Source organism: Phyllobates terribilis, unplaced genomic scaffold (genome assembly GCF_046119375.1).
Source record: "Phyllobates terribilis strain yellow unplaced genomic scaffold, ASM4611937v1 Scaffold_5__5_contigs__length_657084704, whole genome shotgun sequence".
Lineage (NCBI taxonomy): Eukaryota > Metazoa > Chordata > Amphibia > Anura > Dendrobatidae > Phyllobates > Phyllobates terribilis.
Genome location: NW_027362765.1, coordinates 184,322,331 through 184,394,419, shown reverse-complemented (window position 1 = coordinate 184,394,419; position 72,089 = coordinate 184,322,331). Strand labels below are relative to the sequence as shown.

General features: G+C 45.5%; 1 protein-coding gene across 1 annotated transcript; it reads left to right on the top strand.

Annotated features, from left to right (window-relative positions):
• Positions 1–17,829: 17,829 nt before the first annotated feature.
• Positions 17,830–44,764, top strand: CCR10 (C-C motif chemokine receptor 10). The gene is made up of 2 exons (XM_073681141.1): positions 17,830–17,947; positions 42,539–44,764. The coding sequence occupies exons 1-2, from the start codon at positions 17,915–17,917 to the stop codon at positions 43,598–43,600; spliced, it is 1,095 nt and encodes a 364-aa protein (XP_073537242.1). The 5' UTR covers positions 17,830–17,914; the 3' UTR covers positions 43,601–44,764.
• The last annotated feature ends 27,325 nt before the right edge of the window (positions 44,765–72,089 follow it).

The window sequence follows — 72,089 nt, the reverse complement described above, 5'->3', positions numbered from 1 at the left end:
CTATGCATCTAGATAGGTGCCTTGGGGGGGTCTCGTTTCCAAAATGGGGTCACTTGTGAGGGAGCTCCAATGTTTAGGCACACAGGGGCTCTCCAAACGCGACATGGTGTCCGCTAACAAATTGAATTGGAAAATCGGCTCAAATTGTTAGCGGACACCATGTCGCGTTTGGAGAGCCCCTGTGTGCCTAAACATTGGAGCTCCCCCACAAGTGACCCCATTTTGGAAACTAGACCCCCCAAGGCACCTATCTAGATGCATAGTGAGCACTTGGAACCCCCAGGTGCTTCATAAGTTGATTCGTAAAAATGAAAAAGTGGGAAAAAAAACACTTTTTTATTTTTACGGATTAATTTGTGAAGCAGCTGGGGGTTCCAAGTGCTTACTATGCATCTAGATAGGTGCCTTGGGGGGTCTAGTTTCCAAAATGGGGTCACTTGTGGGGGAGCTCCAATGTTTAGGCACACAGGGACTCTCCAAACGCGACATGGTGTCCGCTAACAAATTGAATTGGAAAATCGGCTCAAATTGTTAGCGGACACCATGTCGCGTTTGGAGAGCCCCTGTGTGCCTAAACAGTGGAAACCCCCCACAAGTGACCCCATTTTGGAAACTAGACCCCTCAAGTATTTTATCAAGGGGTATAGTGAACATTTTGAACCCAGAGGTACGACACAGAATTTGATAACATTAGGTCATCATATTGAATAAGTTGTCATTAGTCTTTAGCTCAAGTGCTCGCTACTTGAGTTTGCATCGGGTACTCAGGTATGCACCATGCACTGCGTGTGCTCGAGTAACATGCTCGAGTCCCTGCCCCGCATGTTTCACAGTTATTAGACACCCCCAAAAAAACATGCGGGGATCGCTCGTGCATGGCAGGCAATCCCCGCAAAGTTTTTTTGGCCTCGAGGCATATGGGGCGGAGACTCGAGCATGTCACTCAAATACCCACGATACTCAATGCATACCAGAGCACCCGATGCAAACTCAAGTAGCGAGCACTTGCGCTCAACACTAGTCGCCATATCGTCATCTTTTTTTCTTACTTTTGAAAAAAATTCCAACCCCATCACAACCCTAACCCCAACCCTAACCCCAATCCTAACCCCAACCACAGCCCTAACCCTAGCCCAACCCTAACCCTAGCCCAACCCTAACCCTAGCACAACCCTAACCCTAGCACAACCCTAACCCGAGAGTTTATTTTTTACGCCGTTCCTCGTGCGGTATAAGTGATTAGACGACTTTATTCTTCGGGTCGGTGCGATTACAGCGATACCAGAATCATATGTGACAGCTGTCACACACTAAAAGACGGATTTTTTGTAAAAGCTAGTTTTTGCATTGCCATATTTTGAGAGCTATAATTTTTCCATATTTTGGCAGACAGAGTCATGTGATGGCTTGTTTTTTGCGGGATGAGTTGACGTTTTTATTGGTGCCATTTTCAGGCATGTGACAGTTTTTGATCACTTTCTATTCCGATTTTTGGGAGGCAGAATAAACAAAAACCAACAATTCAGGAATTGTTTTTTTGTTTTTTTTTACTCTGTTCCGCGTGTGGTAAAATTGATAAGGCAGCTTTATTCTTTGGGTCAGTACGTTTACAGCGGTACCACATTTATATCGTTTTTCTATGTTTTGCACTTTTACATAATAAAAGCAATTTTATAAAAAAAAATATTTTTTAGCATCGCTTTATTCTGAGAGCTATAACTTTTTTATTTTCGGCTGATGGAGCTTTATGGTGGCTTGTTTTTTTGCGGGACGAGATGACATTTTCAGCGGTACCATTTTTATTTATATTCGTCTTTTTGATCGCGTGTTATTCCATTTTTTGTTTGGCGTTATGGTGATAAAGCATTGTTTTGTTTTTTACTTAGTTTTTTATTATTTTTTTTTACCGTGTTCACTGAAGGGGTTAACTAGTGGGACAGTTTTATAGTTCAGGTCGTTCCGGACGCGGCGATACCAAATATGTGTACTTTTATTGTTTTTTTTGTTTTTTTTTCATAATAATATTTATTGATGGGTACATTATATTTTTATTTTTGGTGGATTATTTTTTTAATTTTTTTTTTAATATTTTTACAATTTTTTTTTATTTTTTTTTTCACTTTCTGACAGTTTTTTTTACTTTTTTACTTTGTCCCACTATGGGACTTTCACTTTTTTTACTCTGATAGCCTGCATGGCACAGGAATGGAGCACCATCCCTGTGCCATGCAGGCTGTCAGCGCTGGACAGGGAGAAGATAGTTTGGAAATGCTCTGCGCATGTCCAAAAAATCTCCCTGCTGTCTGGTGACCCGGATGTTGTCATGACGACATCGGGTCGTCATGGCAACATCCTGGAAGCCATGGCAGACAGCGCTGGAGGCCGGAAGAGGAGGTGAGTATACGATCACCTCCGCTTAGCCACCGCAATGCTGCGATTGAGTTCGATCGCAGCATTGCGGGGGTTAATGTGCCGGGAGCAGTGCGGGACCACTCCCTGCACATAGTACCGGGTGTCAGCTGTGACAATCAGCTGACACCCGGCGGCGATCGCGCCCGCACCGCTCGTGTGCGGGCAAAATCGCCAGGGCGTATTAATATGTATCTGGTCCATAAAGCCCAGGGCACAGATACGTATTAATATGCCCTATGTCGTAAAGGGGTTAACGAGTGGGTCTCCTATACTGTTATTACGTATGCAGTGACTGCAAGGGCTGCCAAAAATTTGGACGCACCCCAATACCCCTTTGAAGAGACATAGAAGAGGGCCTCAATAAAAAAAAAATTCCCATTATAAAGGAGTGGGTCTCCTATAGTGGTAATGCCCATGCAGTGACTGCAAGGGCTGCCAAAATTTGGGAAAAACCCCAATACCAATTTAAAGACACATAGAGGTGGGCCTCAGTAATGACATGTTCCTAGAAAGGAGCGGTTCTGCTATACAGTTATAGGGTATGTGTAGCACCCCGAGGGCTCGGCTGCTACAGGGGTATTGCACCTCGAACCAGAGGTGTGGTATTCCACTCCCGGGTAAGGACGGAGTGTGGACTAGAACTCAGTTAGCTGCATGCACCACACTCACCCCATTTCCGGGGGACAGATCAACGGTACTCCCACCAGATAGATGTGCAGGTACGACAGCTTCTGTCCCTGGCTGGAGTGGGGGGGGGGAGGAACATCCCAGTGGTGTAGGAGCAGATAGGGGAGGGACTCTGGGCATAGGTAGGAGCCCATTGGGTGCAGGTCACCTGGGCTCGGGTGTCAGAGGGAGTATAAAAGGTGGGCACCATCTTAGGAGTGAGTTCAGTCAGACAGAAGAAGAGGAGAAGAGTAGTGACAGGGAGCAGCAGCCCTGTCTGGGTGCTGCTCCTGAAGGGAGCAAGAGAGAGAAAGACAAGAGGAAAGGAACAAGGAACAAGGAAGGAATGGAACCTGGAGAAAGGCCCAGAGACATGAAGGAAGAGGGAACCCGAACACGCTAGGAGTCAGCAGGTGAAGGGTTGGCAGATCAGGGTACCGGATCCCGAACTGGTGGAGGCCACTTATCCTCAGCCAGGAACCGGAGGTCGTGGCCACGTCCTGGCGCGACCACTCACTACACTCACCACGAAGGCACGCCACATAGGGTCAGGGAAACCGGAGATAGGTTTCGCCACCAGAAGGCCCGAGGAAGCTGGACATGGGTGGGTCCCTAGTGGGGACGGCCAGAGAAAGGAACGGAGAAAGGAGTTCAAGGTCACACTCTGGAACTGCCTGGGGGTTGGTCGAGCCCCGTACCTGGTGGACGCAGCACGGCTCGGGTCGTCATCACCTGCAGGACTGACACTGATAACATCTGTGAGTAAAGCATTGAAAACTGCAATCAGTCTCTGTGTTCCATCGCACTACCAGCACTAAAGGTACCGGGACGCCCTTTCTATCACTCCCTTCACCCGCACCAGCTGCCCTGAATCCATACCTCTCCCGTTGGGGGTTATACCACCATTGCTGCACACATACCACCGGCCTCAGCGGACTGTTCTGCAGCGGCGGCCTTGCGACCGCAAATCAACGGGTGGCGTAGTCGACACTTAAACAACATCTACAAAGACTGCCACACGTTTAACTTGACCACCCTGGGCACTGACCGGAACCCCGCCACTCGGAGACTACAACCCCCATCGGATCCGGCTCCGGGTATTCCCCGCGCGCACGCGCGCCGCACTACAGCACTGGCCCAGGGGGCGCGTCATATGCAGTGTATATAACGGCTGCCAAAATTTAGGAAAAACCCCAATACCAATTTACAGACACATAGAGGTGGGCCTCTGTAACGACATGTTCCTTGAAAGGAGCGGTTCTGCTATACAGTTATAGGGTATGCAGTGAGTACAACGGCTGCCAAAATTTAGGAAAAACCCCAATACCAATTTACAGACACATAGAGGTGGGTCTCAAGAATGACATGTTCCTAGAAAGGAGCGGTTCTGCTATACAGTTATAGGGTATGCAGTGAGTACAATGGCTGCCAAAATTTAGGAAAAACCCCAATATCAATTTAAAGACACAGAGGTGGGCCTCAGTAACGACATGTTCCTAGAAAGGAGCAGTTCTGCCATACAATTATAGGGTATACAGTGAGTACAACGGCTGCCAAAATTTAGGAAAAACCCAAATACCAATTTAAAGACACATAGAGGTGGGCCTCAGTAACGACATGTTCCCATTAGAAAGAACGGCTGCCGAAAATTTGGACGCACTCCAGTGCCCCTTGAAAGAGACATAGAGGTTGGATGGCCTCATGAAAAAAATGTTCCCATTATTAGGAAGTGGGTCTCCAATACTGTTTGCATATGGAGTGATTGCAACAGCTGCCAAAAATTTGGATGCACTCCAATGCCCCTTGCAAGAGATGTAGTGGTCGGAGGGCCTCATGAAAAAAATGTTCCCATTATTAGGAAGTGGGTCTCCCATACTGTTTGCCTATGCAGTGAATGCAACGGCTGCCAAAAATTTGGAGACACTCCAATGTCCCTTGCAAGAGACGTAGATATGGTGATATGGTAGATATGGTGGTGGAGGATGATGAGAAGGAGGAGGACAAGAGCAAATAGACAAAATCAGGAAGCGTATACCCATGTCTGGGTGTGAAGACAGAGGTGCATGGGAATAGAGTTAAACCTCGAAAAAAAAAGACACTGTATTTGAGTTTATGTTACGCTGCTATCATTCGGTGGTGTGGAGAAGTCTGGCCCAATCCATCCCTTGTTCATTTTTATAAGAGTCAGCCTGTCAGCATTTTCAGTTGACAGACGGATGCACCTATGAGTTATAATTCCCCCGGCGGCACTAAAAACAAGCTCTGACAAAACGCTAGCGGCAGGGCAGACCAGGAACTCCAAGGCGTAGAGAGCCAGCTCATGCCTCGTGACCAGCTTGGATACCCAATAATTTTAAGGCACAGAGGAATAACGGAGGACGTTATTAAGGTACTCCTTCAGCATTTTCCCAAACTTTTCCCTACTTGTGAGACTACCCCGTGCCTCAGGGCTTGTGCGATGGTAGGGTCTGAGAAAACTGTCCCAGAACTTTGACAGTGTTCCCCTGCCTCTGCTGGATTGGATTTGTGTCTCTCTCGCCTATACTCCTTGGTTGTCCAACGAACTGTGACCTCTGCTGCCAGCGTTTTCATATGGGAATTTTTTTAATAATTCAGCACCAAGGACCTTCTGGTACTGCCCCATTTTAGCAGACCTGTCCGCCACGGGAAAAAGAGATAGAAAGTTCTCCTTGTAGCGTGGGTCAAAAAGTGTCACCAACCAGTAATGACTGTCACCCAAAATTTGGAGAATGCGAGGGTCACGGGAAAGGCAGCATAACATAAACTCAGCATTGTGTGCCAGAATGCTAACAGGCAAGACTTCCATGTCCTCACCAAGAGGACGACTGACCATGCTCTCCTCCTCATTCTCCTCCTCCTCCGCCCTCTCCTTAGGCCATCCACCCTGAACAGACGGTATGACAGTTGTCTGGGTAGTACCGTCTATAGCGCAGGAAACTAGCTCCTGTTCTTCCTCGTCCTCCTCTGCCTCATTGTCATGAGGCTGGGCTGTGTGCAATCACCCTGTATGGTTCCTTGCTCCATCTATAATAATAATAATTTTTATTTTTATAGCGCCAACATATTCCGCAGCACTTTACAATTTTAGGGGGGACTTATACAGACAATACAGAATAAGCATATCTCATATCGAAAGGAGTGAGGGCCCTGCTCGCAAGTTTGCAGTCTATGAGGAAATGGGGTAGACACAAAAGGTAAAATGTACATATATTGTATAATGCAGCCTAGATATACTAAATAGGATAAATAATAATACATGGACTGGTTGCCAGCCAGTATGTATACAGTCCTGACCGAGGCTATTAAGTGCATGGATGGTATGAACCTGACATTGAAGAAGATTTTAATATGGGCCAAAACTGAGATAGATAGTGTGTTGAGGCGATATGCCAGTCTAAAGAAATGGGTTTTTAGGGTCCGCTTGAAACTGTGGGTAATCGAACTGTCCTGGGTAGTACATTTCAAAGAATTGGCGCAGCACGCGAGAAATCTTGGGAAGATCGGATTATGGAGGCTTTTAGTTTTAAGTCATTGGCAGAACGGAGGGCACTTGTAGGGTGGTAGATTGAGACAAGAGAGGAGTTGTATGGTGGTGCTGAAGCATGGAGTGCTCCACCCGCAATGCCTCTTCTTTAATTGTGAGCAGCAAGCGTTTCAGAGGACAGAGAAGCGGGATGGTGACGCTAATTATGGCATCATCGCTGCTCACCATCATTGTGAAGTCCTCAAAGTTTTGGAGGATGGTAGATATGTCTGACATCCATGTCCACTCCTGAGGTCTTATGTGTGGAGACTGTACTGGATACCGACTGCTGTGTTGATGTTGGTAGTCAACAACTGTCCTCTGCTGCTCAAAAATCCTTCCCAACATCTGCAACTTTGAGTTCCAACGCGTGGGGACATCGCACACCAGTCGGTGAGCTGGAAGCTGCAAACGCTGCTGAAGCATGGCAAGGGCAGCGGAAGCTGTAGCTGACTTTCTAAAATGGGCACACACGCGGCGTACTTTGACAAGAAGATCCGGCAGATCCGGGTAGGTTTTGAGAAACTGTTGAACCACGAGGTTAAGCACATGGGCCATGCATGGTACGTGTGTGAGCTCGCCTCGCTTCAAAGCCACCACAAGGTTCCGGCCATTGTCACACTCCACCATGCCTGGCAGTAGGTTCAGCAGTGTCAGCCACAGATCTGCCTGCTCTTTCACAGCTGTCCACAACTCTTGAGCAGTGTGAGGTTTGTCACCTAAGCATATTAGCTTCAGTACAGCCTGTTGCCGCTTGGCGAGGCAGTGCTGCAGTGCTTCCAGCTTGTGACTGATGTGGTCATTTCAGAGATAGAGGCAGAAGAGGAGGAGGAGGTGCAGGAGCTGTAGAATGTGGGGGCAACCCTGATCGACCCAGGGCCCGCAATCCTCGGCGTCAGGAGGACGTGTTCCGTCCCAAGGTCCGACTGGTTCCCGGCTTCCACTATATTAACCGAGTGTGCCATCAGCGAGCTGTACCATCCCTGCCCACAAGCACTTGTCCACGTGTCCGTGGTTAGGTGGACTTTCCCAGTAACTGCGCTGTTGAGGGCATGGCTAATGTTGTGGGACATGTGCTTGTGTAATGCGGGGGCGGCACACCAGGAGAAGTTGGAGCCACTGGCAACCGAGTACCGAGGGACGGTTGCCGCCATCAGGTTGCAGAAAGCTTCCATCTCCACCAGCCTAAAAGGCAACATTTCGAGCGCAAGCATTCGTGAAATGTGTGAAGTTAGTAGTGTGGCCTGTAGGGCATTGGCTGCGTATTTGCGCATGGGTTCTAAGGACTGGGGTATGGACAACTGAATGCTGCCCTGGGACAAGGACGTGGACATGGTTGCTGATGGTGCTAGGTGAGAGAGTGCAATGACAGGTGCAGGGCGGGAGGCATCTTCGCATGCACCATGGACAGCGGATTTGCGTGCATGCACAACAGCGGGGGAAGCAGTGGTGTCACCCACAGACATTGTTTCTGGACCCTGGCGTTCGGCCCACCGAGTCGGGTGCTTTGCTGTCATGTGCCTGATCATGCTGGTGGTGGTCAGGCTGGTACTTTTGCTGCCCCTGCTGATGCTGGCCTGGCAGATGGTGCTAATGGACTTTTTGGGGTTATCTGCAGAGTCTTTAAAAAACAATCAGACTCGGGAAGACCTAACAGTTGTACTGGCAACTTCTGTCATGTTAGTGCTGCGGGTAACGCTTTCCCACCTTGTGTCTGTGGCCACCACACTGCTTCTTCCTGCCTGTTGTGGAGCTACGCCTCCCTCCCCCTGTGTGCTGCTGTCCTCGCTCTGCATGTCCCCCTGCCAGGTTGGGTCAGTGACTATATCGTCCACCACCTCGTCTTCCACTTCTGCACACTGGTCCTCCTCCTGACTTTCTGCCAATTGTGTCTCATCACCATGCACCTCTTGTGACAGTAATTGCACTTTCCCACCATTGCCTTTGTGTGATTGTGTCTGCTCAAATATTTGGTCATCGCTACACGCGTTCTACTCTTGCCCTGATTGAAGCTGGCCGGGCGAGAGGCCCGAATCTATAAATGGAAAAGTGAACAGCTCTTCGGAGTGTCCACGTGTGGGATCAGTTTTCTCCGGGCACTCGGCATGGTGGGAGGAAGGAGATCTGGCTGTATTCTGCAGTGCTAACAAGCAAATCGAGCAGAAAAATTGTGTACTCTGTATTGCTTTTTAAGCAAATAATCAGGATTAAGATAAAAAAAAATTAGCCCTGGCCCCTGATATTTAGGGCTATGTCTACAAATATCTGTAACAGCAGCAGCAGACAGAACATGCAATGGACCCTCTTGTGCTGTATACACTGTCTGCCACAAACCCTGCCTGCCTGCCTAACTCCTGCTATCACCACTGAATATATGCAGCTGGGTTAGTCCTCAGAAGGACTGTTAGTTCAGATGGATATATAGATATGTTGTGGAATACCTACACTAACTAATAAACAAGCAAATCTCTCCCTGACTCAGCAGCAGTTCTCCCTACTCTGCCTGTTTCCAGGGTAGACTGTGATGAGCCTAGCGACACCAGGTCTTTGATAGACCTGATGACGCTATGCGGCCAGTCAATCACTGTAATGCCACTACTAACATGGCTACAGCATTACAGTGCGTGGAAAGCAATCCCTGTATGTTCATTGCCTCTCTAAAGAGCGCCAAACATGCAGGGCGGGGACCCGAGCTCCCGCCCGAGCAAGCTGGAAATACTCGGCGAGTACCGAGTAGTGGCGAGCACATTCGTTCATCACTATTTATTATGATAGTTTCGGTGCTTTGGTTCTAAGTCACTAAGCTGGTCTTTAAAAGCCAGGGACAAAAATGGTGGCAATCCGAAGACTCCTTTAAATCAAAATGGACTCTTGGTATTAGCTCACATAATACATAAAAAGGAAGACTTATTGGAGGTTGAATGTTTTGCTGCATGGTAATTGATTGCAAGAAACTGTGACACTGATCACCCTCCCAATAAAATGTGTCTCCAATTGAAGTTGTGTCTTTCATATGATCTTCTTTTCTTAGACAGATTAATTTATTAAGACTTTTTACGTGACCATCTAAATTATGTTAGGGGTATATATAACCTAAATAATAAGTTCCCACTATGAGCCCTCAGGGCCGATGTCAGGGGATAAATGGTCAATTGCCCAAGGCCCTCACCCCCTTTGGGGCCCCCAGCATCTACAGCAGGAGCTACAATTAAAATAGCTTTATCAGTGTAGCTTAAGATGTGGAGACAGCTTCATGACCTTTGGTGACATCATGATCATGTGACCAGTCTTGTGACCAAGATGTCACCTCAGGTCGTGTACTCTGCGGACCTTTGGTGGCATCACAATCATGTGACCACTCATCTGACCGTGATGTCACCATAGGTCTTGTACTCTGTAGGACCTTTGCTGACATCACGACCATGTGACCGGTCATGTGACTGTGATGTCACCACACTTCCTGTATGGGCTCCTGGTGGTATATATTAGTGAAGACATCAGAATGTATGGGCTCCTGGCGGTACGCATATATTAGTGAGAAAATCAGAATGTATGGGCTCCTTGTGGTATATATTAGTGAGGACATCAGAACGTATGGGCTCCTAGTGGTGTACTTAACATGAAAACACAGTCCTGGAGGTTGCACCTCTAGGCCCACCCAACACTGAATGCTCCAGAAGGCTGGGTATTTATCCTCTGGACTCCATACATTGCTGATTAACCCCTGTCAGCACTTAGTGTGCTGGAGCATTTTCCTAGGTTCATATCACTGAAACTAACAACCTCAGTGATACATATCTCACCTCTAGTACTTTGCCAGTAACTTTGTCACAGTGTATATGTAACACGGGTACTTTAGATGCAGTGACACAGAAACACAGAGCAGCCAATACGGGGTTAATAAACAGGGGGGGTTTATAAGAACAAGGTCAATCTCCACGCAAGGAGCAACAAGGAAAATATGGGGGGAAAACAAGGAAAATAGCAGGTGAAAGTCTATAACTAACAGTTCACAGTCTGACAAGATGTAGCAGAGCCGAACCGGTTGTAAACGTCAGTTTGTACACTTAGCTGACTCTGGCTCCTCACAAGGCAGTCACCAGCAGATGCAGGTGATGATATCTTCAGGCTTCCCCGCCCAAACAATGCTCCGTCTTCTGGCGGCAGCGGGCGGTCTCCGGTTTTACCTGCTGAGCCCCTAGTCCATAACACGGCACCTCACGTGCCTCGGCTCCACGGACCCTGCGTCCCTTGTCTCTATAGTCGGGCTTGACTCCTCCGGTCCACTGCACCCGACTCCTGCTCCCAGTACTCGAGCCAGAAGCCTGGACCCTCTCACACTGTTCTCCTGCGCAGGAATCAGCTCCGCTCTCCCGCGCAAAACGTCCTCGTCTCTTCCTCTCTCCAGTCACACCACGAGTCCCTCGGTCACCTGACTTCCCAGCTCTGTCTCTGGACACAACCCCAACTTCCCAGCCACATGACTCCTGTGCTCGCAGTCTGTCTCCCCCCTGCAACAGGAGGTACAGCCCCGGCAGTTCTGGATCCCTTGCTCTGGAAGCACTTACACCCCAGTCTTCCCCCTTACATATACATACGGTATATGTGTGTAGCATGCAGTGTTTGTATCACATACTGTGTGTATGTAGCATCCATTTATAAATCCTAGCTGCACAGACAAGCGTTCATAGCTGTAAACATGTTGGCAATCGCCCAACAAACTAGCAAAATGCTTCTCATTCATCAGGTGATTGGATTGTTTATGGCAGCACAAAAGTCATTGTTCTCAGCAGCACATCTCCGGGTGTAAACTGCAGATGTGCTGTCGATAACATGATGGTGTATGGGGACCGATTGATCTACTAATGATAGTTCTGTGCCCATCATTCTTCTTCAACCTGTGTAAAGAGGCTGGTAAACAAGCACCAAACTACTTCAATATTGTCGATCCCGCTCATTAAACAGTCTGAACTCAGCGCATGTAAATGCAAGCTAAATGTTTCTGTGTGGTGGTGCAATATGTTTGCATTTAAGGCCCCACTTTAAAGGTTTGCCCAGGGATACACTTTGTCTAAAACCGGCCTTATGAGCCCTGAAGTTCTGACTGATGTAAACACATTGTTTTTCAGAAATTACTTTGAGGTCATAGACGATATGTTTACTGCCTCTTAAAATTTATGTCCACAAACTTCTGCACCTACAAACATAACAGTGAGCGTCAGAGGGCTCCCACAACAATGACAGCTGCAACGCCCTACGCTCATGGAAATGTATTCTCCAACATATAAGGTGGAATCTGCGCTTTATGTTCTACAGGCTAATGAAGAGCAACTGGAAATGTGAGTTATACTGTGGCTTTTTGCTGGTGTTAGAAAACAAAATGTAGCTGCTTCTTTCCTGAAAAGTGGGGTATGAAATAAAATACTTGAGTTAATGGGAATTAGTTTAAATTGAAGAACATTGACTAATTTTTCTCGATTGTTGTTTGTGGACTAAATTGTAAATGGTTATTTCCTGAAAGATGAGGAAGAGGGGGAGGGGAAATGTATCAAAAGAGAGGATTTTAAGAAATCTGAACACAAATACCTATGGCTGCTCGAGGAAGTAATAGCTTACACTCTCAGCATTGAAGAAGAAATATTTTACACTCTCAGCATTTCTCCACAATGCAACCTGAATCTGACAAGTTACATGAGGAGGTGAGAACTACTGATTTACTGTATTATTGATATCGGTCTATCTATCTATCTATGTATCCATATCTATCTATCATCTATCTATCATCTATACAGTTCTGAACTTTTGATCAGGGTCATTTGGATGTTTTTGGTTGTCATTAAGATTTAAAAAGAGAAAACACAGTAGTTTGACAATAAATGGCTTCAGCCAACCAATAACCATGAGTGGAGAAAAAGTTTTTTTGTTATCATTCATATTCTCTGAAACAAGGCCAAGAAAGGAAAAATTCTGCTGGGGTATGTAAACTTTTGAGCACAACTGTATCTAGAGACCCTTGAGACCTACAGATATTTAATGTAAGAATTGAATTGATTCTACAATTACTTAAAACCAACATTACATGATCAGATTGCAACATCAAAATATATATGCTAGAAATAAAGCTAGCCTTTCCAATGTAGATTTCAAAAGACTTTAAAACATATTCCTCATATAGCCACATATCCTCATGGATTAAAGCACATGACCCTAAACCGTTTGGAACAAAATCTATGGGCTCCTGATGTTATATATTAGTGAAGACATCAGAATGTATGGGCTCCTGGTGGTAAATATTAGTGCGAACGTCAGAATGTATGGGCTGCTGGTAGGTACAGTTATATGAAAAAGTTTGGGCACCCCTATTAATCTTAAGCTTAATGTTTTATAAAAATTGGTGTTTTTGCAACAGCTATTTCAGTTTGATATATGTAATAACTGTTGGACACAGTAATGTTTCTGCCTTGAAATGAGGTTTATTGTACTAACAGAAAATGTGCAATCTGCATTCAAACAAAATTTGTCAGGTGCATAAGTATGGGCACCTCACCAGAAAAGTGACATTAATATTTAGTAGATCCTCCTTTTGCAAAAATAACAGCCTCTAGTCGCTTCCTGTAGCTTTTAATGAGTTCCTGGATCCTGGATGAAGGTATTTTTGACCATTCCTCTTTACAAAACAATTCCAATTCAGTTAAGTTTGATGGTCGCCGAGCATGGACAGCACTCTTCAAATGATCCCACAGATGTTCAATGATATTCAGGTCTGGGGACTGGGATGGCCATTCCAGAACATTGTAATTGTTCCTCTGCATGAATGCCTGAGTAGATTTGGAGCAGTGTTTTGGATCATTGTCTCGCTGAAAGATCCATCCCCTGCGTAACTTCAACTTTATCACTGATTCTTGAACATTATTGTCAAGAATCTGCTGATACTGAGTGGAATCCATGCGTCCCTCAACTTTAGCAAAATTCCCGGTGCCGGCATTGGCCACACAGCCCCAAAGCATGATGGAACCTCCACCAAATTTTACTGTGGGTAGCAAGTGTTTTTCTTGGAATGCTGTGTTTTTTTGCCGCCATGCATAACACCTTTTTGTATGACCAAACAACTCAATCTTGGTTTCATCAGTCCACAGGACCTTCTTCCAAAAAGAAATTGGCTTCTCCAAATGTGCTTTTGCATACCTCAGCCGACTCTGTTTGTGGCGTGCTTGCAGAAACAGCTTCTTTCGCATCACTCTCCCATACAGGTTCTCCTTGTGCAAAGTGCGTTGTATAGTTGACCGATGCACATTGACACCATCTACAGCATGTTGATGCTGCAGCTCTCTGGAGGTGGTCTGAGGATTGTCCTTGACTGATCTCACCATTCTTCTTCTCTGCCTTTCTGATGTTTTTCTTGGCCTGCCACTTCTGGCCTTAACAAGAACTGTCCCTGTGTTCTTCCATTTCCTTACTATGTTCCTCACAGTGGAAACTGACAGGTTAAATCTCTGAGACAGCTTTTTTTATCCTTCCCCTGAACAATTATGTTGAATAATCTTTGTTTTCAGATCATTTGACAGTTGTTTTGAGGAGCCCATGATGCCACTCTTCAAACAGGAGAACAACTTGCAAGTGGCCACTTTAAGTAGCTTTTCTCATGATTGCATACACCTGGCTATGAAGTTCAAAGCTCAATGAGGTTACAAAACAAAAAAAAATGCTTTAGTAAGTCAGTAAAAAGTAGGTAGGAGTATTTAATACAAGAAAATGATAAGGGTGCCCATACTTATGCACCTGTCAAATTTTGTTTGAATGCAGATTGCACATTTTCTGTTAGTACAATAAACCTCATTTCAAGGCAGAAACATTACTGTGTCCAACAGTTATTACATATATCAAACTGAAATAGCTGTTGCAAAAACACCAATTTTTATAAATCATTGAGCTTAAGATTAATAGGGGTGCCCAAACTTTTTCATATAACTGTATATATTAGCGAACACATCAGAATATATGAGCTCCAGGTGGAATTTATGAGTGAGGACATCAGAATTTATGGTCTCCTGGTGGTATATATTAGTGAGTATATCAGAATGTATGGGCTGTTGGTGGTATATATTATTAAAGATATCAGAATGTATCAGCTCCTGGTGGTATATATTAGTGAGGACATCAGAATATATGGGCTGCTGGTAGATATATATTATTGAAGATGTCAGAATGTATCAGCTCCTGGTAGTATATATTAGTGAGGACAATAGAATGTATGGGCTCATGGTAGGTATTTAGGTGTCTGTATGTATGTGCTCTTTGTATGCATATGTCTATCTGAAGGTGCTCTGTGTATACACATGTCTTTAAGTATGTATGTGCTCTGTGTGTGCATGTGTCTATATGTATGTGCTCTGTGTATACATGTTTGTATGTGCTCTCTGTATACATATATGTCTATGTATGTGCTCTGTATACATGTATATGTATGTGATCTATGTATACATATGTGTTTGTGCTCTGTGTATACATGTGTGTTTGTGCTCTGTGCATACATATATGTGCGTGTATGTGCTCTGTGTATACAGTTGAAACCAGAAGTTTACATGCACTATATAAAAAGACACATATACATGTTTTTTCTCAATATCTGACATGAAATCAGAATAAACCTTTCCCGTTTTAGGTAAATTAGAATTACCGTAGTTTTTAATATTTGCCAAATGCCAGAATAATGAGAAAGAGAGAATGTTTTAAGGCATTTTTATTACTTACTACAAAGTCAAAAGTTTACACACATTTCATTAGTATTTGGTACCATTGCCCTTAAACTGAATGACTTGGGTCAAACTTTTGGGATATCCTTCCACAAGCTTCTCACAATAGTTAGTCGGAATTTGGGGCCATTCCTCCTGACAAAACTGGTGTAACTGATCCAGGTTTGTAGGTCACCTTGCTCGCACTTGCCTTTTCAGCTTTGCCTATAAATTTTCAATAGGATTGAGATCAGGGCTTTGTGATGGCTACTCCAAAACATTGACTTTGCTATCCTTAAGCCACTTTGTTACCATTTTGGCAGTATGCTTCGGGTCATTGTCCATTTGGAAGACCCATTTCCGCCCAAGTTTTAACTTCCTGGCTGATGTCTTGAGATGTTGCTTCAGTATTGCCACAAAATCTTCTTTTCTCATGATGCCATCTATTTTGTGAAGTGCACCAGTCCCTCCTGCAGCAAAACAACCCCACAACATCATGCTGCCACTCCCATGTTTCACAGTTGGGATGGTGTTTTTAGGCTTCCAAGCTTCTTCCTATTTCCTCCAAACGTAACTATGGTCATTATGCCCAAAAAGTTCAATTTTAGTCTCATCAGACCACAGGACATATCTCCAAAAATTAAGGTGTTTGTTCCTGTGCGCATTTCCAAACATTAATCTGGCTTTTTTATGCTTCTTTTGTAGTAATGGCTTCTTCCTGGCAGTGTGGCCTTTGAGCTCATTTTGATACAGTACTCGTTTCACTGTGGTTATTGACACAATCTTACCAGCTTCCGCCATCATCTTCATAAGGTCTTTTGGTTTTGTCCTTGGGTTGATATGCACATGTCGGACCAAAGCACGTTCATCTCTGGGACACAGAAACCGTCCCCTTCCTGAGCGATATGATGGCTGGACATTTCCATCTTGTTTGTACTTGCGTATAATTGTTTGTACAGATGAACGAGGCACCTTCAGGTATCTTGAAATTGTACCCAAGGATGAGCCAGACTTGTGCAAGTCCACAATCCTCTTCCTGATATCTTGGCTGATATCTTTAGACTTTCCCATGATGCTACACAAAGAAGAAGTGTGTTTCATGTGTGCATTAAAATACATCCACATGTGTGTCTCTAATTAACTCAGATGGTGCCAGAAAACCTATCAGAAGCTCCCAAACACATTACATCATCATATGGGCTGTCCATAATTGTTTAAAGGCATAGTAATCTTAGTGTATGTAAACTTTTGACTTTGATTTTGCAGTAAGTAATAAAAATGCCTTAAAACATTCTTTCTCTCTCATTATTCTGGCATTTGGCAAATATTAAAAATTATGGTAATCCTAATTGACCTAAAATAGAAAAGGTTTATTATGATTTCATGTCAGATATTGATAAAAACATGCATATGTGTCTTTTTATATATGTGTGTGTATGTATGTGCTCGGTGTATACATGTGTGTGTGCTATGTGTGTGTATACATATGTGTGTGAATACATATGTGTGTGAAACATGAAGTGTTTGTGTCATATACTGTGTGTATGTAGCATCCATTTAAATCCCGGCTGCACAGACAAGCGTTCATAGGTGTAAACATGTTGGCAATCGTCCAACAAATTAGCAAAATGCGGCTCATTCATCGGATGATCTTTGAGGGAACAAAAATCAGTGTTCTCAGCAGCACATCGGGTGTAAGCTGCAGAAGTGCTGCTGAGAACATGATTCTGTATGGGGACAGATTGATCTACTAATGATAGTTCTGTGCCCATCACTGGTAAACAAGCAACGAACAACTTCAATAGTGTAGATCACGCTCATTTAACAGTCTGCGCATGTAAATGCAACCTAAATGTTTCTGTGTGGTGGGCCCCATTTTAAAGTTTTGCCCAAGGACCCACTTTGTCTAAAACTGCCCCTTTGAGCCCAGAAGTTCTGACTGATGTAAACACATTGTTTTTCAGAAATAACTTTGAGGTCATAGACGATATGTTTACTGCCTCTTAAAATATAATTTATGTCCACAAACTTCTGCACCTACAAACATAACAGTGAGAGTCAGAGGGCTCCCACAACAATGACAGCTGCAACGCCCTACGCTCATGGAAATGTATTCTCCAACATATAAGGTGGAATCTTCAGGATCTTTCAGGAATAACCATTTACAATTTAGTCCACAAACACCAGTCAATGTTCTTCAGTTTCAACTAATTGAAGTTCTACATGCTAATAATGTGCAACTGGAAATGTGACTTATACTGTGTTTTTTTGCTGGTGTTAGAAAACAAAATGTAGCTGATTCTTTCCTAAAAAGTGGGGTATGAAATAAAATACTTGAGTTAATGGGAATTAGTTGAAACTGAAGAACATTGACTGGTGTTTGCGGACTAAATAGTAAATGGTTATTTCCTGAAAGATGAAGAAGAGGGGGAGGGGAGATGTATTAAAAAGAGAATTTTAAGAAATGTGAACGCAAATACCTGTGGCTGCTCGAGGAAGTAATAGCTTACACTCTCGGCATCGAAGAAGAAATATTTTACACTTTCAGCATTTCTCCACAATGCAACCTGAATCTGACAAGTTACATGAGGAGGTGAGAACTGCTGATTTACTGTATTACTGATATCTATCTATCTATCTATCTATCTCTCTATCTATCTATCTACCTATCTGTCTATCTAGAGACCCTTGAAACCTACAGATATTTAAGGTAAGAATTGCATTGATTCTACAATTACTTAGAACCAACATTAAATGATCAGATTGCAGTATCAAAATATACTACCTAGAAATAAAGCTAGCCTTTCCAGTGTAGCTTTCAAAAGACTTTAAAACACATTCCTCATATAGCCACATATCCTCAGGGATTATAGCACATGACCCTAAAATGTTTGGATGCATGGCCCCAATTACTTAGGTATTTTTGATTGCTTTTATTAATGTCGCTATAATGGTCAAATCTACAAGGACTGCAACTGCCTGAAAATGGCTAAAGGTTCTCTCGTTTGGAGTGCTTGATCTTTTTTCTTTGCCTTTCCGAACACCCTCACTGATTTTATATTGTGACATGTGACATGATGCTATATATCCTAAGGATTGGACATCAATATCTGAATTTTGGACATCCACTTTAAATGAATAAACAATGAATAAAAATATCACATTCCTTATACTTTCCCCTAGTAACAAGCTGTGAGCAGCAAGAATTTTAACTATGACTATGCAGGCTAATTTATCAGAAAAATGCCCAATAAAAATAGATTCTAAAACTTGCTACATAATTTAAAAAAATATATATCATTTGTTGTTCATGGATGTTCATGGATGTTTTGCTTTCATGGATGTTCATGGATGTTTTCTCCAGCTGCTTTCTTTTTAGTGCTGAAGTGGTGCTTCTAATCTAAGGTCTCTGACCGTAGTCTTATACTTACCCGCCGCTCTGTTCACCTTTTATCCCCGCTGCTCCAGTCCATCTTGTGACTGCAACTTCTGACGGTCCAGAAGTCAGAAGTAATGGTCACAAGCTCTCAATGCAAGACTATGAGAGTCGGAACGAGGCCAGAATGAAAAATTACCTCTGGCTCGCTCGCTCCAGCAAATACTGCTGTAGACTGACGAGAGCGGTGAAGATGGTGGCGGGTAAGTATGAGAGTAGACATAGGCACCTTAGATTCGAAGCAGTACTCCAGTGCTGCAATAAAAAAATGCTGGAGTGGTGCTTTAGCTTCTGCTTACCACACCAAGAATATTTACATACTACAGCACTACAATACATTATAATACTGAAAATAACACCATTCCCACATAATATCTCCACCTCAAAATCAACATAATATTTTAATAGGAATAAATGTGTACAATATACATACAAGAGGACATAGAGACTTACCACATGACTGCACACGGCTAAATTCCAACTCGAATAATAGAAAGCTCTTTATAGATGGTAGCAATCAAAGAATAATCATTTAAAGAGACAAACCCTACAGCAGCTGGTAAAAAAAATACCTTAATGTAGGTGTAGACTCTCTCTAAACTGGCACTACCAACATACTGTAGGTAGTGGTATAAAAAAATGAGTCAGCACTGTGCATTATTTTCCTGAAGATGTAGAATATGTACCAGCAGCAATGGTGAAGACAGATAATCACTGCTTTAATAATATTAGGTGGCAACCACAAGAACGAGTAAAGTATATCTTGTTTTCGCAACTTTTGCAATTGTTAGCAGGAAGTTCTGACTGTAGGATAAAATCACTGTTACCAAATGTTTTCATTGATTATATTCAAAAGCAAAAGATTCAAGTGATGGTCAACCTGTGACATTCTAAGCGCCTTGACCATGGCAATTGACTCCAAGAAAGATATGGATTTAGAAAGAAGATATAAGAAGATATGGAGGACTTTACAGGAGGAAAAAAATAGTATATAAAAGTTGCACATTTTTGTACAATGAATAGTCATGCAAAAAAATTGCAACTTTGGTGTTTTAATGTCCACTCCATCCTTTTCTGAAAAGTGAACAAAGCTTAGCAGGGGGAACCCACAGCCTTTTAATTTATGTCAGAAAGTGCCTTCCAAAAGCATACAAATTTGGACAAGACACACATTTTGCTATGATGAGTACTGACTAATTCAGCCTACTCATATAGCACAGAGTAGAGTAGATGTTTTCTTATTTTAATCAATGTAATAATTTAAGTTCTATGTGCAGAAAGTGGTGAGAGTGGGTTACCAGCACCTGGGGCAAGGTGAGTATTTTGTGCCCTACTAGCCCATGAACCATTAGTGCTTATGGAGTTCCGTCCACCAGTCCAGTATTGAACCTTTTTATACTGAAAGCAAATGTATTGTAATTTGAGGAAAATACTAATTTAATCATAGTTTTCACTTTGACTTCCTAATCTCTTTCTGCTAATTTTTTTCAGATAAAAAGTTATACATTTTTTTGCTTTGCTTTTCATTACATTTATGTAGCAATTTTACTACCCTGGACCTATCCCTAATTCTAATCCTAACTAGAGATGAGCGTTGTTCTACTCGAACTGTTCGCCAATCTCAAATTCGAGCTGTTTTGGGCGGTGTTCGAGCCGTTCGGCGAACACGAACGATTTGAGAAAAATTCGGCTGTTCGAGGTTATGTTCGATAACTGTTCGTGCACCAAAATCATAACTGGATTTTTTCTCAGTAATGATGAAAATTAATGTTAATGCGCAGTTTGAGTGTACAGCGGGGTGGGGGGAGGGGCAGGGGATGGATCTCTGCAGGAACAATGAAGATCTCCATTTTTTTTTTCTCTTTCCCACATTTACAGTGGGGAGGTGCAATCTGTCAGCCTATCAGCAGCGCACACACGGAGCGAAGTGCTTTTTTTCACACAAGCAAGGGCATGTGTCATTGGCAGTGTATGTCACATGTCCTTGCCCTATAAGACCAAGCCATTTTCCCCGTCGCCACCATTTTCTCACTGCTGCAGCTGCGTGTTAGACGGCACCGCTGTTGCTGTGTGCGCTATACCTTGTTAATTTCAAGCCAATTTTCGCACAAATCTACAGATAGCTTGGGAGTAGGGAATAGTTGTGATTGCAGTCCTTTTAAGGACTAGGTTACAGCATTTCCTATGACTTTTATCAGGCAGGTCTGTGCTCTTAAATAGATAGATTGTGGGAGTAAAGACTAATTGTAATTGCAGTCCTTTTCAGGACTAGGTTACATCAGTTCCTATCAGTTTTTGCCAGGCAGGTCTGTGCCAGTGCTGTGCAAGTTTTTTTCACAGCATTTGGCTGAATCTAGCAAAGCTAATCCTTTTTGGCCTATTGCAGAGTGTGTTAGTCAGTGGAGTAGCCTATCTGTGTTGCAAGATATACCACCTGTGTATAGAATACCAATTTTTTTACAGCACCTAGTGAAGTAAAATCTTTTGGGCACAGCATCATTCTATTAGTTCATCTATACTGACCTCCATCAGGTTGCAAATTGAAAATAATTTTTTTCTGCATCTAGCTCTGAAAAAATATTTCGGCTTCTAGCAGTGTGTGGGACTTGTTCTATTAGTCCATCTATACTGACCTCCATCAGGTTGCAAATTGAATATAATTTTTTTCTGCATCTAGCTCTGAAAAAATATTTGGGCTTCTAGCAGTGTGTGGGACTTGTTCTATTAGTCCATCTATACTGACCTCCATCAGGTTACATAGTTACATAGTTAGTAAAGCCGAATAAAGACTTGCGTCCATCAAGTTCGACCTGTTAGTTCTGTAATTGCTAAAGTTGATCCAGAGGAGGGCAAAAACCCCAAATGATTTAGCCAATCTTCACCTGAGGAAAAATTCCCTCCCGACTCTGAAACCAGCAGTCAGAATAAATCCCTGTATCAACCTACTATTTTATTCTATTTTTAAGTATATGCAGAAATCTGCCTGGTATCTAGAAAAGCATCCAGTCCCCGCTTGAACTGGTTTAGTGAATCCGACATTACCGTCTCCTCACTCAGTGAATTCCATATTCTCACTGCTCTTACCGTAAAGAACCCCTTCCTATGCTGGTGCTGGAACCTTTTCTCTTCCAGTCTTAGTGAATGCCCTCTTGTTACCGTAATATCCCTCCTTTTGAACAAATCCCGGGCAAGATCTCTATACTGTCCCCTAACATATTTGTACACATTTATTATGTCCCCCCTCAACCTTCTCTTTTCCAGGCTGAATAGTCCTAGTTTTGCCAACCTCTCTGGGTATTGCAGTCCCTCCATTCCCCTTATTAATTTTGTTGCCCTCCTTTGTACCTTTTCAAGCTCATTTATATCCTTTCTATATATTGGGGCCCATAACTGAGCACAGTATTCCAAGTGTGGTCTGACCAGTGCTTTGTACAGTGGAAGAACAATGTTCTCATCCTTTACAGCTATACCTCTTCTGATACATCCCATTACCCTGTTTGCCCTTACAGCAGCGGCCTGACTTTGGGCACTCCAATTTAGTTTGCTATCAATCAAGATGCCCAAGTCCTTCTCCATCTCTGAATTCCCCAATGATTTCCCATTCAGTGAGTACTGGTGACTTCCATTTTTCCTTCCCATATGTATGACCTTACATTTCTCCTCGTTAAACCTCATTTGCCATTTAATGCTCCACCTACCCAGCTTATCCAAATCCCTCTGTAGGTCTGCACTGTCCTCTTTTGTATTAATTGTTTTACATAACTTTGTGTCATCTGCAAATATTGATATTTTACTATTTATCCCGTTGACTATGTCGTTAATAAAGATATTAAATAACATTGGGCCTAGTACAGACCCCTGTGGTACCCCACTAGTGACGCTTACCCAATCTGAGTATATTCCATTTATAACCACCCTCTGCCTTCTATCCTTTAGCCAGTTAGCTACCCACTTGCAGACATTTTCGCCCAGCCCCATCATTCTCATTTTGTATACCAACCTATTATGTGGCACGCTATCGAACGCTTTTGAGAAGTCGAGATACACGACATCCACTGGTTCCCCCTGATCTACTCGAGAGCTAACCTCCTCGTAGAAGTCAATCAGGTTTGTTTGGCAGGAGCGATTCCTCATGAATCCATGTTGGTTCGGGGTTAATGGATTATTAGCATCAAGATGCTCCATGATTGCCTCATTAATAAAGCCTTCAAAAATTTTGCCCACAACGGACGTCAGACTCACCGGCCGATAGTTTCCGGTGTTACTTTTTGCTCCCTTTTTGAATATTGGCACTACATTCGCCTGTCGCCAATCAAGTGGTACAGACCCAGTCTCAACAGAGTCCTTAAATATAAGATATAACGGTTGCAAACTGAATATAATTTTTTTCTGCATCTAGCTCTGAAAAAATATTTGGCCTTCTAGCAGTGTGTGGAACTTTCTCTATTAGTCCATCTATACTGACCTCCATCAGGTTGCAAACTGAATATATTTTTTTTCTGCATCTACCTCTGAAAAAATATTGGGCTTCTAGCTGTGTGTGGGACTTGTTCTATTAATCCATCTATACAGACCTCCATCAGGTCGCAAACTGAATATAATTTTTTTCTGCATCTACCTCTGAAAAAATATTTGGGCTTCTAGCTGTGTGTGGGACTTGTTCTATTAGTCCATCTATACTGACCTCCATCAGGTTGCAAATTAAAAATAATTTTTATCTGCATCTACCTCTGAAAAAATATTTGGGCTTCTAGCTGTGTGTGGGACTTGTTCTATTAGTCCATCTATACTGACCTCCATCAGGTTGCAAATTGAATATAATTTTTTTCTGCATCTAGCTCTGAAAAAATATTTGGGCTTCTAGCAGTGTGTGGGACTTGTTCTATTAGTCCATCTATACTGACCTCCATCAGGTTACATAGTTACATAGTTAGTAAAGCCGAATAAAGACTTGCGTCCATCAAGTTCGACCTGTTAGTTCTGTAATTGCTAAAGTTGATCCAGAGGAGGGCAAAAACCCCAAATGATTTAGCCAATCTTCACCTGAGGAAAAATTCCCTCCCGACTCTGAAACCAGCAGTCAGAATAAATCCCTGTATCAACCTACTATTTTATTCTATTTTTAAGTATATGCAGAAATCTGCCTGGTATCTAGAAAAGCATCCAGTCCCCGCTTGAACTGGTTTAGTGAATCCGACATTACCGTCTCCTCACTCAGTGAATTCCATATTCTCACTGCTCTTACCGTAAAGAACCCCTTCCTATGCTGGTGCTGGAACCTTTTCTCTTCCAGTCTTAGTGAATGCCCTCTTGTTACCGTAATATCCCTCCTTTTGAACAAATCCCGGGCAAGATCTCTATACTGTCCCCTAACATATTTGTACACATTTATTATGTCCCCCCTCAACCTTCTCTTTTCCAGGCTGAATAGTCCTAGTTTTGCCAACCTCTCTGGGTATTGCAGTCCCTCCATTCCCCTTATTAATTTTGTTGCCCTCCTTTGTACCTTTTCAAGCTCATTTATATCCTTTCTATATATTGGGGCCCATAACTGAGCACAGTATTCCAAGTGTGGTCTGACCAGTGCTTTGTACAGTGGAAGAACAATGTTCTCATCCTTTACAGCTATACCTCTTCTGATACATCCCATTACCCTGTTTGCCCTTACAACAGCGGCCTGACTTTGGGCACTCCAATTTAGTTTGCTATCAATCAAGATGCCCAAGTCCTTCTCCATCTCTGAATTCCCCAATGATTTCCCATTCAGTACTGGTGACTTCCATTTTTCCTTCCCATATGTATGACCTTACATTTCTCCTCGTTAAACCTCATTTGCCATTTAATGCTCCACCTACCCAGCTTATCCAAATCCCTCTGTAGGTCTGCACTGTCCTCTTTTGTATTAATTGTTTTACATAACTTTGTGTCATCTGCAAATATTGATATTTTACTATTTATCCCGTTGACTATGTCGTTAATAAAGATATTAAATAACATTGGGCCTAGTACAGACCCCTGTGGTACCCCACTAGTGACGCTTACCCAATCTGAGTATATTCCATTTATAACCACCCTCTGCCTTCTATCCTTTAGCCAGTTAGCTACCCACTTGCAGACATTTTCGCCCAGCCCCATCATTCTCATTTTGTATACCAACCTATTATGTGGCACGCTATCGAACGCTTTTGAGAAGTCGAGATACACGACATCCACTGGTTCCCCCTGATCTACTCGAGAGCTAACCTCCTCGTAGAAGTCAATCAGGTTTGTTTGGCAGGAGCGATTCCTCATGAATCCATGTTGGTTCGGGGTTAATAGATTATTAGCATCAAGATGCTCCATGATTACCTCATTAATAAAGCTTTCAAAAGTTTTGCCCACAACGGACGTCAGACTCACCGGCCGATAGTTTCCGGTGTTACTTTTTGCTCCCTTTTTGAATATTGGCACTACATTCGCCTGTCGCCAATCAAGTGGTACAGACCCAGTCTCAACAGAGTCCTTAAATATAAGATATAACGGTTGCAAACTGAATATAATTTTTTTCTGCATCTAGCTCTGAAAAAATATTTGGCCTTCTAGCAGTGTGTGGAACTTTCTCTATTAGTCCATCTATACTGACCTCCATCAGGTTGCAAACTGAATATATTTTTTTTCTGCATCTACCTCTGAAAAAATATTGGGCTTCTAGCTGTGTGTGGGACTTGTTCTATTAATCCATCTATACAGACCTCCATCAGGTCGCAAACTGAATATAATTTTTTTCTGCATCTACCTCTGAAAAAATATTTGGGCTTCTAGCTGTGTGTGGGACTTGTTCTATTAGTCCATCTATACTGACCTCCATCAGGTTGCAAATTAAAAATAATTTTTATCTGCATCTACCTCTGAAAAAATATTTGGGCTTCTAGCTGTGTGTGGGACTTGTTCTATTAGTCCATCTATACTGACCTCCATCAGGTTGCAAACTGAATATAATTTTTTTCTGCATCTAGCTCTGAAAAAATATTTGGCCTTCTAGCAGTGTGTGGGACTTTCTCTATTAGTCCATCTATACTGACCTCCATCAGGTTGCAAATTAAAAATAATTTTTATCTGCATCCAGCTCTGAAAACATATTTGGCCTTCTAGCAGTGTGTGGGACTTTCTCTATTAGTCCATCTATACTGACCTCCATCAGGTTGCGAATTAAAAATAATTTTTTGTCTGCATCTAGCTCTGAAAAAATATTTGGCCTTCTAGCAGTGTGTGGGACTTTCTCTATTAGTCCATCTATACTGACCTCCATCAGGTTGCAAACTGAATATATATTTTTCTGCATCTACCTCTGAAAAACTATTGGGCTTCTAGCTGTGTGTGGGACTTGTTCTATTAATCCATCTATACAGACCTCCATCAGGTTGCAAACTGAATATAATTTTTTTCTGCATCTAGCTCTGAAAAAATATTTGGGCTTCTAGCTGTGTGTGGGACTTTCTCTATTAGTCCATCTATACTGACCTCCATCAGGTTGCAAATTAAAAATAATTTTTTGTCTGCATCTAGCTCTGAAAAAATATTTGGCCTTCTAGCAGTGTGTGGGACTTTCTCTATTAGTCCATCTATACTGACCTCCATCAGGTTGCAAACTGAATATATTTTTTTTCTGCATCTACCTCTGAAAAAATATTGGGCTTCTAGCTGTGTGTGGGACTTGTTCTATTAATCCATCTATACAGACCTCCATCAGGTTGCAAACTGAATATAATTTTTTTCTGCATCTACCTCTGAAAAAATATTTGGGCTTCTAGCTGTGTGTGGGACTTGTTCTATTAGTCCATCTTTACTGACCTCCATCAGGTTGCAAACTGAAAATAATTTTTTGTCTGCATCTAGCTCTGAAAAAATATTTGGCCTTCTAGCAGTGTGTGGGACTTTCTCTATTAGTCCATCTATACTGACCTCCATCAGGTTGCAAATTAAAAATAATTTTTATCTGCATCTACCTCTGAAAAAATATTTGGGCTTCTAGCTGTGTGTGGGACTTGTTCTATTAGTCCATCTATACTGACCTCCATCAGGTTGCAAACTGAATATAATTTTTTTCTGCATCTAGCTCTGAAAAAATATTTGGCCTTCTAGCAGTGTGTGGGACTTTCTCTATTAGTCCATCTATACTGACCTCCATCAGGTTGCAAATTAAAAATAATTTTTATCTGCATCCAGCTCTGAAAAAATATTTGGCCTTCTAGCAGTGTGTGGGACTTTCTCTATTAGTCCATCTATACTGACCTCCATCAGGTTGCAAATTAAAAATAATTTTTTGTCTGCATCTAGCTCTGAAAAAATATTTGGCCTTCTAGCAGTGTGTGGGACTTTCTCTATTAGTCCATCTATACTGACCTCCACCAGGTTGCAAACTGAATATATTTTTTTTCTGCATCTACCTCTGAAAAAATATTTGGGCTTCTAGCTGTGTGTGGGACTTGTTCTATTAGTCCATCTATACTGACCTCCATCAGGTTGCAAACTGAATATAATTTTTTTCTGCATCTAGCTCTGAAAAAATATTTGGGCTTCTAGCTGTGTGTGGGACTTTCTCTATTAGTCCATCTATACTGACCTCCATCAGGTTGCAAATTAAAAATATTTTTTTGTCTGCATCTAGCTCTCAAAAAATATTTGGCCTTCTAGCAGTGTGTGGGACTTTCTCTATTAGTCCATCTATACTGACCTCCATCAGGTTGCAAACTGAATATATTTTTTTTCTGCATCTACCTCTGAAAAAATATTGGGCTTCTAGCTGTGTGTGGGACTTGTTCTATTAATCCATCTATACAGACCTCCATCAGGTTGCAAACTGAATATAATTTTTTTCTGCATCTACCTCTGAAAAAATATTTGGGCTTCTAGCTGTGTGTGGGACTTGTTCTATTAGTCCATCTATACTGACCTCCATCAGGTTGCAAACTGAAAATAATTTTTTGTCTGCATCTAGCTCTGAAAAAATATTTGGCCTTCTAGCAGTGTGTGGGACTTTCTCTATTAGTCCATCTATACTGACCTCCATCAGGTTGCAAATTAAAAATAATTTTTATCTGCATCTACCTCTGAAAAAATATTTGGGCTTCTAGCTGTGTGTGGGACTTGTTCTATTAGTCCATCTATACTGACCTCCATCAGGTTGAAAACTGAATATAATTTTTTTCTGCATCTAGCTCTGAAAAAATATTTGGCCTTCTAGCAGTGTGTGGGACTTTCTCTATTAGTCCATCTATACTGACCTCCATCAGGTTGCAAATTAAAAATAATTTTTATCTGCATCCAGCTCTGAAAAAATATTTGGCCTTCTAGCAGTGTGTGGGACTTTCTCTATTAGTCCATCTATACTGACCTCCATCAGGTTGCAAATTAAAAATAATTTTTTGTCTGCATCTAGCTCTGAAAAAATATTTGGCCTTCTAGCAGTGTGTGGGACTTTCTCTATTAGTCCATCTATACTGACCTCCATCAGGTTGCAAACTGAATATATTTTTTTTCTGCATCTACCTCTGAAGAAATATTGGGCTTCTAGCTGTGTGTGGGACTTGTTCTATTAATCCATCTATACAGACCTCCATCAGGTTGCAAACTGAATATAATTTTTTTCTGCATCTACCTCTGAAAAAATATTTGGGCTTCTAGCTGTGTGTGGGACTTGTTCTATTAGTCCATCTATACTGACCTCCATCAGGTTGCAAACTGAAAATAATTTTTTGTCTCCATCTAGCTCTGAAAAAATATTTCGCCTTCTAGCAGTGTGTGGGACTTTCTCTATTAGTCCATCTATACTGACCTCCATCAGGTTGCAAATTAAAAATAATTTTTATCTGCATCTACCTCTGAAAAAATATTTGGCCTTCTAGCAGTGTGTGGGACTTTCTCTATTAGTCCATCTATACTGACCTCCATCAGGTTGCAAACTGAATATATTTTTTTTCTGCATCTACCTCTGAAAAAATATTGGGCTTCTAGCTGTGTGTGGGACTTGTTCTATTAATCCATCTATACAGACCTCCATCAGGTTGCAAACTGAATATAATTTTTTTCTGCATCTACCTCTGAAAAAATATTTGGGCTTCTAGCTGTGTGTGGGACTTGTTCTATTAGTCCATTTATACTGACCTCCATCAGGTTGCAAACTGAAAATAATTTTTTGTCTGCATCTAGCTCTGAAAAAATATTTGGCCTTCTAGCAGTGTGTGGGACTTTCTCTATTAGTCCATCTATACTGACCTCCATCAGGTTGCAAACTGAATATAATTTTTTTCTGCATCTACCTCTGAAAAAATATTTGGGCTTCTACCTGGGTGTGGGACTTTCTCTATTAGTCCATCTATACTGACCTCCATCAGGTTGCAAATTAAAAATAATTTTTTGTCTGCATCTAGCTCTGAAAAAATATTTTTCCTTCTAGCAGTGTGTGGGACTTTCTCTATTAGTCCATCTATACTGACCTCCATCAGGCTGCAAACTGAATATATTTTTTTTCTGCATCTACCTCTGAAAAAATATTTGGGCTTCTACCTGGGTGTGGGACTTTCTCTATTAGTCCATCTATACTGACCTCCATCAGGTTGCAAATTGAATATAATTTTTTTCTGCATCTAACCCAGCCAATAGTTTTGGCCTAATACCACAGTTTGGCCACTCAGCTCTGCTCGGTTCCCATCCATTGTTTTTTTGTGCAAACAACTCCAGAGTTGTGAATTAGTTAACCACCAAAATGAGTGGAAAAAGGCCTGCTGCTGGTGGAAAGGGGAATAGGCGTGTTGGGAAGGGGAAAAAAGGTTGTGTCCGTGGGGTAGGTGTTAAAGCAACAGTATCATCTGCAGAAGAAAGACCATCTTCCAGCCAAACTAAAATGTCTACTTCTTTTAGCGGACAATGTGATAAGATCCCTTTCTTACGGCCACGCCAATCGCTACAAATTCCAGATGAGGCACAAAAACAGCAGGTGCTTCATCGGATATCAAGTGCTCCTTTAAGTGGGCTCTCCTCCACATCAACTTCAACATCACAAATACTCCAGTCCTCAAAGGTGTCACCCCAATCGCACTTGCTTCCTCACAGCTCCCAAATCTCCAGCTGCCCGTCTGAGTATGAGGTAGAACAGATGGTTGAGTCTGCAGAGCTGTTTACTCATACTATAGCCTGGGAATCAGAGGTCGACTCCAGCGCTTCTGTGAATCCAGACGAGGAAATGATCTGCACTGATGCCCAGAATCTTTATGAGTCGGATCCAGGACCAGACGCAGAAGGTTCTGACAATAATGTAGACCCTCATTCCCAAACTGTAACTCCTGTTGGTGGAGACAATGAGGAAGACGATGATGAGACTCAAATACCTGATAGGAGCGACAACTTTAGTTTTTTGTCAGGGCAGGAACAGGTTGGCTCTGAGGACGACGGGTGTGATAACGCACAGGGTGATGATGATGAGGTTGGAGATCCCACTTACTGTCAACCCACAGTCAGCCAAGAGATGTGGTCAGCAGAGGAGGTGGAGGAAGATGCTAGTGACGACGAGGTCAGGTTGCGCCTTCCTGGACAGAGACGTAGTACTGGAAGCACGTCAACAACTGCATCCTCAAACACAACTCTGCCTCTCACCACAAGTCGTGGTGGCTCTTCAGGTCGCATGGGTGCTAAGCCTTGCATAGCCTGGGCATTTTTTCAGATCGATAAAGATGACCCAACTCGTGTTATCTGTAACATTTGTCAGCAAAAGCTAAGTAGAGGCCAAAAAATACATAGTTTGAGTACTTCATGCATGAACCGGCACATGGACATGAAGCATAAGTTGCAGTGGGAAGCTCAGTGTGCTACAATGCGGCCTAGCCGGCCGGGCCAACCACCGTCTGCCATATCTTGTGCATCCGCGGCCTCTTCATCCTCTGTGACTGGGGGGACAGCAGTCACACCTGTTTTGGGGCGCAGACCTGCCACCTCTTTACCCGCAACAGCCAGCGTGATTGGCAGGTCATCATTTTCTTTGGAAGTGGTAACACCAGCTGGTGTTGAGCGCTGTCCGACATCGATAGCACCACCTTTGGATCAAGGCAACCTAACATGTCCGCCTGCATCTTCCTCACAGACCGGCAGTTTGCCGGGGACACCCTTATCAACCCCGTCTAAGCACAATAGCCAGCCCTCGGTCCCTCAGATGTGGACAAGTAAAAGACCATTTCCTCCTAGCCATGAGAAAGCTAAGAGGTTGAATTTCACCATCTGCAAGCTCTTGGCTACAGAAATGCTGCCTTTCCGCCTGGTGGACACAGAGGATTTTCGAGACCTTATGTCCGTCGCAGTGCCCCAGTACCAGATGCCCAGTCGGCACTACTTCTCAAAGAAAGGTGTGCCTGTGCTCCACCAGCATGTCGCACACAATATCACCGCTTCTTTGAGAAACTCTGTGTGTGACAGGGTGCATTTCACCACAGACACTTGGACGAGTAGGCATGGACAGGGGCGTTAGATGTCGCTGACTGGGCACTGGGTAACTATGGTGACAGCAGGACAAGGGGCTGCTGTCCAAGTCTTGCCGTCCCCACGAGTTGTGCGTCAATCCTCTTTATGTCAAAGTTCCTCCACTGCTTCTGCCTACTCAACCTCCTCTCGGTCTTCCACCTACACCCAAAGCCTGTCTGGTCATGCCACAAGCTTTCTAACTGCGCAGAAGGGATCCTGCACTCCTCCTTACTATGCTGGCAGTAGGGCTCAACGTCATCAGGCGGTTTTTACTTTGAAATGTCTGGGAAATGTGAGTCACACAGCTGAGGAGTAGTGGTCAGCTCTGGAGAACCAATTTCATTAATGGTTGTCTCCACTGGACCTGAAACCAGGGAAGGCCGTGTGCGACAATGCTGCAAACCTGGGTGCGGCCCTTCGCCGGGGCAATGTCACACACGTGCCTTGTATGGCTCACGTGTTGAACCTGGTTGTCCAGCAATTTTTAGCCCACTATCCCAGACTAGATGGCCTTCTGCAGAGGGCACGGTCGCTGTGTGCTCACTTCCGCCGTTCGCATCCCGCAGCTCAGCGACGTACATCTCTACAGAAGTCGTTGGGCCTGCCACTTCACCGGCTAAAATGCGATGTGCCTACCCGGTGAAATTCAACTCTGCACATGTTGCAGCGACTGTGGCAGCACCGACAAGCCCTGGTGCAATACGTTCTGACGTATAGCCTGGGCCAACGCGATCCGGAGGTGGGGCAAATCACGCTGGAGGAGTGGTCTCAGATCAGGGACCTATGCACCCTTCTGCACAGTTTTGAAATGGCGACGAAGATGTTTAGTGCTGACGATGCCATTATCAGCATGACTATTCCGGTGATTTACATGCTGGAGCACATGTTAAACAGAATTCGGAGTCAGGTGGTGGCACAAGAGGAGGTGGAGGAAGTAGAGGAGGAGGCGTTGTATGCGGAAGGGCTAACATCTGCAAGGTCCAGATGGTCGGCAGCACCAAGGCGGCAGGCATGTGAGGGTGGGGGAGATGGTTTTACCAGGGCGCATGGTAGCAGCCAAACTAGTGAGGAAGGTGCAGGAGCCCAGGAACAAGTGGAGGACGAACTGATGGAAGACTCATCAGATGAGGGAGACCTTGATCACATTTCTGTTGTGCGAGGTTGGGGGGAGAGGACAGAGGAAGGAAGCATGATTGTTACCTCGCCACCAACACAACAGGGACTTGGTGCTCCTGGATGCGCAACACACATGAGTGCCTTCTTGCTGCACTACCTGCAACATGACCCTCGAATTGTGAGAATTAGAAATAATCCTGACTACTGGGTTGCCACACTGTTAGATCCCCGGTACAAAAGTAAATTTGCAGAAATTATTCCTGCCATAGAAAGGGATGCACGCATGCAGGAGTATCAGCAGAGACTGTTGCAGAATCTTACATGTGCTTTTCCACAAAACACCAGTGGTGCACGTAGTGAATCTCACAGTTCCAACTTGCCAACCGTGGGACCGTCAAGTGTTCAGCACTCAAACCGTAACAGAACCACAGTATCTGCTGGTAACATCAATTTTGCGGAATCATTTCACCACTTTTTTAGCCCATCCTTTGCAAGGCCACAGGAGACAAGAAGTCTGACACATAGTCAACGCCTAGAGACGATGGTACAGGAGTATCTCCAAGTAAACATTGAAGCCATGACTGTGTCACTGGACCCTTGCTCTTTTTGGGCTTCCAATCTGGATAAATGGCCGGAGCTAGCCACTTACGCCTTGGAGATCTTGTCATGCCCCGCAGCCAGCGTTCTGTCTGAACGTGTGTTCAGCGCTGCTGGTGGTGTGCTGACAGATAAGCGCACGCGGCTCTCCACTGATAATGTAGACAGACTCATGTTCATAAAGATGAACAAATCATGGATCCGAAACGACTTTTCTACCCCTGTGTCATCCTGGGGAGAGTAAAAGCTTGATGATTGGTTAAAATCACCCTACCAACCGTTTTAAGCTTTCAAATTACTAATCATGTTTATCTGTATCTTGACTGGAAAATAATTTGGGCTTTGTAGCAGTGTGCAACACTGATCCTATTAGCCCATCTATACTAAGCTCCACCAGATTTAAAATTAATAATAATTTGGAGCTGCATCTAGCCCGGAAAATAATTTTGGGGCTCCGAGATGCGCAAGACACATAAGTGCCTTCTTGCTGCACTACCTGCAACATGACCCTCATATTGTCAGAATTCGAAGTAATCATGACTACTGGGTTGCCACACTCTTAGATCCCCCAAACTTTTCGATCAACCTTTTCATTTTAATAAAGACCAAAAAAATGGTCATTTTTGAAATTATAAGCATTAGCAGGTTATTAGAAACTGAAATCAAACAGTTTTCAACTCAAAACTTTATTCTAGGTGATGTTACATTTTCACATAGGACCCCTTGTTCGAAAGGAGCTTCTGAACTCTCTCGTCCATTGAATTTGTCAGGTTTTGGATGGTTTCTGCTTCAATTGTTTTGCATGAGGATAGAATACCCTCCCAGAGCTGTTGCTTAGATGTGAACTGCCTCCCGCCATCATAGACACTCCTTTTGATGATGCTCCAGAGGTTCTGAATGGGGTAGAGGTCAGGGGAGCATGGGGGTCACACCATAAGTTTGTCCCCTTTTATGCCCATATCAGCCAGAGATGCAGATGTTTTATGTGCAGCATGAGATGGTGCATTATCATGCAAAAAAATGATCTTGCTGTGAAATACATGGTTCTTCTTCTTGAACCATGGCAGGAAGTGCTGTTTGAGAAAATCCACATACATTATGGAGTTCATCTTTAGCGCCTTCAGGGATCCTAAAGGGGCTGACAATCTCTCTCCCCATGATTCCAGCCCAAAACATTACTCCACCTCCTCCTTGTTGGCGCTGTAGCCGTGTTTGCGTGGGGTGTCCATCAACCAGCCATCCTCCACTCCATCCATCTGGACCATCGAGCGCTGCACGGCACTCATCCGTGAACAAAACAGTTTTGAAATCAGTCTTCATGTAATGTTTGGCCCACTGGAGCCGTTTCTGCTTGTGTGAAGTGGATAGAGGAGGTCGACAGGATGGCATATGCACAGCTGCAAACCTCTGAAGGACCCTGCATCTTGTTGTTCGGGGGACGTTGGAGGCACCAGCAGCTTCAAAAACTTGTCTGCTGCTATGACAAGGCTTTTTTGCCGCTGCTCTTTTAACCTGACGTAATTGCCTGTAGGAAAGAGTCCTCAATTTGCCCTTATCAGCACGCACACGTGTGTACTGTGAATCAGCTACATACTTCTTGATTGCCAAGACACTTCATCCTGATCATCGCACAATGTTGATTGTAGTCATGCCTTGACCTAAACACTCCACAATTTGTTGCTTCTCAGCAGCCGACACATCCTTTTTCTTTCCCATTTTGGCAGAAAATGTAGGCTGCTTAATAATGTGAGACAGCCTTCTTAAGTAGTCTTGCCTTTCATTGGACACACCTGCCAAACTAATTAGCACAGGTGTCTGCAATTGCTTACAGTGATATAAAGAGCCCTGACACACATCACCATCAATGAGTTTAACTGACAAACAAACAAATTCTTCCCTTATCACTCCTAAACACTTTTTGCATAATAATTTGGAACACAGTGTACATGTGCTTTTCCACAAAACACCAGTGGTTCACGTAGTGAATCTTACAGTTCTAACTTGCCAACCGTGGTCTGTATGGAGTTGTTCAATAAAGGGCCCAAAATTAAGATAACATAGATGGGAGAGGTCTCTATGAATAGGAATTCCTAAGTATTTGATACCCTGTGAGGGCCAGGCAAAGGGAAAGTTGGACTGGATGGAATCCTATATGGATTTGGGGAGGGAGACATCGAGGGCCTCAGACTTCGCTGCATTGATTTTAAAATTTGACCATGTAACAAAGTGATCTATTTCAGCCATAACAGCATGGATGGATATATGTGATTGAGTGATATATACTAGTACATCATCAGCAAATAGAGAGCACTTGTACTCGGTGCCTCCCACCTCAATCCACCTAATATTGGGGTTATGGCGAATTGATGAGAGCAGGTGCTCCGTCACTAGGATGTATAAGAGAGGGGACAGAGGACATCCCTGCCTTGTCCCATTGATGATTGTGAAAGGTGATGAAAATGTTCTGATGCACCCCCTGGGCCTTGGGACACCTGGAGCCGGACCCTTTTTGGTGGATGCTGGTGGTTGTAGTCTTCGTGGCGGCGACCCGGTTCCGTGGCTCAGGGTGGTCAAACCAGTGGCGGAACTATTTATGTGGTTTTGATGTTTAAATGTCCGACTACGCCACCCGTGGATTGCGGTCAGAGTGAACCGCCGCTGCAGGGCAGACCGCTGAGGCTGGTGTTGTGGGTGCAGCAGAGCGTAGCATAACTCCCCACGGGAGGAGTATAGCCTCAGGGCAGTGTATGCGGAGGATGGGGGTGATGGTGCAGGGCAGCAGCAGTAACGACACGGAGTCAGTGATGCAGTCCAGGGCCTTTACTCACAATTCTTATTATCCAGACCACGTCTGCAGGTAACGGCTGCCCACGTCGTACTGTGCTCACCCAGGTGAGGGGCTCAGACAACTCCCAGATAACTTTGGAGCGCTTCACAGGACCCCCTTTGTGTGTCCTTTGTCTGGCCTTTCTTACCAACCCTTCTGTCCGGCTGCCTCGGGCCTCCTCTTGGTAAACTTGGCGCCAGTTTCCCTGACCCTATGTGCTGCCCTCCTAGCGGGTGTAGCGAGGGGCTGCGCCACATAAAATGTCACAGCCTCCGGTTTCTAGCTGAGGGTCGTTTCCTGCCTCTACTAGTTTCGGGGACCGGTCTCCCCCTTTGGCCTGACCCCTCCATGCAGGTGGATTCGGGCGTGCGGTGGCGACTCGCCCGTCCGCACCCCTGGGATCCCTTCGTTCCTCGTTCCTGGAGCCTTCTCCGCTCCTCTTCCTTCCTTCTCCTTCTTCCAGGCCTGGGCCTCTGTTACTAGGCCCGCCTCCGGAGCAGAGCTCATGCAGAGCCCCTGCTCCCTGCCACTTCTGCTCAGACTTCTCTGCACTGAACTAAGATGGTGCCCACCTTTTATGCTCCCTTCTCAATGCACCCAGGAACTGCTTCCTCCCTGCTCCTGCACTACAGGATTCCCCTTCCTCAGTGTTCCCTCCCCCCACTCCAGCCAGGGACAGGGACTGTCGTGCCCATCTCAGGGGCATATTGGTCGCCCTGCCCCACGGCAATGTGGTGTAATGCATGCAGGTGTCGGGTCCTGATCCACACTCCATCCTTACCTGAGAGTGAGATATCACACCTCTGGGTGAGGTGCAATACCTCTGTAGCAACCGAGCCCTCAGGGTGCTACAGTTCCATTTATCTTCAGCCTAGGTGACGTATTGCGATACAGGGCCGTGATTTTGGCTATAAAAGGGTCCCCTAGACCCCTACCCCAAGCTTTTTAAGAGAATCATATATGGCGTGCCAGGAGACTCTATGGAATGCTTTCTCAGCATCCAACGAGAGTATCTAATTACAAATTTTTAACTGCATCTAGCCCAGGAAATACTTTGTGCCTAGTAGCAGTGTCTGCTAGTCAGCGGATTATCCCGGCTGTTAAGCAAGCTACACCACCTGTAGTTTGAACACTTAATTTTTTCAAAGGAAATGCTTCGGGACCACGGGATACTCAGTGAAGAGCATCAGGAGGCACCCCAAGGCATAGGGGCTGGGACTGGCAGTAGGATGCCTTGCGGTGGACAGCCGAGCTCGATCCTTATAAAAGCTTTTTAACTGCAGCAGCTTTAGTGTACGCTACTGGAGCTGGAATTACGCGTCTGCTGGCATGAGACTTGCCCTCCAATAGATCCTTGTAAATGGATTTAAAGTGTATTCATTCAAATTAGAGAGACAATTTAAATTAAAAAGCTTAGAGCTGCCTCCACCACAGGGGGGCTCGCTCGACCCACCAGCGGACAGGCACCAGTATTGGGAGAGGGGGGCTGGCCGTCAGGGTTCACCGCGGCTCTGGCACAAACCCGGCGACACGGAGGTGGCACGGGCAGGAGCGGACTGAACGTGTCGGCTTCTCACTTTTTGGATTTTAGAAGGGCATGACATGCCTATATCTGTGTCTCCCCCTCCTTTTACTCCTCCACCTCTTTTCTTTTCTCATGACTATATGTACTTGTCACTTTTCCATGTGTTAGTTGTGTCTTCTGAGCAGTTTGTCAGCTTTTGGACACCTTTGAAGGTGTTTTCTATGTGTTTCTATGTGTTTTTGTTTGCCTGCCATTGGTTTTAACGGTGTTCGAAGGTGTTCGACGAACAGTTCGACGAACAGTTCGGCGAACACACGGGTGTTCGACGAACCGAACCGAACTCGAACACTACGGGGGTGGCTCAACACTAATCCTAACCCATATTGCTAACCCCAGCCTAACCCTAAATCTCTAGCACTAACTCTGGTGCTAAATCTAACCTCAGCCCTAAGCCTAACCCTAAACCAATTTCTAGCCCTAACCCTTACCACAGTTAGAAAAAGTGTTAAAAGATAAGAGCAGCTCTTAGTAATGTTTGGAGACAGTATGAAATCATGTGCACTGCTTTCTGTGCACATATTATGTCATATCTGTCGCTGCTTATGCAGAGCACAGGAGTGGAGATGAGTTTGCCATTGCATAGGCAGCAACTGACATGACAAAGTATACTTCATTATATTGAGCTTTGTCATTTCGGTCACTTCTAGAGATGACTGAAAAAAAATAAGTTTGAATTGAATTTCATGAAATTCGCAGTTTCACATAAATTCAAACATTTTTAGATTTGATTTGCTGTTCGCAAAAAAACTTGTCCAGCACCATTTCCCATGCTGCTGAAGCATCAGAGAGCAGTCTAATGTCATTTTGCATGGCCACGCGGGCATCCCCAGAATGACCTGCAGCCATGACATCTAGTGGATTATCATACCTTGTACAGTGGTGGTCAGTACCTGGGCTATCACAGATCAGCGGTTCCCAGTGGAGCACAGTTTGTATGGCAGAGTCGTTTTCCATCTCCAGAGTCCCTCTGTAAGTCTCTCTCGTCTGTAGAGTGTAAGCTGTTATGACCGTTGAGGTCCTCTCTTCTGTAGTGTGTATGCCCTTATGGTTAAAGAGGTCCTCTCTTTCCCTCTCTTCTGTAGATTGCAAATTTTTATGGTCCTCTCTCTCCTGTAGAGTGTAATCTCTTATAGTCAGTGGGGTCCTCTCTTTCTTTCTTCTGTAGTGTGTAAGCTCTTATGGTCAGCAGGGGTCCTCTCTTCTGTAGAGTGTAAGCGCTTATGGTCAGCAGGGGCCTCTCTCTCTCTCACACCTGTAAAGTGTAATCTCTTAATGTCAGTGGGGTTCTCTCTCTCTCACACCCGTAAAGAGTAAGCTCTTATGGTCATTGGGGTTCTCTCTCTCCTCCCCCGCATATGTATTTTCCGAGCAACTACAAGCTTTCCGTACTGAGATTCGCTCACATTTATTTGCTGCAAATCACATTTTGGGGAAAAATTTGTTGATGATGGCAAATTCAAATTTCAAAAGATCCACTCATCTCTAGTCGCTACCTATGCAGAGCTCAGCAGCTGATGACAAACTCATCCTGTTTGTCGCGTTTTGCATAAGGAGTTCTAGACAGGCACTGGCGGCATATTTGCAGGCTCTAGTCAGTAAACAGTGTGGAGAAGGAGAGGAGTCGAAATTCTACACCCCCAGAGACTGTGGTGCATGAGAACAATACACGTTCTCCCAGCCCTCTCCTTGACATGCCATTGTGTACACACAGCAAAGGGAGCTTTTATGATTTACAAAAAAAAATGGTATTAGAGTTGAACAAATCTCTTGAAATTTGAATTTGGTTGATTTGCCCAATTGAGAAAGATTTGATTCTCATCAAATAAATTTAGTGGGAATCAAATCTGTATAGGTAAGTATTTCATAGTCACCTACCTTAGAGTTGGTGTACACACATAATATATGACCTGGGTGATCAGTAGTTTGGAATGCCTTCTAATCTTCTGTACATGCATTATTTATCCTATGCAGCCCTTGAGTGGTTTTCTATGTGAAATTCTTCAAATTTTATATAACGTTTTTAGAATTATTATTATTATTCATTAATAAAAGATAAGATCAATCTACATATATTTTTGTTGTCCGAATTGTTTTTTGATATAGTACAATAGCCTTGAGGTGGACACCGTAGCCATTGGCTCTCTCTCCTATAGGTGCTTGCATATTTATAAGTTGTCTAAGTCAGCATATAGAAGCATGGATAATCACAATTTGCCAGAAAATCTAAATATCACAAATAAATACAGGACATATTGCGATATACAGCGGGGAAAATAAGTATTAATAAGTACACTGCTGATTTTGCAAGTTTTCCCACCTACAAAAAATGGAGAGGTCTGTAATTTTTATCGTAGGTATACTTCACCTGTGAGAAACAGAATCTAAAAAAAAATCCAGAAAATCACATTGTATGATTTTTACATAATTAATTAGCATGAAATAAGTATTTGATACAATAGAAAAACAGAACTTAATATTTGGTACAGAAACCTTTGTTTCCTGTAGTTCTTGACCATGTTTGCACACACTGCAGCAGAGATTTTAGCCCACTCCTCCATACAGATCTTCTCCAGATCTTTCAGGTTTCAGAGCTGTCACTGGTCAAAATTGAGTTTCAGCTCCCTCCAAAGATTTTCTATTGGGTTCAGGTCTGGAGACTGGCTAGGCCACTCCAGGACCTTGAAAAGCTTCTTACGAAGCCACTCCTTAGTGGCCCTGCCTGTGTGTATCGGGTCATTGTCATGCTGGAAGACCCAGCCATGACTCATCTTCAATGCTCTTACTGAGGGAAGGAGATTGTTGGCCAAAATCTCGCTATACATGACCCCATCCATCCTTCCTACAATACGGGCAGTCGTCCTGTCCCCTTTGCAGAAAAGCACCCGCAAAGTATGATGTTTCCCCCACCATGCTTCATGGTCTACAATTTTGTCCCTGGTGTCCTTAGACAGGTCTTTGGTCTTGGCCATGGTGGAGAGGTTGGAGTGTGATTGATTTAGTGCAGTGTTTCGCAAACTCCAGTCCTCATGGCCCCCACAGGACATGTTTTCAGGATCTCCTTAGTATTGCACAGTTGATGGAATTATTATCAAGGCATCAGGAATTCTCTCAACTGTACAATACTAAGGAGATCCTGAAAACATGACCTGTGGGGGCCATGAGGACTGGAGTTTGGGAAACACTGATTTACTGTGTGGACAGGTGTCTTTTATGCAGGTAATGAGTTCAAACAGGTGCAATTAATACAGGTAATGAGTGCAGAGTAGGAAGGCTTCTTAAAGAAAAACTAACAGGTCTGTGAGAGCCAGAATTCTTTCTAGTTAGTAGAAATATTTATTTCATGCAATAAAATGCAATTTAATTATTTAAAAGTCATACAATGTGATTTTCTGTTTTTTATTTTTAGATTCTGTCTCTCACAGTTGACATGTACCTACGATAAAAATTACAGACCTCCCTATTCTTTGCAGGTGGGACAACTTGCAAAATCGGCAGTGTATCAAATACTTATTTTCTCCACTGTATAAAAATATAGACAAACAGTTTACAAATTCATGTCTCTTCTTCACCGTGTCACAATACTTCTCATTTAAATATGACCATCTTATCGCAGTTATAAATGTGTGCCTGTGATTATCGATGTGTACCAATCTCTACCTTCACCTGGTGGCAGAATAGTAAAGGAAGATAGCTGTGCCAAATTAGCCAATAAGGTTGCTTCACCACATATTTTGGACAAAGAGTTAAGGCATACATTTTACATATGTGCATTTGTTCTGCATGGTGAGGGTTACTTACCAGCAGCTAATTACTACTGTGAAAAATAAGGTCAGGCATGTTGAAATCCAGCAGGCCAATGACGCTCTCCTTCAACATTTGCTGTGTGGGAGAGTTGAGTGTCCCCAATATATATTAGGCAGACATGTTATCACACTGAAATCAACCGATTGAGCTGATATTGAGTATTTCCCCACTAATCAGTGCTTGAGTCTAACTCCTGTCAATCATCAGAAAAAAGTGACCTGAAGTCCAAAATCACACATGTCCAGTCAACATCTCCCCTGGCTATCAGTTGGCCAGCACCGCTATACACATAAAATTGTTGGCCAAACCTGTCGATATCAACATTAGTCTTCCATGTATGGGGGACTTTAGAGAGGCTTTAAATCTTGTCACTGTGCACTATTCTTCTCAGTGCACAGTGACAATGCGCTCCTTCACCAGTTCTGAATAGAAGTTATGAGCCGGCAAGAGAACGCTCCGTCAGTGTACATTGTAAGGAGAGAACAAGTGAGCAGAGATCACTTCCACCCCCGCAAGTGATATCACTTGCGGGGCCAGCGCTGGTCTCTGCTCGTTCATGCTCTCCTTACAATGTGCAGTGACAGTGCGCTTTCCTGCCAGCTCATCACTTCTGATCAGAGCTAGCAAGGGAGCGCATTGTCACTGTGCATATTGCACAGTGACAAGATCCCACTGAGCATATATTGGAATTAACAACCAATGCTTGCTCCACAGAGAAGGGACTAGCCCAGCCCCTCACTGATGTCACTTTGCCTCAGGCTGGAGGCAGAAGCAGTGGGAGTGACTGCAGCCTCTGCCCTCTGATAACGACTCGTTTGAGAATTCCAGCATGCACTGGGGGTTCTCATACAAAGTCATCAAACAGAAAATAGTAAGAAAAAAAAAAGCAGCTAGATAGCGTAGTGAGGGAACGATTTAATTACAGTATTTTAGAAAAGAGATTACGGTAGATTATGACATTAACTAGACAGACAATTAGGATTAAAATGAATTTTTAGTTTCGGACCACCCCTTTAAAATCTATCTTATCTAGTCTTTCCAAGCTCAGTCACTGACTCGACTTTAATTAAGCTTTCCTGTAGAGTTAGACAAAATGCGCACCACAGGTATAATAAAAGATGAGACACTGTGGCTTCTATAACAATTGTAACCAGGTCTCTACAGAGGAAATGTATTATTAAATTGTGGTAATAAAGTGCGTTAGGACCCACTACAGAGGAAGATTCTGCAACTTAGCAGCTTTACTGAGACAACTTCTTTTAATTCCATACAAGCGTAAAAGAATCTGCATTGTATCCAATAATTAATCAAAATGTTCTCTTTCTTACAGATTCCAGACTACAGCTTCTATACAGAAGATTACCATCCATCAACAGATTATAACAATCAGATTCCAGAGATCTGTGATGTGAGCAACATACATGACTTCAGCAGAGGTTTTCAACCATATGTACAAAGTCTTGTATTTCTGATTGGTATATCTGGCAATTCTTTAGTTCTTTTGACTTATGGATTTGCCAAGAAGATAAAATCCATGACTGATATCTATTTGATTAACCTGGCAATGGCTGACCTCCTTCTGCTCTTGACACTTCCTTTTCTGTCAGCCAGTGCAGTTAAAGGTTGGGTATTTGGAAACGAAATGTGCAAAGTGGTACAGGGGGTGTATGCCATCAATTTCTTCAGTGGCTTCTTGTTCCTGACCAGTATAAGTGTGGACAGATACATTGCAATTGTCCGAGCAGTTGAGGCCCTTACAATGCGTCAAAAATCCATTTACAAAAGCAAATGGATCACACTCAGTCTTTGGTTGATATCATTTTTGCTTAGTCTTCCAGAATTCTTTTTTAGTCAATCCAAACTGCACAATGGATTGTACTTATGTAAAATGATATTCCCAGAAGACATCACAAGAACCATCAAGACAATGTGCAACTTTTTTCAGATATTTCTTGGTTTTGTCATCCCTTTCTTCGTGATGATTGTTTGTTACTCCATTATTACTCGAACTCTTCTAACTGGCAGAAGCTTCAAGAAGCACAAAGCCCTCAAGGTTATAATCTCTGTTGTGGTGGTCTTTGTGATCTTTCAGCTACCTTACACACTGGTAATTTTCATGGAAACCACAGACTTTCTAGGAAGCCATCAAATGTCATGTGATGTCAGAAAGAGTAAAGATATTGCCATCATCATTACCAGCAACCTGGCTTTCACAAGATGCTGCCTTAATCCAATCATCTATGCATTTGTTGGGGTGAATTTCAGGAAGGACATCTTTTTCCTACTGAAGAATTTGGGCTGCATCTCTCGGGCCACTTATGCTCGATACTGTGGATCAATCAGAGATTCCCGTACATCAGTAATGATGGACACCAGCAGCTTTACATTGTAGGAACAATGGACAATATATCCCTTCTCTAGGACAAAGAGAAAGTTTGCTAAATCTTATGCAATAAAGAACAGAATCTTTCTGATTAGGGATTCATCCAAATCTGTGTACAAAAGTCTAATGGCCTTTACCTTCTATAACCTCTTAGCCAATTCAGTTCAGCAATCAACTGAATCAAATTAATAGACAGAAAAACAATAATTATTAATCATGAATAATGAAAAGTCCTTTAATAAGTTGTCCATTTGGAAAAAATTGGTTAAAATATCAATATATTGAACAACATACTAATATACATAAACGATGTGGCCAATATTAGACGACCACTTTCTATTGTGACCAGGAATGGGAAAAAAAATGGGAAAAACTCACCTCCTGGATTGGCACACACTTCTGTACTCAGTGCTGTGTTTCTCTCCTGCGATCAACATTCGGGGGTATTACGTCAGCGCTGCAGTCAATCAGCTGCTGGATTCACATTTTGCCTTAACAGGTCTATCTACTCTGAGACGGCTACTTGATGTTGATTCTAAGAGACCAGTAGAGAACACAAAGCTGAGTACAAAGGAACAATGCTGGTCCAGGCTTTATCAAGTTTTTTTTGTTTGTTTGTTTTTATCTCCCTGGATCCATTATTAAGGGCTTGTCCGGAAGTGGGCTACACTAGTGCCCTGATATTAACATTGGTCCTAGTTCTTGTACCTCCATATTGTGTTCAGTGTTCAGAAAGGAGAGCGCATTTCCTATGTCTAAATGTAGCCAGTGCTGTGTGATTTTCTCTTTTCGATAGCTAATCTATTTCTCTATCTATGCATTGGCTGAAAAGAGGGGGTTGGTTGAGCTATAGAAATAAGACAGTCAATAATCCACCATTACACCCAGCACTGCTCATGTGCCGACACAGGAAACGCTCTTTCCTTTGTAGAAGCCAAGCAAAAGTGGAAATTGCGGCACCTTCCATAATACAATTAGATTTGGAAGCTCTGTATATTTTAATAATAATAATTGTTATTTTTATATAGCGCCAACATATTCTGCAGTGCTTTACAGACATTATGGGCACTATCCCCATTGGGTCTCACAATACATTCCTTATCAGTATGTCTTTGGAGTGTGGGAGGAAACTGGAGAACCTGGAGGAAACCCACACAAACACAGGGAGAACATACAAACTCCTTGCAGATGTTGTCCTTGGTGGGATTTGAACCCAGGACCCCAGTGCTGCAATGCTAACTACTGAGCCACCGTGCTGCCAATATTTTTATTTCAAACACTTCTAAAAGTAATTTTTATGCGGATAATAACCCCTTTAACTATAAAGAATATGGCAGAATTTCCTATACCCTGCCAATGAGAAGAAAATTGGGACCTCATACAAGATTGTTTTGTTCTAGCTTAGCTTGTTCAAATCTATTCTAATTGCTGGCAAAAAAAACTACAATATTATATATTGCTTGCTACTGTAACGGTATTAGATTTTTATATTTAGCATTGCTTTAACTTTTGTAAAAGACTATAAATGGCCAAAGAGGCTCAAAGATGAGGCCTTCTATTAAATATCTCTACTTTAAAAAAAGACAAAACAAACTTGTGTGAGTCAATACACTTGAAAGTTATGTTTAGGACCCATGATGGCAGTTTCTTACTTTTAATTAGGGGTTTGTAGTTCTTTTTTGCTGGGTGTATCTTTAGATAGGGATTTCACCCCTGAATTTTACTCACTCTACCAAGTCCCTTGCTACTCCTCTGGGGTCTGACCGCTGTAGCCATACCAGTGACATGTCAGTCATCAGAGACTGAGCAGGCATCATTAGTAGAGCAATGGGGGACTCGTAAGGTGAGTATGGTTTATCTTAAATCCTGAAGATTTTTTTTTTTTTTAGAATTTATGGTCTCTACTAGATTTCTGTTACAGGGCATTAAATAGGTTTTCCAATACTAGGACAACCCCTTCTTGATCTGAACATTTGGCCACAATAAAATAAAAAAGCCTATACTCACCTTCCGTGCCGGCGATGTCAACATTCGCGGTCCCGGGGCTGTCGTGCGGTTGTGCCCAATCAGCGCAGGCGTCACTATCCCCGCCTTCTGTCGAATTGAACATGAAGAGGAAGCCAGAGATCAGCTGGAGCCCAGACCTCCTCTTCATGTCCAATTTGTCCGAAGGCGGGACCAGTGAGGCCAGCCCTGATTGAGCGCATGGCTCACGTGTCACAACAGCCGCACGAAAGCTCTGGAATCGGGAGTGAGAACAATGCTGGAACTGCGCCGGGACGGGAGATGAGTACAGGCTTTTTTATTTTTTCGGGGCCAAGCGTGGGGGATGAGAAGGAGTTGTCCAAGTAGTGGACAACTTCTTTAAGCATTGAAAGTAATGTAGAAAGCAAGTCAACAAATTTTTCCAGTCAAGATGGTTTGTGTGGTAAATACACCACGAGATCTTTTTCGTTTAGGTATTCTTGTCACATAATAAAAGTGCTGCATAAAAAAAACTAACATACTGACATGAAAAAACATAGAACATCATAGAACAGGAAACACCAAAATGTATAATTAAGTATGCGTGTAATAGTGGGGAAGGACGTTGCCTTCCTTTGGCACTGAAGTAGTTAAAGAAAGTGTTCCAATAGTTAAACCTCTTTGGACTGTCGGAAGGCCAAGCTAAGGGGTTAGCTTCAGTGGTCCAGTCAGTAGAGTAGAGGGGGAACTTAGTGCCCTGATCAAGCCTTGAGTGTTTATAGAGCTTGTTCCTGGCATAATTCCTTGTGGGCTGCAGTACTAGTAACCAGCCACAAGATGCCACTGTCCCGGGTGCAGATATCAGGTTGAGTCTGCCAGCAGTGTTACAGACAGTGATGGGGTTAATGCTGTGTGATGACAGCCCACAGAGGGTGGGCACATTAGGAAAATATCTGCTTAGTTTCCAGAAGCAGGAAGTGATGAGTAGTAAGAGTTAGAACAGTGAACCGTACGGGCAGCCTGACTATATGGTGGCTGCTAGGGTAGACGGGAGCTCCATACCCTCAGACAGTGGGATCACCAGTGTAAAAGTCTCCCTACGCAAGAGTCCTGTTGGCCGGCCGGAGAAACTCAACGGAGGTATTGAGGACCCGGGGCACTTCTAGTCTGCAGGTAGCAGAGGAAGATAAATAGGACTCCAGGCTAAGACGTGGGGGAGATATCGGATCTGGAACACTGTTGGTATTGCAGAAGAGTCTCTTGGGCTAGAGATTAGAGTCACAGAGATGCTTCGCTTAAAGAGGGAACCAGGGCTGAAGATGTTGCCAGCGCCTGGGAGATAATAACCCGTCGGGCCTTATCCATTATATCTGCCTGTAAATATTGTACATATTCCTCTTCCCCAAGTAAAGTCCAAGTTATGGTTAAGAACCTTGTGTCCTCTGAATTTATTGCTGCCCTGGTCTCAGAAGAGAAATGCCTGGAGACAGCCGCGATCGGATGGTTTGAAGTAAGTGGAGAACACCACATACACAGCCACCCATCAGAGAGAGGACACGTATTGTAAATAGGGTGCCAGAACGAGAGGGGGCTACAGCTCGCCCACGACTACCTCACTGAGGCACCTTACATGTGTCTCTACATGCCTTTTTTTCCTAACTGCAACGCATTTTGGTACTGTATGTGGTAAACAGGCAGAATTTTACTCAAAGAAAAAATCTATTAAAAGACAAATGTGACCACTATATAAATATAGTTTGCTTTAAAAAAAAAAAGCCTTGTATTATTTTGTCCATCTTCACAATTGCATAGTTTATAATTATTTATGATGGCCAGGTTCAATTAAAGCTTTTCTATTGCCTTTTGCAAAAACTGAAATTGCGCTTTTCCCTACAAAGATATTGCCCTTTTCCAGCTTAAATATAAAATATCTAAAGGGCATCATGCATAATTATATACCACTAGTATTTATATATATTATATATTCAGTATATCCACTGGTGGCATATCATTTTTAAAGGGAATCTGTCACCCCCCTGGGAGATATCAGACCTCTACTATGGGCATACAGGTGATAGAAAAGTAAATCTATACATACCTGTATGGCCCATGGCAGAGGTCTGATTGCTGAGAAATCTGCTTTTATAAAGTCTGTTTTCCAGAGGCTTGGCGTCCGGTGGACCCCAAGCAAACCCCTCCTATGTGCTTACTATTCCCCTAAATCACTCACCATATCCCCCCCCCCTCCCCTGCACGTCACAGGGCCCTGTGACGTGCCCTGCTCTGCCTCCCCTCCCGCGCTTTGTTTTCCTCTGGCCCCGTTTGGCTGCGTACTGCGCCGCAGCCTTGTATTGCGCAAGCGATGGTGAGTCACTGAGACTTCCGCTCTCCGCTGGCAGTACGCAGCCAAATGGGGCCGGAGGGAAACAAGGCGCGCTCCATGGGAGAGGCGATTTGCACATGCGCGGGAGCGGAGGCCGAGCAGGGCACGTTCTTAGCAGTGTCAAAGTGACCTCACCATAGAAATGGATGGTAATGCGGTATTAACCAACAGCCCATTTAATACCACAGTAAATTAACAAACTTTACCAGTTTTTTTTATTAAAATAAGGTCCAAAATGTATCCTTCTTAGTCATTTGTGATGAGGCAAATCCATTCTATGCAGAACACTGACTGAAACTGATGGTGTTGCTGTAAGAGGTAACATCCTGCTGTGACTGAGATGAGTGACATGCCATATATTCCATGATGGGCTCCACTACTGTAAACTAATAAATTGCCATAGGCAAAGGAGGCCAATTGTGGCCTGCATTTGGTAGTACTACTGCTTGAATGTTTGCTGCTGGTGGTGGTACCTCTGCAGCTGCTAGTAGGTCCCGCAGTGTTAGCCATTTCTTTTACACTATCATGTTAATTGCCATTGCCACTTTTTCTTTTACTATACATTTTATACAACACTATAATTCTAATTAACTTTGTATTGGTGTGGTGAGTACGAATATAGAATTTGACTAGTAAACAGATATGCAAAAAAAAAAATTGTTGTTTATGAGCTAGACAGTTAAATGTCTGGATTTTTTTTCTAATTTTAAAAAAGAATTATGCCGTTTTTTTAAAAAAAACAAGTATTACCCAAGAAATGCAAAATATTACTACAGTCACTTGTGAAAAGCAAGCACGCTGTCTGCAACTGTTTTCATTTTTTTTTTGTTAAAACTATTGTGCTATCTTGCTTCTACTTTCTTCAACATTAAGAATGCAGAAAAAAATATGTACCTGTAATCCAAATATAGAAGGACAGGTGCCAGTTACACCATATCACTGATCAATCACACTGGCATTGCTGATAGCATTTCTCCTATCTGTTTCTCCCCCTACCAATTGAATCTCTATATTATATCCAGACTACTATTCTCATCATCTTCAGTGCTGCAGTTATACAACATCTTGCTATCTGGACTATGTGTCCAATGTTTTATGGCTTTCTTTCCTATCTCTATTTTTGAGCAGTTAGCTCTGACATCCTCTCACTATCCTAAAGTTCCCTAAAATGGCTTTTGAGTTCCTTGCTTAGGCTTTTAAACAGGCTATGATAGTCCCTCCTGATTGACTGCCCTATACCGAGTGATGTGATAGCTGCAAGGCACTATGGGAAAGCCTGTACAATTGCACCTGAGGTAATGTCAAGTTTTTCTTACAAATTAAATCTTTAGCAATATGTTAAAAAATGGCTGACTTTTTTGTCAATTCACGCAAATTGAATAGCAGATTTTTTAAATTCACCTGAACCTGTGAATTTCACAAAATTCAACTCAAATTGGATTTTCATTAAATCGATAAATTCATCTTAAATAAGTACTAGTGTTGAGCGAACATGCTCGACACTGCTCGGTACTCGCCCGAGCATCACGCTACTCGGGATGTTTGGCGAGCAACGAGCATTTCCGGGTTACTCGGGCGGGAGCTCGGTTTTCCGCCCTGCATGTTTGGCGCTCTTTACAGAGCCAATGAACATGCAGGGATTGCCAGCCAGTCACTGTAATGCCGCAGCCATGTTGTTTGTGGGCATTACAGTGATTGGCTGGCCGCACAGCGTCACCTCGAGTATTTAAAACCGGGCGCCGCCATCTTGGACACAGTCGCTCCGGATCAGACAATGTAGGGTGTAATGGGTCTGGGAGGCGGAACCTCTGAGCAACTTATACAAGGGGGCGGTCCTTGTAAGGAAGCGGGTGGCGACAAGGGAAGACAGGCAGGTAGTCACAGCAGGTGACCGGGACAGTCTCTGGGTAAACGGGCAGGAGGTCACGGCAAGTGACCGGGACAGTCTCTGGGTAAATGGGCAGGAGGTCACAGCAAGTGACCGGGGCAGTCTCTGGGTGAACGGGCAGGAGGTCACGGCAAGTGACCGGGACAGTCTCTGGGTAAAGGGTAGGTACGACCTGTGACGGCTGAGCCTCCAGGTAGGCTAGCAGGCAGATGGCAGATGTGTGCTCCCAGGTGAGCAGGCGAGAGTCTCTGGATAAGCAGGTGGTCACAGCATGTGACGGCGGAGCCTCCAGGTAGGCTAACAGGCAGGTAGCAGATGAGCGCTCCCAGGTGAGCGGGCAAGAGTCTCTGGACTGGCAGGTGGTCACAGCACGTGACGGCGGAGCCTCCAGGTAGGCTAACAGGCAGGTAGCAGATGAGCGCTCCCAGGTGAGCGGGCAAGAGTCTCTGGACTGGCAGGTGGTCACAGCACATGACGGCGGAGCCTCCAGGTAGGCTAACAGGCAGGTAGCAGATGAGCGCTCCCAGGTGAGCGGGCAAGAGTCTCTGGACTGGCAGGTGGTCACAGCACGTGACGGCGGAGCCTCCAGGTAGGCTAGCAGACAGGTAGCAGGTGAGCGCTCCCAGGTGAGCGGGCAAGCTGGTCCATAGACAGACTGACAGATGTCGGAAGGCAGACCGTCGGACCTCAGGCTAGCAAGCAGGTAAGCGGATAACAGGCAGGAATCAGTCAGCAAACTGGCAGGAAACTGGCAGGTAACTGGCAGGTAACTGGAGACGGGACCTGAGGGCTGAAGCAGAGTAGTGAACAGTGCAACAACATTGCTCGGACACCTCCATTTTGGAGGAGGTGCCTTATATATGGTGAAGTCCTCCGACCATTGGCCGGGGACTCCTTAGGACGGCGCGCACGGCCCCTTTAAGAGGGGGGGAGCGCGCGCGCCCTAAGCACCGTGGCCGGGAAGGAGCGTGCGCTGCCAGCAGAGCGGGAGGAGGACGCCGGGCTCGGAGCGGAGAGGTGAGGGGAACAGCGTCCCTGCCTAGCAGAGGGCAGGGACGCCGACGCTACAGTACCCCCCCCCTTTAGGCCCCCCCCTTTTTTAGGCCAGACAGAAATTTAGCAAGGATGAGAGGGGCATGGATGTTCTCCCGGGGCTCCCACGTTCTCTCTTCAGGACCAAACCCCTTCCAATCTACTAGAAAAAAGGTCTTTCCTCTTACCCTTTTTGTGGCCAGAATGTTCTCTACCTCAAACTCGTTTTCAGCGGAAACCGGAGCAGGAGGCGTTCCTGTAGACTTGGAAAAAGAGTTAAGTACCACGGGTTTGAGGAGAGATACATGGAAGGAGTTAGGGATCCGCAAGTTGGCCGGGAGTTTCAATTTATAGGCCACCGGGTTGATCTGACTGATGACCTCCAGAGGACCGATGAACCGAGGCCCTAACTTATAGGAAGGAATCTTGAGCCGGACATACTTGGACGAGAGCCAGACCTTATCCCCTGGACGGAATTGAGGAGGATCCAGACTTTTTTTGTCAGCATGTCTTTTCATACGCTCAGACGACTGAAGGAGTGCGGACCGAGTACTCTCCCACATGGAGGAAAATTTGTTAACAAGAGATTCCGCAGCCGGATTATCCACCGAGGTGGAGACGGGAAATGGGATCCGAGGATGCTGACCGAAGACTACAAAAAACGGGGATTTGGAGGAAGATTCGCTCTCGTGATTGTTGTAAGAGAATTCGGCCCATGGCAGGAGATCCACCCAGTCAGAATGGTGGGCATTAACGAAGTGCCGGAGGTAACTGGTCAGGATCTGATTGATCCGCTCCACTTGACCATTAGACTGTGGGTGGTAAGCGGAGGAGAAGTCCAGGGTGACGTCTAGCAATTTACAAGTGGCTCTCCAGAAACGTGAGGTGAACTGTACCCCACGATCCGACACGATGTGGAGGGGCAGGCCATGAAGACGGAAGATGTGGCGGATAAAGTCTTTAGCCAGCTCGGGTGCAGACGGGAGGCCTGGCAGGGAAATAAAGTGAGCCATCTTGGAAAAGCGGTCAGCGACCACCCAAATGACCGTACAACCGGCAGAGACGGGGAGATCAGTTATGAAGTCCATAGCAATATGCTGCCAGGGGGCAGCAGGCACAGGAAGCGGAAGGAGGCGACCGGCTGGCAGGTGTCTTGGGACTTTGTTGCGGGCGCAGGACACACAGGCAGAAACAAAGTCTATTACGTCCTTGTGCAGGGTAGGCCACCAGTAGTGCCGGGTAATAAGCTGGAGGGTCTTTTTCTGACCGGCGTGGCCAGCTAGTTTAGACGAATGGCCCCAGTGTAGGATCTTCTCCCGATCAGGTACTGAAACGAACGTCTTACCGGGAGGGAGACGATTTAGACTCACGGGAGCCACCTGCATTACTCTGGCGGGATCGATGATATGTTTAGGTTCTTCCTCGAGATCGGACACCAGAAAGGATCGGGACAAGGCGTCTGCTTTGATGTTTTTGTCAGCCGGGCGAAAATGAAGAACAAAATCAAAGCGAGCAAAAAACAAGGACCACCGGGCTTGGCGCGGGTTAAGTCTCTGGGCATGCTGGAGGTAAGCCAAGTTCTTGTGGTCAGTGTAAATTATTACCGGGTGAAGAGCCCCCTCGAGTAGGTAACGCCACTCCTCCAATGCCAGCTTGATGGCCAATAACTCTCGGTCTCCTATGGAATAGTTGCGCTCAGAAGAGGAGAAGAGTTTGGAGAAGAAGCCACAAGTTACCATTCTCCCGGAAGACGATTTTTGGGTAAGTACCGCTCCGGCTCCAGAGGAGGAGGCGTCAACTTCCAGGAAGAACTGCTTGTTGCCGTCCGGGCGATGCAGCACCGGGGCGGAAGAGAAAGCCTGTTTTAAGGAAAGAAAGGCCTCCTCTGCTTCGGGCGGCCACTCTCTGGGATTAGTGCCCTTACGGGTGAGCGCGGAAATTGGGGCAGTCCGGGAAGAGAAGTGCGGTATGAAGAGGCGGTAGTAGTTGGCGAAGCCCAGGAACCGCTGAATAGCCTTCAACCCCTCCAGTCGAGGCCATTTCTCGATGGCAGACAGTTTCTCTGGATCCATTCGGAGGCCGGTCTGAGAAATAATGTAGCCCAAAAACGGAAGCGAGGTCTGCTCAAAGAGACACTTCTCATATTTAGCGAAGAGGTGATTCTGCCTGAGCCTGAGCAGGACCTGACGAACATCCCTCCGGTGAGTCTGGAGATCCGGAGAGAAGACCAAGATGTCGTCCAGGTACACCACTACGCAGGAGTAGAGAAGGTCCCGGAAGATGTCATTGACCAACTCTTGAAAGACGGCAGGAGCATTACAGAGACCAAAGGGCATTACCAGATATTCATAGTGGCCGTCCCGGGTGTTGAATGCAGTCTTCCATTCATCCCCCTGACGGATACGGACCAGGTTGTACGCCCCACGGAGGTCCAGTTTGGTGAAGATTCTAGCCCCCCTCAGACAGTCAAATAACTCCGGAATGAGCGGAAGGGGGTACTTATTCTTCACCGTGATCTGGTTAAGGCCTCTATAGTCTATACAGGGACGGAGAGAGCCGTCCTTCTTTTTAACAAAAAAGAAGCCTGCTCCCGCCGGGGAGGTAGATTTCTGGATGAATCCCCGGGCCAGATTCTCCTCAATATATTCGGACATCGACCGGGTCTCAGCAGCGGACAATGGGTAAATACGCCCACGGGGAGGCGTAGTACCGGGTAACAGGTCGATAGGACAGTCGTATGGTCTATGAGGGGGTAATGTCTCTGCCTCCTTTTTATTAAAGACATCAGCAAATGACCAATAAGGAATCGGAAGTCCAGGTAGATTAGTTGGGGTAGGAGAAGGACGGATGGGATGAACGGGAACCAAACAAGTCTTATGGCAGTCCTGTCCCCAACGAAGGACTTCTCCAGTCTTCCAGTCAAGCACGGGTGCATGTTTCTGGAGCCAAGGTAGGCCTAGTAAGAGGGCGTGAGAGAGTCCAGGCAGAACATGAAAAGAGATGCTCTCAGAATGCAGCATTCCCACCTGCAGAGTAATGGATTCGGTGATGAGTTGGATGGGACGTGGTAAGAGGCCCCCATCCACGGCAGCGACAGATAGGGGTACAGCCAGAGGTTTGGTGGGAATGCGGTGTTTTTCTACCAGGGACTGTGAAATAAGATTCCCGGCTGCTCCAGAGTCAAGTTGGGCTAGTTCGAAAAAACGGTTCTCCCCGCAGATAATTGAGACTGACAGCAGCAGAGATGGAGAGGATTTATTCTTGTCTAGGTCGACCTCTCTGAGCGAACCTAGACACAGGCGTTTCCCGACCTCTCCGGGCAGGTACGGATCCGGTGCTCCTTGCTGCCACAGTAGAAGCAGCTCCCCTCGGCACGGCGTAAGTCCTGACGGGTTTTGACCATCTTGGTCTGGTCGACCTGCATAGGCTCAGGAGAGTGTACCTGGGGAGAAACGGAGGGAGAGACGGGTTTCTGGAAGGTAGGAGCTAGACGTGGAAACCTCCTCTCACGGGTGACCTCTTTGGCACGCTACTGGAACCGTAGGTCAATCCGGGTGGCAAGAGTTATTAAGTCATCGAGAGTGGTAGGAATGTCCCGACCGGCGAGTTCATCTTTAATACGGCCGGACAGACCCTCCCAGAAGACAGACACCAGAGCGTCGTTATCCCAGGCCAGCTCCGAGTCAAGGGTACGGAACCGTATGGCATATTGGCCCACGGTGAGACTTCCCTGACGGAGGCGTAGCAGAGACGATGCGGATGAGGTCTCCCGTCCGGGTTCGTCGAAGACTTTCCGGAAAGCCGTGAGAAAGGCAGGCAAGTCGGACACCAGGGGGTCTCCTCTCTCCCATAGAGGATTTAGCCAAGCCAGTGCCTCCCCCGTGAGATGGGACATGATGAAGGCTACTTTGGCCCGGTCGGAGTTAAACTGGTGGGACAGGAGTTCAAAGTGCAGGGTGCACTGGTTTATGAAGCCCCGAGCCAGAGCGGAGTCGCCTCCGAAGCGAGGAGGTGCAGAAAGCCGGGGTCCGGAGCAGGATACCATGGTATTGGTGGGCAGCGGAGCTGCCGGGTTGCGAGTCAAGACACTAGCGGTGGTTGCTGGTGGAGCAGTCAGAGTGTCCAGACGAGAATTGACATTCCGCAGGTGACTCAGGATGGACTCCTGTTGGGACCTCTGACGGGACAGTTCATGACAAAGGTCCGAGAGCGAGGGAGCTTGGGTGCCACCGGGTTCCATGGCCCGAGCAAACTGTAATGGGTCTGGGAGGCGGAACCTCTGAGCAACTTATACAAGGGGGCGGTCCTTGTAAGGAAGCGGGTGGCGACCAGGGAAGACAGGCAGGTAGTCACAGCAGGTGACCGGGACAGTCTCTGGGTAAACGGGCAGGAGGTCACGGCAAGTGACCGGGACAGTCTCTGGGTAAACGGGCAGGAGGTCACAGCAAGTGACCGGGGCAGTCTCTGGGTGAACGGGCAGGAGGTCACGGCAAGTGACCGGGACAGTCTCTGGGTAAAGGGTAGGTACGACCTGTGACGGCTGAGCCTCCAGGTAGGTTAGCAGGCAGATGGCAGATGTGTGCTCCCAGGTGAGCAGGCGAGAGTCTCTGGATAAGCAGGTGGTCACAGCATGTGACGGCGGAGCCTCCAGGTAGGCTAACAGGCAGGTAGCAGATGAGCGCTCCCAGGTGAGCGGGCAAGAGTCTCTGGACTGGCAGGTGGTCACAGCACGTGACGGCGGAGCCTCCAGGTAGGCTAGCAGACAGGTAGCAGGTGAGCGCTCCCAGGTGAGCGGGCAAGCTGGTCCATAGACAGACTAACAGATGTCGGAAGGCAGACCGTCGGACCTCAGGCTAGCAAGCAGGTAAGCGGATAACAGGCAGGAATCAGTCAGCAAACTGGCAGGAAACTGGCAGGTAACTGGCAGGTAACTGGAGACGGGACCTGAGGGCTGAAGCAGAGTAGTGAACAGTGCAACAACATTGCTCGGACACCTCCATTTTGGAGGAGGTGCCTTATATATGGTGAAGTCCTCCGGCCATTGGCCGGGGACTCCTTAGGATGGCGCGCGCGGCCCCTTTAAGAGGGGGGGAACGCGCGCGCGCCCTAAGCACCGTGGCAGGGAAGGAGCGCGCGCTGCCAGCAGAGCGAGAGGAGGACGCCGGGCTCGGAGCGGAGAGGTGAGGGGAACAGCGTCCCTGCCTAGCAGAGGGCAGGGACGCCGACGCTACATAGGGACAGCGCTGCTGATTTAGGGAGAGATATATCCTGCGAAATAGTTAGTGTAGGGTCTGTAAAGGCTGCCAGATCAAACAAACAGTCCTTCTCAGGACTAATATCCATCCCAGATATCAGGCAGGCAGGCAGGCTGTATAGGAGACGCAGTGGTTATACCAGCAAACGCTGCATTACAGTCCTGTGTGCTCCTGTTGCAGAAATTGCTGGACTTAGCTCCAGGTCTCAGGGGCCAGGAAAAATCCTTTTTTTTTCATCTAAATCCTCTTTTTTTTTTTTCCTCCTTCACACTGTACAAATACCCGTCTTATTAACCTTTTGGTGTCCCCCCCGCCCCAAAAAAAAAGTGTGTCTCTGATTTTTCAGACACAAATATATCTGTTGAAAATAGTCTGGTGTAGGCTAGAGAAACAGAAGTGTGGTTTTGCAGTTCCACGGTTCAAACCTCTGTATTATCCACTTTTGGGCCATTTGTATCTAAAAAAAAACAGTTTGAGTGTGTCGCTCACTGTTCAGCCGCAAATATATATATTTAAAAAAGTCTGGTATACACCAGTAAATTATAACTGTGGTTTTGCTGTTCCACAGTAAAAAATCTCTATTATCCTGCTTTTGGCATTTTTTTAAGTAAAAAAAAAAATTATAGTGTCTCCCTGATTTTTCAAACACAAATATATCTGTTGAAAATAGTCTGGTTTAGGCCAGAGAAACAGAAGTGTGGTTTTGCAGTTCCACGGTTCAAACCTCTGTATTATCCACTTTTGGGCCGTTTGTATCTAAAAATAAACAGTTTGAGTGTGTCGCTCACTGTTCAGCCGCAAATATATATATTTAAAAAAGTCTGGTATACACCAGTAAATTATAACTGTGGTTTTGCTGTTCCACGGTAAAAAAATCTCTATTATCCTGCTTTTGGCATTTTTTGCCGTAAAAACAAAAATAATAATGTCTCCCTGATTTTTCAGACACAAATATATCTGTTGAAAATAGTCTGGTGTAGGCCAGATTACTAGAACTGTGGTTTTGCAGTTCTACGGGTCAAATCTCTGTATTATCCTTCTTTTGGCTTTTTTTGCCGTAAAGAAAACAGTAGTGTCTCCTGATTGTTCAGACACAAATATATCTGTTGAAAATAGTCTGGTATAGGCCCGAGAAATACAAGTGTGGTTTTGCAGTTCCACGGGTCAAATCTCTGTATTATCATGCTTTTTTGCATTTTTTGCCGTAAAGAAAAACAGTAGTGTCTCCTGATTGTTTAGACACAAATATATCTGTTGAAAATAGTCTGGTGTAGGCCTGAGAAATAGAAGTGTGGTTTTGCAGTTCCACCGGTCAAATCTCTGTATTATCCTGCTTTTTTGCATTTTTGCCGTAAAGAAAAACAGTAGTGTCTCCTGATTGTTCAGACACAAATATATCTGTTGAAAATAGTCTGGTGTAGGCCCGAGAAATACAAGTGTGGTTTTGCAGTTCCACGGGTCAAACCTCTGTATTATACACTTTTGGGCCGTTTGTATCTAAAAAAAAACAGTTTGAGTGTGTCGCTCACTGTTCAGCCGCAAATATATATATTTAAAAAAGTCTGGTATACACACCAGTAAATTATAACTGTGGTTTTGCCGTTCCACGGTAAAAAATCTCTATTATCCAGCTTTTGTTATTTTTTCCGTAAAGGAAAACAGTAATAGTTTCTCACTGATTGTTCAGATTGTTTAAAAGAGTCGGGTGTAGGCCAGAGAAATAGAACTGTGGTTTTCCTCTTCCACGGTTCTAATCTACTTTGTATTACCCTTTTTCCATTGATAGTGCGAGTGTAAGCTATTTTACTTCCTTTACAATGGGCAAGGCGCTTGACAAGGGACGTGGAAGTGGACGTTCTGGTGATTGTGTGTGCAGAGGACGGGGCCGTGGCCAAGGTGAAAATGTGCCACAACCAACAGCCACATCTTCTCGCTCCCACTTCTTGACCGAATTACTAGGGAAGCACAGAACAACACCAGTATTGCGAACTGATCAGTGTGAATAGGTTATTAATTGGATAGCAGATAATACTTCCAGTTACCTGGGCACCACCACCTCCGGTCTGTCTTCCACACGGTCAACTCTTAGTAGCCGTGAGTCTCGACCGCATACTCCTCCTCACCCAGATGCTCCTTCCTCCCACCATGCCGAGTGTCATCAGACAGCAACTGATCCCACACTGGGACACTCTGAAGAGCTGTTCACCGGTCCATTTCCAGATTTGTGCCCCTCGCCTGCTCCGGTGGAAGAGGAGATCCCATGTAGCGATGCCCAAATATTTGAACAGCCACGGCCACAGGAAGTCGACCCTGGCAATTTGTCACAAGAGTTGGACGATGACGAGACACAATTGCCAGGAAGTGAGGAGGAGGATCGTGGTGCGGAACTGGAAGAGGAGGAGGTGGTGGATGATCTAGTAACTGACCCAACGTGGCAGGAGGACATGCAGAGCGAGGCCAGCAGCACACAGGGTGAGGGAGGCAGAGTACCCCAACAGGCAGGAAGAAGCAGTGTGGTGGCCGCACACAGAAGGCGGGCAACCGTTCCCCGTAACACCAACACGAGGGACGTTGCCAGTACAACCTGTAGGTCTTCCAGAGTCTGGAATTTTTTTAAAGACTGCTGATAACTAGTGTTGAGCCACCCCCGTAGTGTTCGAGTTCGGTTCGGTTCGTCGAACACCCGTGTGTTCGCCGAACTGTTCGTCGAACTGTTCGTCGAACACCTTCGAACACCGTTAAAACCAATGGCAGGCAAACAAAAACACATAGAAACACATAGAAAACACCTTCAAAGGTGTCCAAAAGCTGACAAACTGCTCAGAAGACACAACTAACACATGGAAAAGTGACAAGTACATATAGTCATGCGAAAAGAAAAGAGGTGGAGGAGTAAAAGGAGGGGGAGACACAGATATAGGCATGTCATGCCCTTCTAAAATCCAAAAAGTGAGAAGCCGAGACGGCCAGTCCGCTCCTGCCCGTGCCACCTCCGTGTCGCCGGGTTTGTGCCAGAGCCGCGGTGAACCCTGACAGCCAGCCCCCCTCTCCCAATACTGGTGCCTGTCCGCTGGTGGGTCGAGAGAGCCCCCCTGTGGTGGAGGCAGCTCTAAGCTTTTTAATTTAAATTGTCCCTCTAATTTGAATGAATACACTTTAAATCCATTTACAAGGATCTATTGGAGGGCAAGTCTCATGCCAGCAGCCGCGTAATTCCAGCTCCAGTAGCGTCCACTAAAGCTGCTGCAGTTAAAAAGCTTTTATAAGGATCGAGCCAGTCCCAGACCCTATGCCTTGGGGTGCCTCCTGATGCTCTTCACTAAGTATCCCGTGGTCCCGAAGCATTTCCTTTGAAAAAATTAAGTGTCCAAACTACAGGTGGTGTAGCTTGCTTAACAGCCGGGATAATCCGCTGACTAGCAGACACTGCTACTAGGCACAAAGTATTTCCTGGGCTAGATGCAGTTAAAAATTTGTAAGTAGATACTCTCGTTGGATGCTGAGAAAGCATTCCATAGAGTCTCCTGGCACGCCATATATGATTCTCTTAAAAAGCTTGGGGTAGGGGTCTAGGAGACCCTTTTATAGCCAAAATCACGGCCCTGTATCACAATACGTCACCTAGGCTGAAGATAAATGGAACTGTAGCACCGAGGGCTCGGTTGCTACAGACGTATTGCACCTCACCCAGAGGTGTGATATCTCACTCTCAGATAAGGATGGAGTGTGGATCAGGACCCGACACCTGCATGCATTACACCACATTGCCGTGGGGCAGGGCGACCAATATGCCCCTGAGATGGGCACGACAGTCCCTGTCCCTGGCTGGAGTGGGGGGAGGGAACACTGAGGAAGGGGAACCCTGCAGTGCAGGAGCAGGGAGGAAGCAGTTCCTGGGTGCATTGAGAAGGGAGTATAAAAGGTGGGCACCATCTTAGTTCAGTGCAGAGAAGTCTGAGCAGAAGTGGCAGGGAGCAGGGGCTCTGCATGAGCTCTGCTCCGGAGGCGGGCCTAGTAACAGAGGCCCAGGCCTGCAAGAGGGAGAAGGAAGGAAAAGGAGCGGAGAAGGCTCCAGGAACGAGGAATGAAGGGATCCCAGGGGTGCGGACGGGCGAGTCGCCACCGCACGCCCGAATCCACCTGCGTGGAGGGGTCAGGCCAAAGGGGGAGACCGGTCCCCGAACTAGTGGAGGCAGGAAACGACCCTCAGCTAGAAACCGGAGGCTCTGACATTTTATGTGGCGCAGCCCCTTGCTCCACCCGCTAGGAAGGCACCACATAGGGTCAGGGAAACTGGCGCCAAGTTTACCAAGAGGAGGCCCGAGGCAGCCGGACAGAAGTGTTGGTAAGAAAGGCCAGACAAAGGACACACAAAGGGGGTCCTGTGAAGCGCTCCAAAGTTATCTGGGAGATGTCTGAGCCCCTCACCTGGTGAGCACAGTACGACGTGGGCAGCCGTTACCTGCAGACGTGGTCTGGATAATAAGAACTGTGAGTAAAGGCCCTGAACTGCATCACTGACTCCGTGTCGTTACTGCTGCTGCCCTGCACCATCACCCCCATCCTCCGCATACACTGCCCTGAGGCTATACTCCTCCCGTGGGGAGTTATGCTACGCTCTGCTGCACCCACAACACCAGCCTTAGCGGTCTGCCCTGTAGCGGCGGTTCACTCTGACCGCAATCCACGGGTGGCGTAGTCGGACATTTAAACATCAAAACCACATAAATAGTTCCGCCACTGGTTTGACCGCCCTGAGCCACGGAACCGGATCGCCGCCACGAAGACTACAACCACCAGCATCCACCAAAAAGGGTCCGGCTCCGGGTGTCCCAAGGCCCAGGGGGTGCGTCAGAACATTTTCATCACCTTTCACAATCACCAATGGGACAAGGCAGCGATGTCCTCTGTCCCCTCTCTTATACATCCTAGTGACGGAGCACCTGCTCTCATCAATTCGCCATAACCCCAATATTAGGTGGATTGAGGTGGGAGGCACCGAGTACAAGTGCTCTCTATTTGCTGATGATGTCCTAGTATATATCACTCAATCACATATATCCATCCCTGCTGTTATGGCTGAAATAGATCACTTTGTTACATGGTAAAATTTTAAAATCAATGCAGCGAAGTCTGAGGCCCTCGATGTCTCCCTCCCTAAATCCATATAGGATTCCATCCAGTCCAACTTTCCCTTTGCCTGGCCCTCACAGGGTATCAAATACTTAGGAATTCCTATTCATAGAGACCTCTCCCATCTATGTTATCTTAATTTTGGGCCCTTTATTGAACAATTCCATACAGACCACGGTTGGCAAGTTGGAACTGTGAGATTCACTATGTGCACCACTGGTATTTTGTGGAAAAGCACATGTAAGATTCTGCAACAGTCTCTGCTGATACTCCTGCATGCGTGCATCCCTTTCTATGGCAGGAATAATTTCTGCAAATTTACTTTTGTACCGGGGATCTAACAGTGTGGCAACCCAGTAGTCAGGATTATTTCTAATTCTCACAATTCGAGGGTCATGTTGCAGGTAGTGCAGCAAGAAGGCACTCATGTGTGTTGCGCATCCAGGAGCACCAAGTCCCTGTTGTGTTGGTGGCGAGGTAACAATCATGCTTCCTTCCTCTGTCCTCTCCCCCCAACCTCGCACAACAGAAATGTGATCAAGGTCTCCCTCATCTGATGAGTCTTCGATCAGTTCGTCCTCCACTTCTTCCTGGGCTCCTGCACCTTCCTCACTAGTTTGGCTGCTACCATGCGCCCTGGTAAAATCATCTCCCCCACCCTCACATGCCTGCCGCCCTGGTGCTGCCGACCGTCTGGACCTTGCAGATGTTAGCCCTTCCGCATACAACTCCTCCTCCTCTACTTCCTCCACCTCCTCTTGTGCCACCACCTGACTCCGAATTCTGTTTAACATGTGCTCCAGCATGTAAATCACCGGAATAGTCATGCTGATAATGGCATCGTCAGCACTAAACATCTTCGTCGCCATTTCAAAACTGTGCAGAAGGGTGCATAGGTCCCTGATCTGAGACCACTCCTCCAGCGTGATTTGCCCCACCTCTGAATCTCGTTGGCCCAGGCTATACGTCAGAACGTATTGCACCAGGGCTTGTCGGTGCTGCCACAGTCGCTGCAACATGTGCAGAGTTGAATTCCACCGGGTAGGCACATCGCATTTTAGCCGGTGAAGTGGCAGGCCCAACGACTTCTGTAGAGATGTAAGTCGCTGAGCTGCGGGATGCGAACGGCAGAAGTGAGCACACAGCGACCGTGCCCTCTGCAGAAGGCCATCTAGTCTGGGATAGTGGGCTAAAAATTGCTGGACAACCAGGTTCAACACGTGAGCCATACAAGGCACGTGTGTGACATTGCCCCGGCGAAGGGCCGCACCCAGGTTTGCAGCATTGTCGCACACGGCCTTCCCTGGTTTCAGGTCCAGTGGAGACAACCATTCATGAAATTGGTTCTCCAGAGCTGACCACAACTCCTCAGCTGTGTGACTCACATTTCCCAGACATTTCAATGTAAAAACCGCCTGATGACGTTGAGCCCTACTGCCAGCATAGTAAGGAGGTGTGCAGGATCCCTTCTGCGCAGTTAGAAAGCTTGTGGCATGACCAGACAGGCTTTGGGTGCAGGTGGAAGACCGAGAGGAGGTTGAGGAGGCAGAAGCAGTGGAGGAAAAATGACATAAAGAGGATTGACGCACAACTCGTGGGGACGGCAAGACTTGGACAGCAGCCCCTTGTCCTGCTGTCACCATAGTTACCCAGTGCCCAGTCAGCGACATGTAACGCCCCTGTCCATGCCTACTCGTCCAAGTGTCTGTGGTGAAATGCACCCTGTCACACACAGAGTTTCTCAAAGAAGCGGTGATGTTGTGTGCGACATGCTGGTGGAGCGCAGGCACACCTTTCTTTGAGAAGTAGTGCCGACTGGGCATCTGGTACTGGGGCACTGCGACGGACATAAGGTCTCGAAAATCCTCTGTGTCCACCAGGCGGAAAGGCAGCATTTCTGTAGCCAAGAGCTTGCAGATGGTGAAATTCAACCTCTTAGCTTTCTCATGGCTAGGAGGAAATGGTCTTTTACTTGTCCACATCTGAGGGACCGAGGGCTGGCTATTGTGCTTAGACGGGGTTGATAAGGGTGTCCCCGGCAAACTGCCGGTCTGTGAGGAAGATGCAGGCGGACATGTTAGGTTGCCTTGATCCAAAGGTGGTGCTATCGATGTCGGACAGCGCTCAAGACCAGCTGGTGTTACCACCTCCAAAGAAAATGATGACCTGCCAATCACGCTGGCTGTTGCGGGTAAAGAGGTGGCAGGTCTGCGCCCCAAAACAGGTGTGACTGCTGTCCCCCCAGTCACAGAGGATGAAGAGGCCGCGGATGCACAAGATATGGCAGACGGTGGTTGGCCCGGCCGGCTAGACCGCATTGTAGCACACTGAGCTTCCCACTGCAACTTATGCTTCATGTCCATGTGCCGGTTCATGCATGAAGTACTCAAACTATGTATTTTTTGGCCTCTACTTAGCTTTTGCTGACAAATGTTACAGATAACACGAGTTGGGTCATCTTTATCGATCTGAAAAAATGCCCAGGCTATGCAAGGCTTAGCACCCATGCGACCTGAAGAGCCACCACGACTTGTGGTGAGAGGCAGAGTTGTGTTTGAGGATGCAGTTGTTGACGTGCTTCCAGTACTACGTCTCTGTCCAGGAAGGCGCAACCTGACCTCGTCGTCACTAGCATCTTCCTCCACCTCCTCTGCTGACCTCATCTCTTGGCTGACTGTGGGTTGACAGTAAGTGGGATCTCCGACCTCATCATCATCACCCTGTGCGTTATCACACCCGTCGTCCTCAGAGCCAACCTGTTCCTGCCCTGACAAAAAACTAAAGTTGTCGCTCCAATCAGGTATTTGAGTCTTATCATCGTCTTCCTCATTGTCTCCACCAACAGGAGTTACAGTTTGGGAATGAGGGTCTACATTATGGTCAGAACCTTCTGCGTCTGGTCCTGGATCCGACTCATAAAGATTCTGGGCATCAGTGCAGATCATTTCCTCGTCTGGATTCACAGAAGCGCTGGAGTCGACCTCTGATTCCCAGGCTATAGTATGAGTAAACAGCTCTGCAGACTCAACCATCTGTTCTACCTCATACTCAGACGGGCAGCTGGAGATTTGGGAGCTGTGAGGAAGCAAGTGCGATTTGGGTGACACCTTTGAGGACTGGAGTATTTGTGATGTTGAAGTTGATGTGGAGGAGAGCCCACTTAAAGGAGCACTTGATATCCGTTGAAGCACCTGCTGTTTTTGTGCCTCATCTGGAATTTGTAGCGATTGGCGTGGCCGTAAGAAAGGGATCTTATCACATTGTCCGCTAAAAGAAGTAGACATTTTAGTTTGGCTGGAAGATGGTCTTTCTTCTGCACCTACCCCACGGACACAACCTTTTTTCCCCTTCCCAACACGCCTATTCCCCTTTCCATCAGCAGCAGGCCTTTTTCCACTCATTTTGGTGGTTAACTAATTCACAACTCTGGAGTTGTTTGCACAAAAAAACAATGGATGGTAACCGAGCAGAGCTGAGTGGCCAAACTGTGGTATTAGGCCAAAACTATTGGCTGGGTTAGATGCAGAAAAAAATTATTTTTAATTTGCAACCTGATGGAGGTCAGTATAGATGGACTAATAGACCAAGTCCCACACACCGCTAGAAGCCCAAATATTTTTTCAGAGCTAGATGCAGAAAATTTTTTTATTCAATTTGCAACCTGATGGAGGTCAGAATAGATGGACTAATAGACCAAGTCCCACACACTGCTAGAAGCCCAAATATTTTTTCAGAGCTAGATGCAGAAAAAAATTATTTTTAATTTGCAACCTGATGGAGGTCAGTATAGATGGACTAATAGACCAAGTCCCACACACCGCTAGAAGCCCAAATATTTTTTCAGAGCTAGATGCAGAAAAAAATTATTTTTAATTTGCAACCTGATGGAGGTCAGTATAGATGGACTAATAGACCAAGTCCCACACACCGCTAGAAGCCCAAATATTTTTTCAGAGCTAGATGCAGAAAAAAATTATATTCAATTTGCAACCTGCTGGAGGTCAGTATAGAAGGACTAATAGAACAAGTCCCACACACTGCTAGAAGCCCAAATATTTTTTCAGAGCTAAATGAAGAAAAAAATTATTTTTAATTTGCAACCTGATGGAGGTCAGTATAGATGGACTAATAGACCAAGTCCCACACGCTGCTAGAAGCCCAAATATTTTTTGAGAGCTAGATGCAGAAAAAAATTATTTTTAATTTGCAACCTGATGGAGGTCAGTATAGATGGACTAATAGACCAAGTCCCACACACCGCTAGAAGCCCAAATATTTTTTCAGAGCTAGATGCAGAAAATTTTTTTATTCAATTTGCAACCTGATGGAGGTCAGTATAGATGGACTAATAGACCAAGTCCCACACACTGCTAGAAGCCCAAATATTTTTTCAGAGCTAGATGCAGAAAAAAATTATTTTTAATTTGCAACCTGATGGAGGTCAGTATAGATGGACTAATAGACCAAGTCCCACACACTGCTAGAAGCCCAAATATTTTTTCAGAGCTAGATGCAGAAAAAAATTATTTTTAATTTGCAACCTGATGGAGGTCAGTATAGATGGACTAATAGAACTAGTCCCACACGCTGCTAGAAGCCCAAATATTTTTTCAGAGATAAATGAAGAAAAAAATTATTTTTAATTTGCAACCTGATGGAGGTCAGTATAGATGGACTAATAGACCAAGTCCCACACACTGCTAGAAGCCCAAATATTTTTTCAGAGCTAGATGCAGAAAAAAATTATTTTTAATTTGCAACCTGATGGAGGTCAGTATAGATGGACTAATAGACCAAGTCCCACACACCGCTAGAAGCCCAAATATTTTTTCAGAGCTAGATGCAGAAAAAAATTATATTCAATTTGCAACCTGCTGGAGGTCAGTATAGAAGGACTAATAGAACAAGTCCCACACACTGCTAGAAGCCCAAATATTTTTTCAGAGCTAAATGAAGAAAAAAATTATTTTTAATTTGCAACCTGATGGAGGTCAGTATAGATGGACTAATAGACCAAGTCCCACACACTGCTAGAAGCCCAAATATTTTTTCAGAGCTAGATGCAGAAAAAAATTATATTCAGTTTGCAACCTGATGGAGGTCAGTATAGATGGACTAATAGAATGATGCTATGCCCAAAAGATTTTACTTCACTAGGTGCAGTAAAAAAATTGGTATTCTATGCACAGGTGGTATATCTTGCAACACAGATAGGCTACTCCACTGACTAACACACTCTGCAATAGGCCAAAAAGGATTAGCTTTGCTAGATTCAGCCAAATGCTGTTAAAAAAACTTGCACAGCACTGGCACAGACCTGCCTGGTAAAAACTGATAGGAACTGATGTAACCTAGTCCTGAAAAGGACTCCAATTACAATTAGTCTTTACTCCCACAATCTATCTATTTAAGAGCACAGACCTGCCTGATAAAAGTCGTAGGAAATGCTGTAACCTAGTCCTTAAAAGGACTGCAATCACAACTATTCCCTACTCCCAAGCTATCTGTATATTTGTGCGAAAATTGGCTTGAAATTAACAAGGTATAGCGCACACAGCAACAGCGGTGCCGTCTAACACGCAGCTGCAGCAGTGAGAAAATGGTGGCGACGGGGAAAATGGCTTGGTCTTATAGGGCAAGGACATGTGACATACACTGCCAATCACACATGCCCTTGCTTGTGTGAAAAAAAGCACTTCGCTCCGTGTGTGCGCTGCTGATAGGCTGACAGATTGCACCTCCCCACTGCAAATGCGGGAAAGAGAAAAAAAAATGGAGATCTTCATTGTTCCTGCAGAGATCCATCCCCTGCCCCTCCCCCCGCCCCGCTGTACACTCAAACTGCGTATTAACATTAATTTTCATCATTACTGAGAAAAAATCCAGTTATGATTTTGGTGCACGAACAGTTATCGAACATAACCTCGAACAGCCGAATTTTTCTCAAATTGTTCGTGTTCGCCGACCGGCTCGAACACCGCCCAAAACAGCTCGAATTTGAGATTGGCGAACAGTTCGAGTAGAACAACGCTCATCTCTACTGATAACCCCAAAAAGGTCATTTGTACCAACTGCCAGGCCAGCATCAGCAGGGGTGACAAAACTACCAGCCTGACCACCACCAGCATGATCAGGCACATGGCAGCAAAGCACCCGACTTTGTGGGGCAAACCCCAGGGTCCACGACCAGTGTCAGCGGGTGTCATCACTGCTTCTTCCGCTATTGTGCGTGCAATAGAACCCCCTGTTGTTTGTGCAAGGCAATCCCCTGTCCATACTGCATGCAAAGATGCCCCCTCCTCTCAGTCTTCACTTGTTATGGCAGTTTCTCAAGAAACAGCATCAACGTCCACGTCCACGTCCCACCGCAGCTTTCAATTGTCCATATCCCAGACCTTTGAACGAAAGCGGAAATTCGCAGCTAACACCCCACAGGCCACAGTCCTAAATTTGCACATTTCATGACTGCTTGCATTGGAAATGCTGCCTTTTAGGCTGGTTGAGACGGAATCCTTCCGCAACCTTATGGCGGTGGCTGTCCCTCGGTACTCGGTCCCCAGCTGACACTATTTTGCCCGGTGTGCCATCCCCGCACTACAAAAGCAAGTGTTCCAAAACCTCTGCTGTGCCCTCATCAACGCAGTTACTGGGAGAGTCCACCTGACAACAGACACGTGGACAAGTGCGTGTGGCCAGGGACGGTACATTTCCCCGACGGCACACTGGGTAAACATAGTGCAAGCCGGGACCCAGTCGGACCTTGGGACGGAACACATCCTCCACACACCGAGGATTGCGGGCCCTATGTCAGTCAGAGTTGCCCCCACAGTGTACAGCTTCTGCGCATCATCCTCCTCCTCCTCCTCATGTTCAGCCTCCATCTCAGATATCACCACATCAGTTACAAGCTGGAAGCACTGCAGTACTGCCTCCGCCAAGCGGCAACAGGCTGTGCTGAAACTCATAAGCTTAGGTGAGAAACCTCACACTGCTTGTGAGTTGTGGACAGCTGTGAAAGAGCAGGCAGATCTGTGACTGAGACCGCTGAACCTACATCCAGGCATGGTCGTGTGTGACAATGGCCGTAAACTGGTGGCGGCTCTAAGGCGAGGCGAGATCACACACGTACCATGCCTGGCTCATGCGCTTGACCTCGTGGTTCAGCGGTTTCTTAAATCGGACCCGGAGTTGCCAGATCTGCTCGTCAAAGTACGCCGCCTGTCAGCTCATTTTCGCAAGTCGGCTACAGCTTCCGCCGCCCTTGCTGTGTTGCAGCAGCGTTTGCAGCTTCTGTCACACTGACTGGTGTGTGATGTCCCCACACGTTGGAACTCTACCCTCCACATGTTGCAAAGGATTTGTGAGCAGAAGAGAGCAGTTGTGGAGTAAGAGCTGCAACAAGGCCGTCGATATTCAGGTCAGACTCCACACATAAGACCTCAGGAGTGGACCTGGATATCTGAGATATGTACCATCTTGACAAACTTTGAGGAGTCCACCAAGATGGTGAGTGGTGATGACGCCATCATTAGCGCCACCATTCCACTTGTCTGTCTTTTGCAACGCTCTTTGCAGAGAACTAAAGAGGAGGCATTGCAGCCAGAGTATGATGAGATGGATCAAGAAGCCGTAGCGGTCGATTACACACAGCCCAGCCTCATCTCATCCCAACGTGCATTGGGGGACAATGAGGGAGAGGAGGAGGAGGAAGACCAGGAGCTGGTATCATGCGCTGTAGACGGTAGTACCTGTAAAACTGTCATACCGTCAGTTCAGCGTGGGTGGCCTGAGGACAGGGGGGAGGAGGAGGAGGAGAGCATGGTCAGTCATCATCTTGGTGAGGACACGGAAGTCTTGCCCGTTACCAGTCTGGCACGCATGGCTGACTTTATGTTACGCTGCCTTAACCGTGACCCTCGCGTTGTCAAAATGTTGGATGACAGTCATTACTGGTTGGTGACACTTTTAGACTCCGCTACAAGGAGAACTTTCCCTCTCTTATTCCTGAGATGGAGAGGTCTACAAAAATGGGGCAGTACCAGAAGGCCCTTGCTGCAGAACTGTTAAAAAAATTCCCATCTGAACACGCTAGCGGCAGAGGTCACAGTTCGTTGCCCAACCAAGACGTACATGCGAGAGAGACGCAACTTCAATACAGCAGAGGCAGGGGAACACTGTCAACTTTGTGGGACAGTTTTCTCAGACCCTCCCTTCGGACAGACCCTGAGGCGCGTGGTACTCTCACAAGGAGTGGAAAGTTTCAAAAGATGGTGAGGGAGTACCTTGCCGACCGTACCAGCATCCTCCGTGATTCCTCTGTGCCTTTTAATTATTGGGCATCCAAGCTGGACACTTGGAATGAACTCACTCTGTACGCCTTGGAGGTCCTGGCCTGCCCTTCCGCTAGCGTATTATCGGAGCGTGTTTTTAGTGCCGCTGGGGGAATTATAACTGATAAGCGCACTCGCCTATCAACTGACAATGATGACAAGCTGACCCTTATCAAAATGAACAAGGCCTGGATTGGGCCAGACTTCTCAACACCACCAAATGACAGCAGAGTAACATAAAGTCAAATCCACTGTGTTATTTCGGGAGGTGTATTCACATGCACCGCTTCACACCCACACATGGGTATACGCTTCCTCAATTCGGCTGTTTTATGTTCTTCTCCTTATCCTCAGCCTCCACCACCACTATACCACCAGGGTGACCGTGGTCCGTGTTGCCATTATTGAAAATTCCTCCGTCCTTATTTTTGTCAGCTTTTGCTTGGAAGGCATAAGCAAAGACTGTGGGAGACCCACTCCCCAATAATGGGAATAATATTTTTAAGATGTTGTACTGTATGGCTCTTGTAAGGGGCATTGCAAGTTCCTCCGTCCTAAATTTGGCAGCTTTTGCTTGGAAGGCATAAGCAAATACTATGGGAGACCCACTCCCCAATAATGTTTGTAATATGCTGTACTGCATGGCTCTTGTAAGGGGCATTGCAAGTTCCTCCGTCCTAATTTTTGGCAGCTTTTGCTTGGAAGGCATAAGCAAAGACTATGGGAGACACACTCCCCAAAAATGGGAATAATGTTTTTAAGATGCTGTACTGTATGGCTCTTGTAAAGGGCATTAAAAAAGTCTTGTTAAGCTACTGCGACCTCCACCACTTTTCCGAGGGGCATTAAAACCGTCTTGTTAAGCTACTGTGACTTCCACGTCTCTTCTAAGGGGCATTCAAACCGTCTTGTTAAGCTACTGGGACCTCCACCACTTTTCCAAGGGGCATTAAAACCGTCTTGTTAAGCTACTGGGACCTCCACGTCTCTTCTGAGGGGCATTAAAACCGTCTTGTTAAGCTACTGCGACCTCCACCACTTTTCCGAGGGGCATTAAAACCATCTTGTTAAGCTACTGTGACTTCTACGTCTCTTCCAAGGGGCATTCAAACCGTCTTGTTAAGCTACTGGGACCTCCACCACTTTTCCGAGGGGCATTAAAACCGTCTTGTTAAGCTACTGGGACCTTCACGTCTCTTCTGAGGGGCATTAAAAGCGTCTTGTTAAACCACTCTGAACTCCACAGCTCTTCCAAGGGGCATTGAAATGTTGTTTTTAATTACCTCTAACCTCCACGACTCTTCCAATGGGCATTGCATTTCCTCCTAATTTTAGTCAGCTTTTGCTTTTCAATGCAAAGGCGAAAACTAACGGAGACCCACTCCCCAATAATGGGTAGAAGGTTTTTAGTACGCTGTAATCCACGTCTGTTTCAAGGGGCATTGCAGTTCCTCATAATTTTTGGAAAGCCTTCCATTCACTGCTTAGGCCAACAGTGTACAGGAGACCCAGTTGCTATAAATGGAAAAAACGGTTTAGTTAAGGCCCTCTGACCTCCATGTCATTTCCAAGGGGCATTGGAGTGCCTCAAAATTTTTGGCAGGCATTGCACTCACTGTATGCCCTATAACTGTGTAGCCGAACCGCTCCTTTTGTTACAGAAACATATCCTACAAGACATATGTGGTTGACTGGCCTGATATTGATGTGAATGGTCCCTGTTCCTCCTGCTCTTTCTCCTTTGCCACTACCTCATCCATCATTTATCACCTGAAGCTTTGTTTTAACGGGAGTCATAGAACTGGGATAATAGCAGGAAAACATCCAGCAATCCTCGGAGGAGGTAGGATATGCGCCAAAACGCTGACAACCTCAGGCCTAGCCACTACTATATACATGCGCTTGCATTCCAAGAAAACAAAGCAGATGCTAACTTCTATCATTATCATCATGCTCCTCACCTTGGCACTCTCAACTCCCCTGATGGAGAAGCCAGGGCCCACCGGAGGAGTCTGGTTCTCTGATGGGCTCATCCAATGCTGCCCTAAAGCAGGCCGGGCTAAGAAAAGTGTGTAGGGGGAAGTTGACAGGAGAAATAGGGGCGGCTGGGGACCGTTTATGGACACCCGGCTGCCCCCAGGCGGCTGGGGACCATGTGTGGACACCCGGCCGTGGGGCGGCTGGGGACCGAGTATGGACACCCGGCCGCCCCATGGCAGCTGGGGACCGAGTGTGGACACCCGGCCGCCGGGCGGCTGGGGACTGTGTATGGATACCAGGCCGCCAACGCAGCCATGACGTGGTGGCCAGATTCCGCCTCCACATGCCTAAAAGGCCCAATTTCAAGTGCAAGCAAGCAGTATGGTATTGCAGCCTGGGGGTGGGTGGGTGGCACGCTGCATACTTGCGCTTGCATTGCATGGAATGGGAGAGGTACAATTGAACACTGCCCTGGGACAAGGACTTGAACGGGGATAGTTGCAAGTCTGCAACGACAGGTGCAGGGTGGGAG

Excerpts from the sequence above, each read along its gene's own strand:
- CCR10 (XM_073681141.1), top strand. The coding sequence starts at position 17,915 with ATGCAACCTGAATCTGACAAGTTACATGAGGAG. Across the intron at positions 17,948-42,538 it reads CTGACAAGTTACATGAGGAG|ATTCCAGACTACAGCTTCTA; the intron begins GTGAGAACTGCT and ends TCTTTCTTACAG.